The sequence below is a fragment of the Amblyomma maculatum genome, chromosome 7 (assembly GCF_055883805.1).
Source record: "Amblyomma maculatum isolate TAMU_Amacu chromosome 7, ASM5588380v1, whole genome shotgun sequence".
Taxonomy (NCBI): Eukaryota; Metazoa; Arthropoda; class Arachnida; order Ixodida; family Ixodidae; genus Amblyomma; species Amblyomma maculatum.
The window spans coordinates 3147546-3219634 of NC_139350.1; the positions used below are offsets into that span (position 1 = coordinate 3147546).

At 46.9% G+C, this 72089-nt stretch overlaps 1 protein-coding gene across 1 annotated transcript; it reads left to right on the top strand.

Annotated features, from left to right (window-relative positions):
* The first annotated feature begins 36435 nt into the window (after positions 1–36435).
* On the top strand, positions 36436–37480 carry LOC146182607 (uncharacterized). The gene has a single exon (XM_084609535.1). The coding sequence runs from the start codon at positions 36436–36438 to the stop codon at positions 37420–37422; it is 987 nt and encodes a 328-aa protein (XP_084465661.1). The 3' UTR covers positions 37423–37480.
* Positions 37481–72089: the final 34609 nt, after the last annotated feature.

A 72089-nucleotide genomic window follows, 5' to 3' on the forward strand; every position in this document is an offset into this window, starting at 1 on the left:
ACCACTGCCTTTAAAGGGCCCAGGAAGTGGATTCAAAGGTTGCTGGCGAATGTGTTCAGTGCGTAGGACGACTGCTTTTGAGCACTCAACCAAAATGTAACTCCTTGTAATGGATCAGAGATTTATTATCCCTTTTTAGAAACTTTTGAAAATCGCGGTCGACTCTTGAGCACATGGTGGTGATTTCTAGAACTATTCTTCATCAAGGTACACGTCACGGGCATAGTGATGTCATCGTGAGTGACACGCCAGCGGAAGTTGCTAATCGCCGCAGGCACGACGGCCACACGTTCGCCAGCAGCAAAAGTCGTCTGCTCGTCCCTGAGGCCTTCGGGAGTGCGTGAGCGAGGCCAGCGCCTTCGGACACATAATTTCGATTTACTGCAGCCGCATCTTTTCCTACATGTCAGTCTCGCTAAAAGCTCTGTGCCTGTTACCGTTGGCCACCCAAGGAAGAGGAAGCCGACGAACGCGCGTGAGGGAGAAAATCCGCGCTCAGTGAAAACACGACAACAGGAATTCCGCAAACGAGGCGTCAGCTGATTAAGTGTTCATGGGAGCGGGCACAGCACACAAGCTCTTTGCTTAATTTTTTATTCTGTCTTTCCCGGTATGAGTCGATGCACTGGACTGACATTCAGGCGCTGTATACAGTGTCAAGAAAAGAAGCGTAGCCAGGAAAGACGTTCAAGAAGGTTGTGCGCCTAACCGCGCTGTATGTCTTTCCTGGCTTTTTTCTGTAAAACTATAGAGCGCCTGAATGATATCCCAGTGCTAACTAACCAATTAGCCCGAACGCAAACTATACTTAATGAGCCGAAGGCAGAGAGGAGAAGCGCCCTATTTAATCACCGATGCGCCCGGCGCTAACAATTCTTGCGGTTGAGGGTGGGCGAATGATGGAAAACCTATCGCTCGTCTCCTTTAGAAACCTCGGCACAGAGAATTTCCTTTAAGCGATGACGCGACAGTGTTAACAGCTCCTGCCTGCGGCCTTTCGTTCCCGTACGTGAACTTTGCTGGTCGCCTAATCACTAATCCGTAATTTGGGCTTCTGTTATCCAACACTTACTCATTAGCAAATGATCGTAATCTACCACATTAGGCGAAATACTACTGACATAGATAAAGACCGCTTTAACCCCACCGTACGAGCGGCCTTGCGCGGCCTGGGAGTGGTGCATCCGACTCTGGATCCAAGGAAGCTATGTGGTTTCGTGACGTCACACTACTCGCCGACCAATCAGGGCGCGGGCTTGTCACCCTCCAAATACCCACTTGCCAGATCTTTCGATTCTAGTGCGAAAGCGCTACATATAACACGTCCTAAACCAACCACGAACCTTGTTTGGTGTCTGAGCCTATATTCCGTATTAAGAGAACAAAATCCATTGGAACGGATTATATAGCCTAGCAAGTGATTACGGCACCTTGAAGCTACCATCGCAACCAATCATTCAGTGCATTATACCGTCACTCTTTGTTGTTGTTGTTCTCCTCTAATGTGATGGCACATACCCACACAGGGGGATCGGCCAAGAATTGGGGTGCAGAGATATTAGATTTTGAGATGTATAACTACATCGAAAAAAAAAATGCTAGGGAATAGAAAAGGAAATGTAACTATGATAAACCAAAATATATAAGAGTGAATACTAACGCACGCAGTAAGAGAATAGTAAGATTTATATGTACAGATTAAAACTTCAAAGCATATTAGCCAGGTAGATGTTTTGTTTCTATTAAGAAGTTTTGAATGGCGTTGAAAACATACCTGTGGCTGTACCCAAGCATGGTGGCACCGAACGATAATAAAATTTGGCTGCTCAAATTAAGACCTAGCTCTTTCGCGCTTTGGATAGCCTGTCGTCGTCTTCATCAACCTCCATCCATGCGCAATGTATCCAAAATATCCCTATCGCATTGCCCTCTTAAGGTGCTTTTGAGGTAAGAGATATTCGACTAAGGCACTCAGTTCAGCGTTGGGATTTGGGTGGCCTAGGCCTCATAAGTTGACTCTGCGCAATCCGAAATTTGAGTTTTCTCAGATTCGAAACCGACCTCGCCTACTCCGAAAAAAATATTTTACCCGCCCCGCAGGGGTGGTGCAGTGGCTACGGCGCTCGACTACTGTTCCCAAGGATGCGGGATTGAATTCCGGCCTCGGCCGCCGCTTTTCGGTGGGGGCGAAAAGCAAGCCCCTTCATGGATCACTGTCTTGTCGTGGCGGAGGGGCTTGCGAAACTCGATGAAGTCGTGAGCTCTGCTGTGTAGGGCCACCCAAGATAGAGAGGTCACGGCAGAGAGTTCTGACAAAATGTGGTTCACTGGAGAAGGTAATGGCACGGCCGCTCGATGGAAGCGCACTGGGTGCGGCCTGCTACGTCGCGCCGCCGTCAATGGGCAAGCGCGTCCTTGGAGAGTTTACAGTTCCGCCCGCTATTTCTGCTGAGGGCGCCACTGTTCGGGGACACGTCGCCGCCGGGGTCGCCGGCTCTGAGCGCGCGGTTTGCTTCCTTTCTGGGCGCGTTCGCCTCGCGTTTTTTGTGTGCGCGTGTGCAAGCACGTTAATGTTGAGACTGGATGCGTTTGTTTTTTAAGGCGAAAGCCGATCTAGGCTCACGGAGCGAAAATCTATGCGCAGAAGCTGTGCCTTTTATCTGTGCGTCGCATCTGTGCACTGGTGTGCCAGTCGCAAAAGCAGAAGTGCAAGGAGGGAGATTAAGAATGAAAATGATTGATGGTGATAAGTAATCAATAAACGTTATAAATAGACATTGATAGAGGTAATGACTAATGCTAATGGCTAATAATGGTTAATAATGACTAAAATAATTTGTAATGACCAGTATATCAAACTACGACATGTAATGACCGCAATTGATTAGAAATGAGTAAAAGTGCTTGGCGATTTGTGGTAATGACTATAATTGCTAGGCACGACTCATCATTACTGTTAATGACTACGAAATGACCAATATGTAAAACCACGACATGTAATGATCACTGCTGATTCTAAACGAGTAACCTGCTTAGTTATGAGTGATAAGGGCTTCAACGACTACGCAGGCAGACTCATCATGACTGAGGAACGACCAATATATCAAACGACGACTTGAAATGACAAACTGTGGCAAATGATGAGAGGCAAATGATAGGAGAAGGGTAGGCTTTCGCCGTCCTCCGCTTAGACATCTAAGAGACCCTCTAATTTTATCTGCTGAGCTCGCTTCAGGCAATGACAGCAGCGAGGAGAGGAAATGCACTCGCTTCCTCTGAAGTGAAAGCGGCGCTGAGGTTAAAGAACCCAGATGCTGAAGCATAATGCCCTATCAGCTGCCATTGAAATTTCTACAAGGGACAGCAGATTGGACTTGTTGGTGATTATCTATCGGTTAATCGTGCAAACAACGTGACGGGAACTCAGGAGAAGATGGCACAACCACGCTAGTTGTGTCGTCCTCTTTTCCTGTGTTCCCGTCACGTTGTTTAACCTATTTAGTTACCAGGGAGCTGGCCAGTGGACTAGTATTTTTAACGATGTGTTGTGAAGCAGATGAACACGATGAGGTAGCACCAGAAGCTTTTCTCGCAGGTTATGTTGCGAGGACATATCAGAAAAAGCTACGAAGTTTTTTTTTTTTTTTATATAAGCATGCAATTTGTCCTAAATTTTTCCGCACTAGTCTGAGTGGCCTTGCAAGTAAAGGAGCCTGTGTATACAATGTTTGTGTATACGGTTGAGACTGTTTGAGCCGATGCGATAGACTGAAAAGCCACGTTCCACAGAAAATCCGGCGCCCACTCTGTCGGCGCAAAAGTCGGAAAAATACCTCTCTGGTAAGAGGCACTTTAGTTGGTGATACGGCCAGACACCTTTGGCGCAATGAGAACACATGACATGTTCAATGTGGCAGGAGCTGCCAAACCAGAGAGAGTCAATAAGATGTAAGGGTGAAATGGGAATTATTGAAAGCGGGACCCTTAGATCCCAAGACAGGCACACTACAGTCCTATAGGGCACGTTCGTACGGCTTCGGTAAAGAGGGGCTTTATATAGCTATGTGTAGGGGGCTATTTCATATAATGCTGTGGCTTAAGGATGCATTCTAATGATATGCGACAGAGGCAGCAATTACGGGATACGGTGAATAAGCAGGTAGCAAAGTGCGGGCACTCTAACGAGGCTCTTTAAGGATGGGGTTAGAGTTTCTTTCTTTTACAAGAAAGGGAAAGCCAAGGCAAAAGGCGACAAGCCTGACTGGGCCTTGGCTCCCAAAATTGACAACAGCAGACAACAGCACACACCTCTAGTGTATATAAAATATTTAGAAAAAAACATTATGCAACACTTACATACGATATATAAAAGGTATCAATACATGCAGTATTCATTGGATATTCAAATCAACAGACCACGCACTCAATAACATAAATTTCATAACAAAAAATATTTACGCTAAAAAGATTGCATATGAGAAAATTACAGTTACTACCACCATTGAAATTATAGGGGATATCCACTTAAATATTGTTTTAAGTTCTTTTTAAATACCCTAGGTGCCAATGAAAATTCCACATTTGGTGTGTTGTTGATAAGAGATGGCACCTGAAAAGTTAATTTCTGTTTTCCATAGTTGGTTTGAGTAATAGGTACAAGTTTTTTTCGTGTTCGCAGATCATACATTACTGTAGATCTATCAGGTAGAGTAGTATACAGCCTATTATGGTGAATGTACTGCAGAAGACGAAAGTAGTAAATATGATTAGCGGCTAATATGGTATATTTTTAAATAAGGGTTCTGTACGCAAGTCGCGCGGTATACCGAAATAACCTTCAATAGCTCGAAGGGCTTTTATTTTTTTGGAGAACAAGGAACTTAATAATATTTGTAGAAGTTGTGGTTCCAATACAGTATGTTAGTTTGGAATAAAAAAAGAGCATAATAAATTGAAATTTTTAACCAAACGGGTACCAAATTAGAAATTCTGTAAAGACATTCTACAATTCTGCTCAAGAACTTAAGACTTAAGAACCCCAAGTTTTGTTTATCACTACCAGGTTGTTGCTTAATTTATGCGATATTTGGTAATGGTTCTGAGGCGACATGTCAGTCGAGCAAGAGCCTGTTGCAGGAAATATAGTCAACTGGACCAGTTACAGGTTAATGGAAACCTAGGACAATGGAGGCTTGATGTACCCCGCAAAGGAAGTAATCAAACTTTGTCAGCTTACGAGCACCTTCATTAACAGGATGATGAAGTCTGAAGAGGTCCGGGGAAGTAGCAAGCTGTGTAAAATTTTGGTTTCATCATTGTTTTCTCATTGTACACAGTACCTGCAGCTAATTTATAAAAACAATGATCATGCCCATTCTAAGGCGCTATGCAAGATATCGTTAAGTTGCTGCCCCACTGATAACGAGCTGGGCTGGAAATGTCTACTCAACAGTGGAGCGATGTTTATGGGTATAGCATAAACCTCCCTCAAGAAAGGTTTTCCGTCTGCGAGTGGTAATGTTCTTCCTTTTTTTGTGTGGCCATTAAATAAGTGTACTCGGCTGATCGCTGAATCTCGGCTGCAGTTGCGCTCTGACGCGTGAACATTCTTGTGATCACAGCTAAGAGTTTCACAACATCAACACTCAATGCGCGTTCTTCCATTGAAAATTACAAACCAGCAAAATTGTATGGGTTTGCGAGCAGCCTATAAAAATAGTAATAAAATCTTTCGGCGCATATACGTAGCACCTTGAGGCAGACAGGCTCTATCATGCGCGCTTACTTTGTCCGGTCAGGCAAAATGCGGGAAGCCATGACGGATAGCGTTCTGGCGTTCAAAGTTTTAGGTCTCCAACTGAGTAGGAGAATACAGTATGTTAGTTTGGAATCATATCATCATACCTAGGTTATCATCTAGATTTAACCTAATAAACATCTTCATATTTCCACAGTACAATTTGTCACAATGAGATAGAAAGGTTGGTTACATGTCGCATTTTCACAGAGGTTGCTCATAGTAGGACATTTTTTTATTGGATAGCGCTGGCAGCTTAGAACAGGTTGGCATCAATTTGTGTATAAAAGATGTATGCAGGAATGAGTAAATGGTATGAAAATGACACACAGAATTCGCGACATCGTTAATTAAGTGGTTATGCATTACACTACCATGGCAGCTGAACAGCTTCGAATTGTTCACAGCCGGGTCACAATTTAATGTGACGAACAACTGGATCCGAATGCACCATCACGGTAATGCGAGCTCTCCAATCGAGTGGCCTTGAACCACCGTCACTATAAGTTTTTAGGGGTACACTCCAGTATACATCCTTGCCGAGCAAGCGCTAAGTGCTGACATGGTCACACTAGACATGACAGTATATACTAATTCTTGTTGCCAAATTGTGGGAAGCGGAGCTCTCATATCCTTAAAATAAAAGGCTTCTACCACGCCGACGCCTCTCTCAAAGCGCAGCCATGCTCAGCTCTCCGCGCGCGGCTGTCCCCGAATGGTGGCGCCGCGGCGGTGGCGACTGGAAGCAGGCGCCTCCCGCCGGTTTCGGGCTACGTAGCAGGCCGCACCTAGTGCGCTTCCATCGAGCGGCCGTGGTAATGGCAACCCACTCCAGTATTTCCTGCCAAGAATACCCTATGACCAGTCACAATACCATTAAAGATATGGCGCCGGAAGATGAGCCCCCCAGGCTGGAAGGCGTCCCACATATTACTGGGGATGAACAAAGGGCGATTCCTAGTAGCTCCAGGACGAATGAAGCGGCTGGGCTAAAGTCAAAAGGACGCTCAGTTGTGGATGTGTCGGAAAGCGACCGGAAAGTCCGATGTTGCAAGGAGATATATCACATAGCAACATGGAAAGTAAGATCTATGACGCAAGGTAAACTGGATGTCGTCAAGCGAGAAATGGACAGATTGAACATTGATATCTTGGGTATCAGCGAGCTCAAGTGGACCGGAATGGGAGAATTTAACTCCGGCGACCATTATGTCTTTTATTGTGGGCGCGAATCCAAGAGAAGGAATGGGGTCGCTCTCATAGTAAACAGAAGAATGGGCAAAGCAGTGCTAGGGTACAACCCCAAAAACGACCGAATGATTTCACTTCGGATCCAAGGTCACCCTTTCAAGTTAACAGTTATCCAAGTCTATGCACCGACCACTACTGCTGAAGAAGCTGACGTTGAGAGATTTTATGCGGATCTACAATGCCTTTTAGACCGCACTCCATCATCTGACGTCGTTTTTCTCATAGGAGGCTGGAATGCTAAGGTCGGGAGTGAAGATATATCCGGAATTATAGGCAAGTTCGGTCTTGACGAGCCAAATGAAGCTGGGAAGATGCTAGTAGAGTTTTGTCAAGAAAACAACCTGACCATAGCGAATACTCATTTTCAACAGCACAAGAGGCGCCTGTACACATGGACTTCACAGGACGGTCTGTACAGGAATCAGATCGATTATATTCTTTGCCGGCAGAGATGGAGAAGCGCTATACAAGCAGTAAAAACAAGGCCTGGGGCCAATTGTGGCACCGATCATCAGCTTCTTGTTGCCAAAATTAGGCTTCGATTGAGGAAAACGCAGAAAACTAGAAGGCCTTTCAGGTATGATCTGGATCAAATTCCATTAGAATATGCTGTGGAAGTGAGGAATCGATTTCAAGAATTAGATCTAGAAGACAGAGAGCCCGAAGAGATGTGGACTGATGTTCGTGATATAATACAAGAAGTTGCTACTAAGGTAGTTCCAAAGCAAAAGAAATCCAAGAAAGCAAACTGGTTATCTGAAGAGGCTTTGCAAATAGCTGAGGAAAGGAGGATGGCAAAAGTTATGGGGAAAGAGAAAGATACAAGGTTCTCAATGCGGATTTTCAGAAAATAGCAAGCAGAGATAAGAATGACTTCCTGAACATACAGTGCCAAGCAGTTGAGGACAACAGCCAATTAAGGAACAGAAGAGCTCTGTATAAGACAATCAAAGATATCAAAGGAAGCTTCTGTGCTAAGCTGGGCGTGATAAAGGACAAACGAGGCAAGGACCTCACTGAAGCCTCAGAGATAAAGAAGAGGTGGCACGAATACACAGAAGAGCTGTACAAGAAGGATCCGAATGTGCAAACCCAACATAAGACGGTTGTGATTGCTGATCTCGAGCCGGGCATCCTGAAGATTGAAGTTGAATGGGCCTTAGCCAGCCTTGCTAAGAACAAAGCTAGCGGAATTGATGGCATTCCAGCTGAGTTGCTTCAAAACCTCAACCATGACGCTGTTAACATTCTGCATACATTATGTCAGAAGATTTGGACAACCCTGCAGTGGCCACAGGATTGGAGGAGGTCAGTTTACATCCCCATTCCAAAGAAAGGCAGTGCCAAAGATTGTTCCAACTACCGCACGATCGCGCTTATTTCGCATGCTAGCAAGGTGATGTTGAAAATCCTCCAAGGAAGGCTGCAGCAGTATGTGGATCGGGAGCTTCCGAACGTGCAAGCTGGGTTTCGCAAGGGCAGAGGAACTAGACCAAATTGCCAACCTTCGCTGGATCATGGAAAAAGCAAGAGAGTTCCAGAAACCCATCTACTTCTGCTTTATTGATTATGCGAAAGCGTTTGACTGCGTAGATCACAGCATATTGTGGCAAGCTCTCCAAGAGATGGGAGTTCCAAATCAGCTCATCTGTCTCCTCAGGAACCTGTATGAAGGACAAGAGGCCACAGTCAGAACTGGGCATGGTCTTACTGATTGGTTTCCGATTGAGAAAGGAGTGAGGCAAGGCTGCATACTGTCGCCCTGCCTATTTAACCTATATGCAGAGTGCATCATGAGGAAGGCCGGTCTAGACGAGTTGTCAGCTGGAGTGAAGATTGCTGGAAAACGTATCAACAACCTTAGATGCGGATGATACCACTTTAATGGCAGAAAGTGAAGTGGAACTCAAGAGACTTCTGATGCGCGTACAAGAACAGAGTGAGAAGTTTGGGCTTAAACTGAACAAAAAGACAAAGATCATGGCGTCTTGCCCTATCAAGTCCAGGAGCATCAATGGACAAGAAGTGGAAGGTGTGACAGATGTTATCTTCTTGGGCTCCAAGATTACCTCGGAAGGAGACTGCAGTCATGAAATTAGGAGAAACCTGCTTCTGGGAAAGAGAGCAATGGTTAGCCTTGACCGCCTAGTAAAGAGCAGAGACATTAGTCTGCCAACCAAGATCCGTATAACTCGTGGTATGGTCTTTCCAGTTGTGATGTATGGATGCGAGAGTTGGACTGTGAAAAAGGGTGACCGCCGAAGAATTGACGCGTTTGAATTGTGGTGCTGGCGAAGACTCTTGAGAGTTCCTTGGACTGCCAGAAGATCAAATCAGTCAATATTGTCGAGGGAGGGTCAAATTCTAAAGTTAATGCTCAGCTACTTTGGTCATCTGATGAGAAGAGAGGAGTCGCTGGAGAAAGATTTGATGTTGGGAAAGGTTGAGGGTCGCCGGAGAAGGGGTAGGCAGCGAACGCGATGGTTAGATGGCATCCTCGAGGCACTGCAGATGAAGTTATGTGAAGTTAGGAAGATAGTGAGAGATCGGAAAGCGTGGCGTGACATGGTCCATAGGGTCACGAAGAGTCGGACACGGCTGAACGACTGAACTGGACGAAAAGCATTTCGCCCGTGTGCTGTGCGATGTCAGTGCACGTTAAGGAACCGCAGGTGGTCGAAATTCCCGGAGTCCTCCACTACCGTGTCTCTTATAGCCTGAGTCGCTTTGGGAAGTTAAGCCCCATAAACGAACCTATTTTACCCGCGCCCAAAATCGACTTGGCAGAAGAGAAATTCGGGTGAGCCATCACCAAAGTTTGATCGCCAAGTTCTTAAATATAGATAGAAGCTGGAGATTTGGACGCTTTCGCAATACGACGTTAGTTGGTGGAGTAAAATCGCCTGTCAATGTTTCGTACGTCGGCAAAAACAACGATGTCAACAACAGCAAAGTTTTTAGACAACGACGACTTTATTGCTATCGCATTAATGGAGAATTTTAGTTTAGCGTCAGCTTGATACCGGAAATAATTAAAATCGCGTTAGCACGCCGTAAGCAACTTGTTCGAGTAATTTTAGCATACGCCCCTTGCAAAGCGACGGCCACGCCACGTGGTGGTGAGTTTATAAGTGAATCCGGGAGAGGAACCGGCCGCATTGTCTGCTAGCCGCGTGTTTCTATGCAGTCGACGAGCCATGAATTCGTTTTCCCACGGCGTTTGGAGCGTTCCATTAATTCATCTGCTGCCAGTGCATAGTGACACAAACTACGGGGCATTCCCAGCAATAGTTTTTCGTATGGTAAATGTTCGAAAGCTGTAAAAAACGCACTGGACATTGTATTTACTCGTCCCTCGCAGGCAGTACGACTGAGAGCGTGCGTGCTCTTTCGGCTGAGTTCGCGTTAGCTTGTCATTCCTGGGTTATATTTCGATATGAAAGCACTTTAAACAATGTCGGCGCGTCATCGGTAATCGGGGAGTGGGAGGTACAGGAAACAAAATATGTTGATTGCAGCGTAAACAATAGTTCATTTATTTAGTGCAGTGCTGCATATATTTTGAGGTTTAGACGACACAAAATATTTCAGAGTGGGACTGCATTTGGTAGCAAGTTCCCTTCACATAGCTGGATTGAAGGAAAATGCTCAATACTGAAAAAGGTAATATATGCGTCTCATCACCACGTCATTGGGCTTTGATTTAATTTATGACAACGGAACACCCTCCCACGCAGACACATTGAAACATAAATTGCAAGCAGAAAAAGCCAACAAAGAAACAAAGCGCAGAAAAGTTGTCGGCGTGATTTTCCTGAGGGCAAATGTTTCCCTCAGTTCAGGTCAGTAACCTCAGGCAAACAGGGTCTCAGCAGGTACCTACCATTTATTGCTCCCCAATATCCGCCTTACCAAAGATCACATTATTGTTAGGTCAGACTTGAACATTTTTGTGCGGATTTACATACTTTCGACTTGCAATCCGTTTTCTTGGTCTCTGTTGTGTTATTACTGCACTGAGAGGAAACTGCGCAATACTTTCAGGTGTATTCTGCGTGTACTGCCACATTATTATTTTTTATCTTCCCCCAACATTCTAGTTCTGTTAAAGAAGCCACTGATAAACGCCGTAGACTGAAATGACCTTCAAAGGTGTCACAAGCCGCCTCCTAAATTGCGGATGATACGGGTGGGTGTCACGAAGGGTAGACGTGTTGCGACCACTGTCCTTAGACTACTCACCTAGATCCCGACGAAAGGTTTAAAAAAATTACACTCCTTCCTGTCGGGGTAGCCCCTTTTTGCCACCCTCATTTTTCTTAGTTAAATGACCTTTTTTCTTCATAATAAATCAGCACGCGTGGGGATGCCATCATCGTTCATCTGTGCTCGCTCATACACCATAGGACAATTACCTGCGCGTCCATTTTTATTTCAAAAATGTCCTTTTCTCTTAAACTGAGCGTTTTGGCTTGTTTTAAAGCTTCTCTTGTTAGTTCTTGTTTTGTTTGAAACCGGTTGACGTTTTTCAGGTACAGGGGTTGTCCGTCCCAACCTAATTTTTCACTCTTCTTCTTTTCTTTTTTTTGTAGCACACGGCATGGATTTCCGGCGGTGGCAGATTATGGAGCAGTGCGCTTTGGGGAAATCTACTCTGCCAGGTGCCTCCCGCGGACCCGAGTCAGCTGTCCTTCCCCAAGTAGCACACATTACGTGGCCCACCTGGGGCCCGTATGGGCAAGTTGGGCTTGGGTAACCACAATAACACCCATGAGGGCCCCCTTTAGGGATTAAGCGGGCATCCATCTCTTTCCATCTGGGCATCATACAGGCGCGGAAAGGGCTAACTGATTACAGGTTCCCACATCTGGCCGTCGAGGGTCCCGCTTGGGAAATTTTAGGGCCGATGAAAATAAAATTTGGGCTCTGTGTAGGAAACACCTGGGCTAATCTAATTGCGACTGCCCACTCAAAAGCAGGGGAATAGCAGGGGCGAGTTACTAGTTGAGTTTGCAGAGCGCAATAACTTAAGAATCATGAATACCTTCTTCAGCAAACGGAAGAACCGGAAATGGACATGGAAAAGTCCGAACGGGGAGACTAAAAATGAAATCGACTTCATAATGTGTTCAACCCCCGCCATTATGCAAGATGTAGAGGTAATCGGGAAAGTGCGATGCAGTGACCACAGGATGGGCAGGTCCCGAATTAGCCTAAGTCTGAAGAAGGAACGCAAAAGATTAGTAAGAAAGAAACCCATCAACGAATTAGCGGTGAGGGGGAGGGCAGAAGAGTTCAGGATCTCGCTACAGAATAGGTATTCAGCTCTAACCGAGGATGGCGACATTACCCTAGAAGCAAGGAACAATAACTTCAGAGATATCATTACTGAGTGCGCGGTAGAAGTAGGCGGTAGGATAGTTATAGAGGATACCGGTAAGCTGTTTAAGGAGACGAAAGATGTGATTAAGAAACGCCAGAGAATGAAAGCTTCCAATCCAACAGACCGGATCGAATTGGCCGAGATATCAAAGCTAATAAATAAGCGCAAGGTGGCCGATATAAGGAAGTATAACATGGAGAAAATTGAGCATGCTGTAAAGGACGGGGGAAGCCTTAAAGCGGTAAAGAAGAAATTGCGCATAGGCAAAAACCAGATGTATGCGATTAGGGACAAGGCGGGCAACGTCATCACGAATATGGATAAGATAGTCAAACTAGCCGAGGAGTTCTATACAAATCTCTACAGTAGCCAAAGTAGTCAGGGCCATAATGAGATTGGCGGTAGGGACAAACATTCAGACGTTACACCAGTGACGAAGGACGAGGTCAAGAAAGCATTAGAAACTATGAAAAGGGGGAAATCAGCTGGAGAGGATCAGATAACTACGGATTTGCTGAAGGACGGGTGGGGATATCGTGTTAGAAAAACTGGCCACCTTGTATACGCAGTGCCTGGTGTCATCGACGGTACCGGAACCATGGAAGAATGCAAACATTATCCTCATTCATAAGAAAGGGGACTCTAAGGACCTTAAAAATTACAGACCAATAAGCTTACTGTCTGTTACGTATAAGGTATTTACTAAGATAATCGCTAATAGAATCAGGACAACCTTAGACTTCAATCAAGCCAAGGATCAAGCAGGGTTTCGGAAACGGTACTCTACTATCGATCATATCCATACCATCGATCAGGTGATAGAAAAATGCTCGGAATATAACCAGCCCTTATACATAGCATTCATTGATTACGAAAAAGCATTTGACTCAGTTGAAACCTCGGCGGTGATGCAGGTATTGCGAAATCAGGGGGTAGACGAGCCGTACGTGAAAGTGCTGGAAGATATATACAGTGGCTGCACAGCAACCATAGTTCTGCATAAAGAAAGTAACAAAATTCCCATAAAGAAAGGTGTTAGGCAAGGAGACACAATCTCCCCAGTACTATTCACAGCTTGCTTAGAGGAAGTATTCAGAGACTTGGAATTGGAGCAGTTAGGGATAAGGGTAGATGGAGAATACCTCAGTAATCTGCGATTTGCTGATGACATTGCCTTGTTAAGGAACTCGGGAGATGAACTACAAATAATGATTGATGACCTAGATAGGAAAAGTAGAAAGGTAGGCTTGAAAATCAATACGCAGAAGACTAAGGTAATGTTCAACAGCCTCGGGAAGGAACAGCAGTTTACATTAGGTAGCGAAGTACTGGAAGTAGTAGGCGAATATGTATACTTAGGACAGGTAGTAACTGCAGATCCGGACCATGAAAAGGAAATAACAAGAAGAATAAGATTGGGATGGAGCGCATTTGGCAAGCACTCGCAGATTATGTCTAGCAGCTTACCGGTATCGCTAAAGAGGAAAGTATATAACAGTTGCATTTTTCCTGTACTCACCTATGGCGCTGAAACGTGGAGGCTAACCAAGAGAGTTCTACTTAAGTTGAGGACAACCCAGAGGGCTATGGAACGAAAAATGGTAGGGGTAACATTAAGAGATAGGAAGCGTGCAGAGTGGGTCAGAGAAATAACTCAAGTTACCGACATTCTAGTGGAAATTAAGAAGAAGAAATGGACATGGGCAGGACATGTAGTGCGAAGAGAGGATAACCGATGGTCGCTTAGGGTAACAAACTGGATTCCAAGGGAAGGAAAGCGTAGCAGGGGCGGCAGAAAGTTAGGTGGGCGGATGAGATTAAGAAGTTCGCAGGGGTCAAGTGGATGCATCTAGCACGGAACCGGGTTAAGTGGAGAAATATGGGAGAGGCCTTCGCCCTGCAGTGGGTATAGTCAGGCTGCTAATGATGATGACGATGGCTCAAAAGCGGAATTGGTCCCGCATGGGCCGCGGCGGGGCTAAATACGGGTATTCCCGCACATTGCCTACATGGGACCCTTGAGGGGTACTTGAGGGTCAGACGAAAATGTGGAATTCATGAAGAAAATTCCTGGGCTGCCCCAAATAGAGCTGCCCACCAAAAACTTAGATAATTTCCATATGGCCGTTAGCTGGGCAGGCAAGTACTCCTTCCCGCTTCTGCCCGCATCGGTCTCTTGCGGGGCAATTTAGGGCAGATGCGATGCAAATGTGGGCCTAAAGCAAATAGATGACAGGCTAGTCCGATTGGGGCTGCCCACGCAAAACCCGAATAGGTCCCACATGGTTTGCGGCCGGGCTGAAAAGCGAGCACACCATCACGCTGCCCACACGGGTATTCCTTGGGGTACTTGCGGGAAAATGCAACATATATTCGTAGTCCATGCGGTAAAAATAAGGTCAGCCCAATTGGGGCGGCCCATGAAAGGCCGCAGTGGGCCCCAAATTGGCCGTAGGCGGGCATACCGCTCCGAAACGTCTCCGCCCTATCTTTAAGGCACCATTTTATTTATGTAAATCATGTTATACCGGCCACTAATTGCCTCTTTTGGAGGTTTCACATAACTGTCCTAAGCATATCTATGCAATGAATAAAGACTATCTATGTTTACTCTACAAACTACGTTAATTATGCTGTATCGACAGAAAATATGCAACAGTAACTGTTCCGCTTTACGAGTATGTACTGAACGACCTCCAAATGTTTCCTACGGCATTACTATTCTGCACGCAACACCGAAATAAATATTCAGACCAACATGTTGGGGTGATGTGGGCCAGCCCACATTATTGTAGTGTTGGGAATAAATTTCTCTCATGTTACTGAGTGTAGCATACAAGCAAAAAAAAAATAGTGCTTAATGTTTTACACTTGATTATTGGAACTTGGGCAGCCCTGAAAATGCCCGATTCAACCCATGAGGGCAGCACGTGGGTCAGCCCGAAATGGACTGGCTTTCGCAAATCCTGCGCCTGTACAATTCAGGTATTGGAGGGATTAATCAACTTTAAAATTAAAACCTTGATCAATAGGATGTCACTGCCTGCACAAACGTGGGACCCATTAATGGTTCTGGTGTGCTGCCCTCATTCGTCTACCTGGGCTGAATGCGGGCAGCCCTATTTGGGCTGAATGCGGGCAGCCCCATTTGGACTACCCACACGGATACAGTTTGGGACCGATCGCGGCGAAATTGGGCAGCCCACGCTGGGCCCCTCTGGGTACGTGTTGCAAATCCCGCATGGGGCCCGTGTGGGCTGCCCTCACGGGTCCAACGCTGGCCCCACGTCATATCCCACTTTGTGCTACTTGGGTCGTAGGCTGCTTTGTCTCCACCTTGCCTAGTTAGTAAGCAAGTCCGACTGCTTTTGAGACGGCAAGACGCGAGAGAATATTTTTTTTGCCTTGCATATATCCCGGAACAATCGGTTCGCACTCCCTCGTCCCAGGGCTTAAAGTCAGAAAGCTCTCGGGGGGTCCAAGACACCTCCATTAAAGCTTAAGAGGGCCTGAGACCCCTTGCGCTCGAATGTACAAGGGCTGCATGAATACGAAGCAGACTGCCATTTTTTTTTTTTCAATTTTGTCAGTAATTTTAATCAATTTTTTTAACGTTTTCGAAATTCTACAGTGAGCTTTAAAAGAACGATTAAGATATTTTCTAAACCTCAAGACAGAGAGCAATAACTTCCGCTCTTTGTACAAAATGATGTGCAAAGCAGGCCACCAGCAACTTTATCTCTCTTTCTATTTCCCTTTCCACCTATGCCGCATCACTAGAGAAACTCCCCTCCGATGGAGCCAGACTTAAAGCACTGTATATATCGATGTATAATCCATTCCTAATTGCGCCCTCTTCCAGCCTTGCCTTAAGTTATTATTCGTGAAATTATTTTGTGTGCTTCATGGTGGTTGCGCCGCGTTCTCCTATAACTGTTGCATTTATTGACTTTTTGTATATAGAACTGTTGTAGCCATCCGCAGTGTTCCCTATTTTGTGCAGATTCGTCCTGTTATCAATATTTTGTTTTTATGCGTGTGCGAATCGCAGTTCAATGAAGTCCTTCTTTTGGTTTGCACAACTCACACCGGCCTAGTTGTTCTCGAGGCTCCGTAGATGGAAGGCGGGTAACCAAGGTGAAAGTTCATGTAAACAAAGAATGCCTATCTAAATGTTATCTCTGATGAGAACAAACGATGCATGTTCTTCGTGTGCCTTTTTTGAGAGCGGAACTCTTGCCTGATTAATTTAATACATAGCGCATTTTAGCCAGCCTTTCATATAACATAAATGACAACCATATTACTATCTTTAAAACTTAAATTTAATATGGAGGTGTCTTCAGATCTAAAGGAGCTAAATAAATCCTTTATTTTTACAACGACGACGATGCTCAAGGTGTAAGTTGTCGGAGAAGCACTAGCCGCGTGCAGTCCTCGCGAGGTATTCATTGCCGTGGTTATCATTTTTTCACGCAATCTAGCATCTCCCGCAGTCTGAAGAAAACGTTGAAGACCTCTACTTCTACTCAGTTGAGACACTGACACATTTAGGCAAGACCTACAGAAGGCGCCATCTTCACACAGCGCGTTGGCTTAGCGAAGGCGCCGACCCTGCGCTCATGCCCTGTACAGGCCAAAGCGAATATAGGAGGACGCGGAAATGGCGAATATGCGGCGTGAAAAAGGCACAATCCTTACCTTTCATGAACGTGGCCGAGAAGCCGGCCTTGTTGACCGACCCATCGTGGACGAATTTGCAAACATGCGGTTTGTGGTGGAGCGCAGGTCTTCAGGCGTCCGGTAGCCGCAGAACTTCCCAAGCAGAGGGCTGCTCGCATCACGGCCATCCCGAACCTCCAGGTAGTCGTACACGCAGCTGTCGTGGTTTTCCACCTGTGTGGGTGCACGATTATATCTCCCAGAGTAGCGACACATTGTAACTCACGTGGTCTGCGTGGTTGTCTGGGCGGAAATGTGAACAGGGTTCTAGGTAATTAACGTTTGCTTTAACGTTAACATTTAATTTATGTTATAAGAGATAAGCAAACGTTAATTTAACGTTTTCTTATCTCTTGTAACCGGCACATAGTTGCTATACATTACGGCATTCGAGTGATGCAATTATTTATCCTGGCTAGAACATCTTGTGGCTTGACCAGTGTTCTAGTTGAGGAGGTGTAGTGGCTATTGTTGTTTTAGACCAAATGCCTTACATGGTAGTTTATTTTGCGAAGTATGGCTTGGGGCACCGCCTTCTCCCATTGTTCTGTTTATCCCCCGCTCGCATATTTTGAATCCTACCTTCAATCAATGTTTGATCATGTCTTGGTTGAGAGCGAAAGCAATATCATTTCAGCCAGGTTTTGATTAGAGGTGTTTTGCATATGGACATTTAGAACATAACAATGCCACTTTCGATGCGCGTCTTTGTCACTTCTCTGCCGTTTGTGTGCTAGGACACGTGAATAAAATATTTTGTTTTGACGTTTATGATTTTAGATATTATGGTAGCTTGAATTTGAGTCAGGCAGCTGCACAATGCACCTCACAAAGTGGTCACCTAGGTTTGTTGTTTGTAAGTGAAATTTCCTACAAAAGCTTTCCGAGTGTTGAGCGTGGTATTTGCCTACACAAGCTTGTCAGAACGTTCCACACGTCAGCGTGAGATAATTAAATCCGTACTGTTGTTAAGTCATAGAATCTATTCATTAGTGAGGATGTTCACGTTATGTGGGGTAGATTAAAAGAAAAAAAAATTATTTGATACTGCAAATATGTAGATTTTACTCCAGTTCTGCTGCATGCAAAGGACCCTTGCGTCAGTCGAGAAATTATTACCTTCTTCCTACCACGCCCACTGACCAACGTTCGCCCGCTAAGGGTGGTGGACATGCCAGTTGTAAAAGTTTCCCAGCCATTTCTCATCATGCGGCACGATGAGACCTGAAGTTAAAGAAGTTGACTTAGCATTTAACCACACTAAATAATAAAAGCTGAAATGATCTACTTCCTTTCTTTTTTTATTGCCAGTTCTGTCGAATTTTAGCTCCACTGTCGCAGAAAGGAAGCAATTCATGATTAGTCATCTTAAGAATGTATTCAGAAGGTATAGGTTCCGTCCGAAGCGTTGAATGAACAAACGTTTTTTCCAGAAGTGCTACTCAACTTTTTCTACTTCGGGCACGCGCGTGCGCGCGCATGCACCCACGCACACATACGTATTTTTCGACGCAGGTAGTTATGTTAGTTGCTTTTCTATGTTTTAAAGAAGGTATTTCAAAATAGGGTCGTAGAGAACGGACTATATGAGCGCCTGTGTTGTCCGCGCTACGTCCGTATTTTTTTTTTTTTTTTCTGCGCTAACTTCGACGTCCCTCACTTTGATAGCGTTCTGACGCGGTGGATAAGCGGCTTCAGGCTTACCTCGAACGCTTGAAACTTGAGCGCCACCTGATAGTCATCGGGAACAGTGATCTTCCAAACGCACTCCTTGTTTGGCCGGTAGTAGTCCGGGTAGTTGGGGCTCTGCAGCACACCTTCCTCCATCAGAACGTTGCCACCGCACACGGCTGCAGAGTAGATTGGTTGGTCAGGTGTTGACATGTGGCATTTGCAAAGCGGTACAGGTATATCGCAAATGCGTGATCTTCCGCAATACTTCATGCAGAGTGTAATAATTTTATGACCATCGACTGTATCGATTTGATAGCATTTTTATTCTAATCTCCAGTTTATTCAATGTTTGATTGTATCAAATTCTCTTTAAACTCTTTTGGACGCATAAATCTATATCAATTTGTTGTGTTCCGATTATCATCTTTTTCTAATTCCATTCGTTATATCTGTTTTATTAATTTCTACTGACCAGTTTTCATCTAGCACTTCCTCTACGAGAGGGCTTTCCCTCTCCATCTTCCCCCTCGTCATGGTCCAGCTTGAACAGTGAGACGTAATGAGATGAACACGAAACATCGCTGCCTTTCGACTGTAATGTAAAGGCAATACCAAGACTAATATACAGAGTGTCAAAGTATAGGTGACTAATATCTAAAATAAAGGCCGATGTGTTTTCTCTCACTTAACTGAAAATAATGTTTTAAATTTTATCTAAAGATCCCTCTTGAATTTGTTGTTCAGCTTGAATGAATAATTGGCCAAAACGAACTATTTAGCTTTCTATTTACTGCTCTAAAAGCATTGGAAAGTTTTCAAGCACCATGAAAATGGTACGTCCCAAGTGCTTCCGACGAGGCAGCCTTAAAGTAGCCCTTTTTATAAGGAATTGGCGAAAGTCCCTGGACTTAAAGGTAAGGAAGTTCGGTAGAGAAGATTCAGACTGCTCACATATGGGAAAGCGAATGCATTTTTTTTTTTTTCAATAAAGTTATTTCGGCGATGTGAATCTTCTGAGTGGCTTGCTGTGAATGAAGACCGGTACACGTTGGGAATTTTGATCTGCACTAGGATGTGGAAACGCAGAATTTCTTGGGGCCATCAAGGGCAGCTCTCTTCGCACGCCGAGCGTCATCATTCCGTTTGCGCATTTCGCTCGCGCTTTCGTGCACACTCAATCCGCGGCCTTTCATCTATACGGCACCCAAGCTCCAGTTTAGCCACGCAGCCGCAGAGCAATTACATTTCTTGCTTAGTGACAAACGTGAAACGTCGGGGTGCCGAACACGGCCGCCTGAATCAGCACGCGCAGCGGGCCTCCAACAGCGTCGTTCAGCGATCGTTTTCGGGGCCTCTAACCTCGAGCATGAGAATCAAAAATAAGGTTACTGTGCATAGATATCAAAACGTCGTAGACATAATCGTTATCATCAGCCGTTCTATATCCACTGCAGGGCGAAGGACTCTCCCACACTCCTCAAATAACCCGGTCCTGTGCTGGCTGCATTCATTTTACCCCTGGAAATTGTCTAATATCAGTCAATTTAACTTCCTGCCGCTCCCTGCTACGCTTGCCTTCTTATGGAATCCTATTGGTTACCTACCCTTAGCGACGATCAGCAATCCGGCCTTCGAATTAAGTGTCCAGCCCTTGCCCATTGTTCTTGACTTCGCTTAATGATCTTGACTCTCTTTTGCTCCCTGATTCACTCTACACGTTGCCCATCTCTAAAGTTACACCTATCATTTTGAAGCGAAAGCTGCACTACGGCAGCTCTTTGAGCCGTCAGCGTCACGGAGGCTTTCAACTTCAAGTGACCTTGACAGATACTGCGCCTTTCATTTCTTGTAAATCAATTTACAATAGAAGCGAAAGCTTCAATACGCTAGCTATAGCTGGTCTTCGTGTGACACTAAATTGGCCCTTCAAGTGACCTTGACCTAACCAAGTGTGGTTGTCCAAGATTTCGTAGTGTTCACCCAAATGTATACTGCGCCTTCCTTTCCCCAGAAACTAGCTTAAACGAAGAGGCAGCCCTAGGTTGTGCGATGACCACGCACGTTAAAGGCCCAGAGGATAGCCACACTACTCCGTAGCCTTCCACTAAGAGAACCCTCTCTGCTTCCACTCCCATCTCTTTTCTCTCAAGAGCGGCAGATTTTGCGCCTTTCCTTTCTTATAAAGCAATGTACAGTATACAAGAAAAGATATCAAAACATGATCTTTGCCTGGCTAGATGCAGGTGTCCACAATTCTGTGGCATTCACTGAAAAGTATAAGGTTCCTTCCTGTCTACAAAACCTAATTTAAATGAAAATTACGAAAAAATCGGGGATTGAAAATCGGGTGTAAAGAGGCTATTGCTGCAGCACTGGGCTCAATCATCCGTTTCTGTGCCTTAGTTATGATGTTTATGTGAAGCAACTATACTGACGGAAAGTTGTTCGTCCATAAGCTAAGCCACATTTCAAAGCTTAATTCCAAACGTCAACGTTTGCGCACCCTTTACAAGATGGTCTAAGTCTTGGCAGTTATTTCGTTTTCGCAACTGCAAAGTAGCATTTGTATTCGCAACTTTCACGTACAGTGCCGCCGCCGAAAACGGAAACTCGGAAAGCGTCTCGTGCTCCTCCAGCTTGCTGCTGCGTCTCCCGCGAAAATTATTTACGCGGAGATCGGTACTGCAGCTCCTGTAGTGTGTAACTGCTTTCCGAGTTGACTTTGACCCGCAGCCATGACAACAGATTAGTAATATAACTTCTATTTTGGTGTATGGGGCACATAGTACGAGGGGAAAACATAAAAGCAGTCGAATCTTCCATACACCGATGTGTTCTGACTGCACGGTCAAAGGTGGGATAAACTTGCACATGTTACCTCCAGATTATATGCCCCGGAAGGAGAGAGGATAATTAAGTTAATTAAGATCTCGGTACGATCAAGTCGGTTACTTTATCGTGAAAAGCATCATGATAAATCCTGGTCGACGAAGAAACACCCCCTTAGTGACAGTATGAGCGGCGTAGCTATCTCATTTCTGGGGTTATGCATGGGTCTCGTTTTTCCATGCCACTCTAAACTCTGAGCAGAACCAAGTTTCGCAAAAAAAAAAAAAATGACTGCGACTAAAGCTATGACGGTTTTCGGTGCGCATATCTGATGTGAGAAGTTAGACTGGCGCAAGTTGCGCGCCATACGTGATAACATTTTTGACTGCCGACCAATTCATATGGCCCACACATGTTTAAGAAATTAAGAATGTTTGGAGTTTGGAGTTAAAGTTTATTTCTTTTTTTTACAAGAAAGAGGAAGCCAAGGCAAAAGGCGACAAGCCTGACTGGGCCTTGGCTCCCAAAACAGATAACAACAGACAACAGCACACACCTCTAGTGTATATAAAATAAAATAAAAAAAAAACATTATGCACCACTTACATACGATATGTAAAAGATATGAATACATGCACTATTCATTGGATATACAAATCAACAGATCATGCTGTCAATAACATAAGTATTTACAATAAAAGCAAAAAATATTTACACAAAAAAGATTACATATGAGAAAAATACAGCTATTACCACCATTGAAATTATAGGGGATATTCATTTAAATATTGTTTTACGTTCTTTTGAAATACCCTAGGTGCCAATGAAAATTCCACATTTGGTGTGTTGTTGATTAGGGATGGCACCTGAAAAGTTAATTTCTGTTTTCCATAGTTGGTTTGAGTAATAGGTACAAGTTTTTTTCGTGTTCGCAGGTCATACGTTACTGTAGATCTATCAGGTTGAGTAGTATACAGCCTATTATGGTGAATGTACTGCAGAAGACGAAAGTAGTAAATCTGATTAGCGGCTAATATGGCATATTTTTTAAATAAGGGTTCTGTACGCAAGTCGCGCGCTATACCGTAATAACCTTCAATAGCTCGAAGAGCTTTTTTTTGGAGAACAAGCAACTTATTAATATTTGCAGAAGTTGTGGTTCCCCATATGAGAATACAGTATGTTAGTTTGGAATAAAAAAGAGCATAATGAATTGAAATTTTTAACCAAACGGGTACCAAATTAGAAATTCTGTAAAGACATCCTACAATTCTACTCAAGTATTTTGCTAAATTTAAAATGTGCGTATTCCATGAAATGTTTTCATTGAACCAAACGCCTAGAAACTTGTGATTCGTCAGTTCAGTTCAGTCGTTCAGTCGTGTCCGACTCTTCGGGACCCTATGGACCATTTCACGCCACGCTTTCCGGTCTCTCACTATCTTCCTAACATCACATAACTTCATCTGCAGTGCCTCGAAGATGCCATCTAACCATCGCGTTCGCTGCCTACCCCTTCTCCGGTGACCGTCAAGCTTTCCCAACATCAAATCTTTCTGCAGCGACTCCTCTCTTCTCATCAGATGACCAAAGTAGCTGAGTTTTAACTTTAGAATTTGACCCTCCAATGAGCAGTCAGGGTTTATGGTAGACAATATCGACTGATTTGATCTTCCGGCAGTCCAAGGAACTCTCAAGAGTCTTCGCCAGCACCACAATTCAAACGCGTCAATTCTTCGGCGGTCAGCCTTTTTCACAGTCCAACTCTCGCATCCATACATCCCAACTGGAAAGACCATAGCACGAGTTATACGGATCTTGGTTGGCAGACTAATGTCTCTGCTCTTTACTAGGCGGTCAAGGCTAACCATTGCTCTTTTTCCCAGAAGCAGGCGTCTCCTGATTTCATGGCTGCAGTCTCCTTTCGAGGTAATCTTGGAGCCCAAGAAGAGAAAATCTGTCACAGCTTCCACTTATTGTTCATTGATGCGCCAGGACTTGATAGGGCAAGATGCCATGATCTTTGTCTTTTTAATGTTCAGTTTAAGCCCAAACTTCTCACTTTCTTCTTGTACGCGCATCAGAAGTCTCTTGAGTTCCACTTCACTTTCTGCCATTACAGTGGTATCATCCACATATCTAAGGTTGTTGATAAGTTTTCCAGCAGTCTTCACTCCAGCTGAAGACTCGTCCAGACCGGCCTTCCTCATGATGCACTCTGCATATAGGTTAAATAGGCAGGGCGACAGTATGCAGCCTTGCCTCACCCCTTTCTCAATCGGAAACCAATCAGTAAGGCCATGCCCAGTTCTGACTGTGGCCTCTTGCCCTTCATACAGGTTCCTGAGGAGACAGATGAGGTGAATTGGAACTCCCATCTCTTGGAGAGCTTGCCACAATTTGGTGTGATCTACGCAGTCAAACGCTTTCGCATAATCAATAAAGCAGAAGTAGATGGGTTTCTGGAACTCTCTTGCATTTTCCATGATCCAGCGAAAGTTGACAATTTGGTCTCTAATTCCTCTGCCCTTGCGAAACCCAGCGTGCACGTCCGGAAGCTTCCTATCCACATACTGCTGCAGCCTTCCTTGGAGGATTTTCAACATCACCTTGCTAGCATGCGAAATAAGTGCGATCGTGCGGTAGTTGGAACAATCTTTGGCACTGCCTTTCTTTGGAATGGGGATATAAACTGACCTCCTCCAATCCTGTGGCCACTGCAGAGTTGTCCAAATCTTCTGACATAATGTATGCAGAATGCTAACAGCGTCATGGTTGAGGTTTTGAAGCAACTCAGTTGAAATGCCATCACTTCCGCTGGCTTTCTTCTTAGCAAGACTGGCTAAGGCCCATTCAACTTCACTCTTCAGGATGCCCGGCTCGAGATCAGTAATCACAACCGTCTTATGTTGGGTTTGCACATTCGGGTCCTTTTTGTACACTTCTTCTGTGTATTCCTGCCACCTCTTCTTTATCTTTGAGGCTTCAGTGAGGTCCTTGCCTCGTTTGTCCTTTATCACGCCCAGCTTAGCACAGAAGCTTCCTTTGATATCTTTGATTGTCTTTTACAGAGCTCTTGTGTTCCTTAATTGGCTGTTGTCCTCAACTGCTTGGCACTGTATGTTCAGGAAGGCATTCTTATCTCTCCTTGCTATTTTCTGAAAATCCGCATTGAGAACCTTGTATCTTTCTCTTTCCCCCATAACTTTTGCCATCCTCCTTTCCTCAGCTATTTGCAAAGCCTCTTCAGATAACCAGTTTGCTTTCTTGCATTTCTTTGGCTTTGGAACTACCTAAGTAGCAACTTCTTGTATTATATCACGAACATCAGTCCACATCTCTTCGGGCTCTCTGTCTTCTAGATCTAATTCTTGAAATCGATTGCTCACTTCCACAGCATATTCTAATGGAATTTGATCCAGATCATACCTGAAAGGCCTTCTAGTTTTCTGAGTTTTCCTCAATCGAAGCTTAATTTTGGCAACAAGAAGCTGATGATCGGTGCCATAATCGGCCCCAGGCCTTGTTTTTACTGCTTGTATAGCGCTTCTTCATCTCTGCCGGCGAAGAATATAATCGATCTGATTCCTGTACAGACCGTCCGGTGAAGTCCATGTGTAGAGGCGCCTCTTGTGCTGTTGAAAACGAGTATTCGCTATGGTCAGGTTGTTTTCTTGACAAAACTCTACTAGCCTCTGTCCAGCTTCGCGCCGCTGCCCGCGATTGGCCAGGAAGTCGCGTGACGACATTTTGAGGACCGGAGAAGCCGCCGATGCGGCTCCGTCATTGCGCTGCTTGTCGATCGCAGCCCTATGCGGCTTTGTGAAAGTCATTATGGCACGCAATTTCCACCCCAATGACCATCGGGTTTTTCACCAGATGCGCCTACAATCGATGCAACACTTCCATTGTGATGAGCACAGCTTTTGCATGAAATATTGCTGTGGGATTGAGTAAGAAATTTTGAAAAGTAGCATGTGTCATTATTATCTGAATCTACATGGCCCTCAGTGAAACCACGGCGCGCATATTCCTGAGAAGGAAGGGCAGCGAACAATGCACTAGCCGACAACTTCCGTCTCAGGCCTCCCGCCCCGCCAGAAAAGTAATTGTTGTGAAGAAAGGGCCCAAAGGCGTGGTGTACCAAATCCTGCTTTGAGTGCCATGCTTCGTAGTTTGGGGAAACGAAAAACTTTATGGAAAGAGTGAAACAGTACACAGTTGCCACCAGATAAATTAACTATAACCGGAGCGCTGTTGCCGTGCTTTGCGGTGCACGCGAGGCACTGACGGAGCTTTTGTGCTGGAGACCATGTTCTGAAATATTTTCTTACAACAGCCTCGTCGGTTTTATTTGCAATTTCGTTTGCGGCCCCAAAAAGACAGAACTACTTAAAAAGAGGAGGAAGAAGTGGGCGCAAACGTATCATCGCTAATGAAGCAAGGATATGGGCAAGCGGTTTGTTGATTGTGTCAAGGAACGGTGCTTAGTTGCAAAAAAGCAATACACAAATTTCACTCGCCTTGTTTCTATTGTTTCGTTGTAGCGACAATGCTGTTGGCAAATAACAAAGAGACTGGCGCTGTACTAGAAAAGGAAGATTTATTGGAACTGACTTACGCCCTGAAATCACTAAGCAACTCGACGGCAGCGATAGCAGCCAAAATATACTCGCTGGTCGTGGAACTATATACGAATACCCTCTGCATACGTTTGCGCTTGAAGTCGTTGAAGAGACATCTAGATAAAGCCGCTAAGGGTGACTAGAAGAACGTGGGATAATGTCGAAGCAGACGTGAGTGGCTGCAACCATTCGAGATTCATCTGGGGCATATTGTGCGGCAACAAAAATGATAAAGACGCATCTCGGCGACACTTGGTACGTTAGAGTTTCAGTCCCTGGCAGTCCTGAACTACTTTGTGACAGGTGCCCGGCGTTCAATGTTTCTCGGGAAGCCCAGAGGCTCCGCCCACCAGCACAGCTCCCAGCCCAGCGGCCATATTGATTTGTACTCCAAGCGCATTCTGAGCACTTTTCATGTTCCTGCAGATTATATCGCACGCTAAACAATGACATAAGATCCGTAGCTAGCCTCTAAACAGCTGCAAGTCGTTTGAATCACGCATCTTCGCTTCCTTCTCTTGAATTTCACTACATGCGGAAGCGCCCAGAGTCCCTAGCACGGATTGCTTGTTCGTGCTGTCCAGAAGTTCTTCCCATGTTTAGGGACCTGAAAGCATCGGAAGCGAGCCCTTGTGTGCTGAAGCAGCCCCCGTTTGCGGTAACTGCTTTGCAAACATTTTATTCTGCCTTAGTGAGCTGGGGCCTTGGAACTACGCGAGCAGCAACGGCAAGCAAACTCTGTTCTGTAAAGAGTTCTGTAAAGCGCTTTGCATTCAGGATGGCACGCTCCGTTTGCGAAAAGCACCGGGCGATTCGCGCCAAAGATAAACGTGCGCGAGGCGTCACTACGAAAGAACCGCGTCATGGTGACGTTTGGTTGGCATCATTGCTGAAGCCAAACGATGGGGGGAGCTTGCAAGGTCATGTGACCATAACGCTACTTCTTGTGAGAGTGGAAGCCAGGGACCTGTCAGCAAGTAGTCTGGCACTGGAAAACAGAATGTACCAACTAGGCGTAAACAAAGAAAAAGACACGATAATAGACCTGTCCTCGCCTACGTGACGAATGACGTTTCGGAGGAGGGGCGAAGGGTGCGGCCACCCCGTGGCTTGCCCTGGTGGACAAAACATTCCGCTGCTCGTGGCGTGCTGTGGAGAATTTGGTCCCGTCTGGGGACAACACGCTGTGTTTTTCTCAATACCGTCAGGCTCTTGCGTGGTGTGATGCGATCTTCGATCGAATATGACCAACGGAATGTGTGTCCTTCATTCTACTAGTGGCCCAAATGTGTTTTTCAGCTGTGCAAATAGCGATGCGAGAAACGTACTTCATGCACTGGCAGGCTACGATATTTTTCTTGATAGTAAGCACCTTTTTGTGGTATACTCGTGCGTTCTCGTAAGTCTAGAAGAACGAACAAGAAGTACAACCGCATCCCTAGACGGAATCGTAATATAGTGCGTTCAATGGTTGCCGTGCCCCAAGGAAAAAGTTTTTTCATTGGAATCCTTTAAGTGCACTTATGAATATTTGTGGAGGGGCTATTTCCAGCTTTCGATATGCTCAGTATATACACCCCACCAACATACAATACCGCTGCCTGATTTAGGGAAAGCATCAAATAATTAGTAATAGTTGTTTATTAAAAATTAAAGAGCACTGCAGAATCTGCATTGGAGTAATGCGAAAGCACGGATGCTGCTGTTGGTTGCTTCTGGTTGCTTCTGGTTGCCTAATTCACTTCTTGTCTACGCATTTTAGTATTTGGTACTTTCAAATTGCGCACCAATCCCTTCATATGCCCTTTTTCGGCTCTACTTTCGGTCGCGTGACGTCACATCTTCTACGTCACATTATTTCACTTCTTGTTTACCCATTTTAGTATTTGGTACTTCCAAATTGCGTGCCAATCCCTTCCTATGTCTTTTTTCGGTTCTACTTCCGGTTGTGTGACGTCACATCCTTGTTCAGTTCAGTTCAGTCGTTCAGTCGTGTCCGACTCTTCGTGACCCTATGGACCATGTCACGCCACGCTTTCCGGTCTCTCACTATCTTCCTAATATTACATAACTTCATCTGCAGCGCCTCGAGGATGCCATCTAACCATCGCGTTCGCTGCCTACCCCTTCTCCGGCGACCCTCAACCTTTCCCAACATCGAATCTTTCTCCAGCGACTCCTCTCCTCTCATCAGATGACCAAAGTAGCTGAGCTTTAACTTTAGAATTTGACCCTCCAATGAGCAGTCAGGGTTTATGGTCGACAATATCGACTGGTTTGATCTTCTGGCAGTCCAAGGAACTCTCAAGAGTCTCTGCCAGCACCACAATTCAAACGCGTCAATTCTTCAGCGGTCTGCCTTCTGCACAGTCCAACTCCCGCATCCATACATCCCAACTGGAAAGACCATAGCACGAGTTATACGGATCTTGGTTGGCAGACTAATGTCTCTGCTCTTTACTAGGCGGTCAAGGCTAACCATTGCTCTCTTTCCCAGAAGCAGACGTCTCCTAATTTCATGGCTGCAGTCTCCTTCTGAGTTAATCTTGGAGCCCAAGAAGAGAAAATCTGTCACAGCTTCTACTTCTTGTTCCTTGATGCTCCAGGACTTGATAGGGCAAGATGTCACGATCTTTGTCTTTTTAATGTTCAGTTTAAGCCCAAATGTCTCACTATCTTCTTGTACGCCCATCAGAAGTCTCTTGAGTTCCACTTCACTTTCTGCCATTAAAGTGGTATCATCCACATATCTAAGGTTGTTGATACGTTTTCCAGCAGTCTTCACTCCAGCTGAAGACTCGTCCAGACCGGCCTTCCTCATGATGCACTCTGCATATAGGTTAAATAGGCAGGGCGACAGTATCATGCCTTGCCTCATTTCTTTCTCAATCGGAAACCAGTCAGTAAGACCATGCCCAGTTCTGACTGTGGCCTCTTGCCCTTCATACAGGTTCCTGAGGAGACAGATGAGGTGAATTGGAACTCCCATCTCTTGGAGAGCTTGCCACAATTTGGTGTGATCTACGCAGTCAAACGCTTTCGCATAATCAATAAAGCAGAAGTAGATGGGTTTCTGGAACTCTCTTGCATTTTCCATGATCCAGCGAAAGTTGGCAATTTGGTCTCTAATTCCTCTGCCCTTGCGAAACCCAGCGTGCACGTCCGGAAGCTTCCTATCCACATACTGCTGCAGCCTGCCTTGGAGGAGTTTCAACATCACCTTGCTAGCATGCGAAATAAGCGCGATCGTGCGGTAGTTGGAACAATCTTTGGCACTGCCTTTCTTTGGAATGGGGATGTAAACTGACCTCCTCCAATCCTGTGGCCACTGCAGGGTTGTCCAAATCTTCTGACATAATGTATGCAGAATGTTAACAGCGTTATGGTGGAGGTTTTGAAGCATCTCAGCTGGAATACCATCAATTCCGCTAGATTTGTTCTTAGCAAGGCTGGCTAAGGCCCATTCAACTTCACTCTTCAGGATGCCCGGCTCGAGATCAGTAATCACAACCGTCATTTCATTTCATTTTATTACCTTAAAGGCCCCTAAAAAGGGGTGTTACATAAGGGGTGGCAAGAGCAAAAATACATAATCACAATAAACAAAAATCATAATCACAGTCTTATGTTAGGTTTGCACATCCGGGTCCTTTTTGTACAGTTCTTCTGTGTACTCCTGCCACCTCTTCTTTATCTCTGAGGCTTCAGTGAGGTCCTTGCCTCGTTTGTCCTTTATCACGCCCAGCTTAGCACAGAAGCTTCCTTTGATATCTTTGATTGTCTTATACAGAGCTCTTGTGTTCCTTAATTGGCTGTTGTCCTCAACTGCTTGGCACTGTATGTTCAGGAAGGCATTCTTATCTCTCCTTGCTATTTTCTGAAAATCCGCATTGAGAACCTTGTATCTTTCTCTTTCCCCCATAACTTTTGCCATCCTCCTTTCCTCAGCTATTTGCAAAGCCTCTTCAGATAACCAGTTTGCTTTCTTGCATTCCTTTGATTTGGAACTACCTTAGTTGCAACTTCTTGTATTTTATCACGAACATCACTCCACATCTCTTCGGGCTCTCTGTCTTCCAGATATAATTCTTGAAATCGATTCCTCACTTCCACAGCATATTCTGATAGAATTTGATCCAGATTATACCTGAAAGGCCTTCTAGTTTCCTGGGTTTTCCTCAATCGAAGCTTAATTTTGGCAACAAGAAGCTGATGATCAGTGCTACAATCGGCCCCAAGCCTTATTTTTACTGCTTCTATAGCGCTTCTTCATCTCTGCCGGCAAATAATATAATCGATCTGATTCCTGTACAGACTGTCCGGTGAAGTCCATGTGTACAGGCGCCTCTTGTGCTGTTGAAAATGAGTATTCGCTATGGTGAGGTTGTTTTCTTGACAAAACTCTACTAGCCTCTGCCCAGCTTCATTTATTTCAAATACACACTACAGTGTGCGATTCTGCTAGACCATCCACAACCACTTCATGCCATTTTTTGGCACTTTAGAGCCTCGGGTTCCCTCGAGCACAGGAGCACACCATCTCGCACTGCCAGAGTCAAATGCAACCAAACAAAACCGCAGGGTCTCGTATTTTTAAAATAGATAGAATAATTTTCGACTAACCGCTCACAGTACGTCACCGTTACCAGCCACAATTCCAATCCTATTTCAGCAGCGTTAGGCGTCGCGCAAGGGTCTGCCCTAGATCCGCTTTTGTTTTTAATTTAAATTAACGGCTTACCAACGATTGTATGTAGTAATATTCGCATGTTCGCCGATGATTGTGTAATTTATCGCTAAGTTTCTAACTCTTCTGACAAACATCTCTTCAAGACTACCTTAACAGCATTCAGGAATGGTATGCCAATTGCTTAATGGAACTTCACCCTCATAAATGTAAAATCTTGTCCTTCAACCGTCGCTGTAACCCGCTTCATTTCCCATACGTAATAGCTAATGACCCTGTATAGCCGGTTCTATCATACAAGTATTTAGGCATTACTTTGTGTAGCGACTTATCCTGGAGCACCCAGGCTACGATTTTATCTGCTAATAAAACATTTGGATTTTTAAGATGTCATCTCCCTAAACGTGTAAAATTATTAGCATACAAATCACTTGTCAGACCAAAATTGGAATATGGCCCACATTAGCTTACCGTATACGCAATGCGCAAAACGCCGACAACGCCGCCTGTCGCCAAAGCCGTAAAGCGTGGGCGGGCTCGATCGGGCGCTGTTCATGTCAGCGTCTATGCGCACGCGTCGTGTTTTCGTCTTTGGTAGCGATTTAACGGATATAAAGCCGCTGTCAACATTTAGCAATGTTCGGGAAGACTTGCTGCGCAGTTGGTTTTTCGAACACACATAAAACCTTGCCAGGAACACGTTTGTATAAGTATCCAGTTATATGCTTCACGAGAACGACGGCGGCCGTGAATCGCGGCATTCGACGCTGAAAGCAAGCAGACTCCGGGTGACATTTGTTCAGGAAGGTAGTGTGGCAGACTGCTGAGGGTGGTTTGGAAGAAATAAGGGTATTTAACAATGAATGTAATTTTCACCCGTTAACTTATATGTGAGCTATCACAGTGTTGCGACTAGTGTTTGAAGGACACTTAGGGTGTACCTTGGGTCAGATGACGCTTAGATGAGCACCAACTGGAAACGTTAACGCACATCGTTAAAAGACGCCAAAGCGCAGGCGTCGCGTTGATATTGGTATCTGCCGATACCTGTCGTGTTGCCAAGCGCCGTAAATGTTTTGTTCGGCATTAGCTGGTCAATGTGCAGTACTGTGTGTGCATTGGCTTTGATTGAATGGGATCAATATGCTTCAGACAAATCAACGCCATTAACACTTCGCAACGCACTCATCGAAATAGTGCCAAGTGGCATCGCATGCCTTTTCATAGGTATCTAGGCGTCGACTGTCTCGGAATGCGCTTTGTGGCAGTGAGCGAGTTAAAATAAAATGTATACAAAGGCGCCGAAAAGATATGAAGCGCTTGATTTTCTTTGATACATCATGAGACAAACGTGTCTATATCGAGTCACCTTCGGATTAAATTAGCTTTTTATAAACGATACGCAGTACGTTTTGATACGACGTTATGCGGATAAGCCATGCAGCCTAGACTAAAATTAAAAAAAAATGAACGCACGACGAATACCTTGAAATACGCGTCGGACAACCGCTTAATACGCCTTTCCAATGTCCTCTGCGGGCCTACGAAAACGCCTGCATCTTTTCCCAGTAAACGAGCCCTGCCTTACTGGGAACATAACAGCAGCTCATAATGGCCAGGTTACGAAGAGGCAAACAGAGATTAATGCTGACTGTCCAGACGGCTCTTGGGCGTTGTTTTTATGGAAAAAGAAATTCGGTGGTGCGTTATTCGCACTGCTCCTGCGAGGTTCGAAGAAGCTTTCGCGAGGCAGTCGCTATGTGAAACCTTGTCGACCTATAGTATCAAGACAAGACTACAGTGTGACGCGCCAAACATCCTCCCTCTCTAAATGACTGACGTTAGGAAAGGGTGTGTCTCTTCCACGAGGAAGAGACGCCGTAGCGCTATGAACGTCGCTGCGGTTTTGTTATTTTTTCGTTAACTATACAACCGTTGCTGCGCAGGATGTGACGAAGGCCCCGTTTTACTCTTCACAGCCCTCTGGTAGCATAAGCACTGAACTCGCCACAAGATATCGCAATACCTAACAACCAGGCCCCGAAAATGCTCGGCTATAATGAGTAAATGCTGCCAAAAAATGTGTGGTCTGTAGCCTGCAACGATTTACACAGGGTTAACGACCTTTTGGTGCCTTGTTTGTACCACTTGCCTCTATACAAACGAGAATTGTCCTTTTTCTTTTCGCTGCCTCCACAAGGCCAGAGTTTATTTCCGCCAGCCTGCATAATGCGTCCCATGGGAAGCATAAAGGATTGTGCGCACGCAATGTTTCCTCAAGGAATGCGCAATGGCCGCAGCTCGATGTTTTCCGTGTTTTGTACCATGAGCGTTCCCTCATAGGAGCAGCCTACATGAATAGATGCGCCCAATCACGGACGCCACTAATATTTACGATAGAGATATTTTAACGACACTCAGGCTCTTTAATCGTGCTTACGCCCCATTGCGTTTACTCCTGCAACAATTTTTTTCCAGTTAGGACGAACAAAGTCCTGTCCTCTGACAGTAAATATCATGCGCGATGTTTTGTTCAGTTTTTTTTTAATTATAAAAAACAACAGCGCACTGGAGCCAGCTCGAGCGACAGCTGCTTTCGTTGTGCGCACTCCAACTGACACTGTTCATGCTACACATTGACTAGTGGGACCGCGTATTCACGTCTGTACAAATGGCTCGGTAACCCCTACTAGTTCTGCACGCACCGTCGTCGTTCCTGCGAGACAAGCAAACATTTACGACCTAATTTCACATAAGACTACCTCTACTTGAACACAGCTAACCGCATTTCGTGCTGCTGTAATGTATATCTCGGAATAAACTCCTCAAAAATGGGCTGTGTTACGCTATTCCAAATTAGCACTTAAATGTCTGCAATCGGTCTTGAGTCATGGCGACCATGAGCAACTTGTAGCGGAGGTTCGACATCTGCACCGCCAGGAATTACAAGAGGGTCACGAAATCATGTACCAGTAGATACCAGGCTATAGTGGAATTGTTGGCAACAACTTAGCTGAAGATGCTGCTCGATCGACTCATGATACAACCAACACTGTCGAGATACCACTAACAAGAGCCGACGCAGCAAGACACCTTCGATTGATCACCCGAAACGCGACTAGAAAATCATAGTCTACGCCTGGATGCTGGGCATCTCGCTCGCACCACTTTGACCAGTCAGTTCAACAGCAGATACCATTCGGCCTCCCCCGCTGTGATTCTACAATGCTGTGTCGCCTGTGGCTAGGAGTGGCGTTTACAAACGCCTATTCTCCTCTCATCGGAATGGCAGACTCCCCAACGTGTGGGCAGTGCGGAATTGCGGATGTGTTGAACCGATTGCGCACATACTTTGTGACTGCTCTCAATTTAAGCGTGAGCGTGCCTTCCTGGCTGCTACACTCCGCCACTTGGACTCTCGTCCTCTTACACAAACTAAGGTTCTGGGAATTTGGACGACACCTTCATCAGAAAGGACAGAAGTGAAGGCGATTCTTCAGTTATTAATTGACTCGGGGTTGAGTTTAAGACTTTAAGTGTACGCTCTCTACCTCCTTTTACTATAGAACTCTGGATATGTGCCAGACTCCTTTCTTTGTCGCTCTTTCTTTCCTTTTTCACCCTTTGTTCCCCTTCCCACATGTAGTGTAGCCTATTGGGCATTGTCTAGTTAACCTCCGTTCTATTCTCGCTCTCTGCACTTAATTGCTGATGTCGGAAGATGTTCAAATGTTTTTGGTCCGGAATAGTGGCAGGTTCCAACATAATATTGAGAATGAAGCTGGATTCGTTCCTTAGACTGATGTCCCGTAAAGTGACATTGTTACAATAAGTGCCAAGACAAAAGAGTTACAAGGCCTTCCTGCTACATTTGGTGCGATGATAGTACGTTAAAAAAATTTGCGTAACTGAAGACAGCAAATCTTGATGATTACTTCAGTACAAGCGGATGTAATGATTTGTTTGGGGACAGTAAGAGTGATGCCGAAACAGGGTCAAAATGGAGGAATCTTAGTTGCTCTGAAGGACATACTTAAAATGTCTTCAATGTGCGGATTGAAGCAACTGAGCGAATTCAACGCTTTGGTAAAGACCAGTCAGAGAAATTAAGACCAATAAATCTGAAATTTTACGATTCTAGGTAAAATAAAGCATTCTGAAAGAAAAGCATGAATATGAAAGGGTTTCGGCGTGCTATTCATGGCAGACACCGAATTTTAGGCATATACCTTAACTTTTGTGCAGTCCCCCCCATACATACATACATACATACATACATACATACATACATACATACATACATACATACATACATACATACATACATACATACATACATACATACATACATACATACATACATACATACATACATACATACATACATACATACATACATACATACATACATACATACATACATACATACATACATACATACATACATACATACATACATACATACATACATACATACATACATACATACATACATACATACATACATACATACATACATACATACATACATACATACATACATACATACATACATACATACATACATACATACATACATACATACATACATACATACATACTGTGGGCCACGTAACCTCGAGCGAGCGCTTGGTGGGACAGAACCGGCGGCGACCTTCTGCGCATGTCACGCCAGCCGGTCATGTGCACAGGTGTGTGTGCACATGACCCTTAATCGGGACTAGATAAGCGGGGAGCGATCGGCGCCGAGCCCTTTTTTGGACTGGGTCGCGAGCGTCGCGGCAGTGTCTGTCGGTCGGCGTCAAGGGTGCGGCCACTCCCCGCCGGAGGAACAACCTGCGTGAGTGAACTCGCCTGGGGGGCGTTTATTTTCGCTCGCGCGTGCTGTAACGTGCCGCATGTGTATCCGCCAGCGGTGTTTGTTTTTATTTTAGAGAACACTGATATTTGGTCGACTCGCCAGTGCAACGTTCGCCGTACCCGTAGGCTCGTCTTCTGCAGCTGTACCTTGATACACACTAACCCAGTTTTCTTCTGTTTATTCTTTTCTAACGTAATTAAAATGTTTTTGTTCCTGGAGCAGCCTTCATTTGTGGTCATTCGTCGCTCGGTGTGCGGCTCCCGAGCCCCCTGAGATAAGGCGGAGGCCTTCATTTGGCGCCCAACGGGTTTTGTTTTCCTTGTTCAAAACTTTCAGGAACTTGTCACCGGTATTTCGGAGTGCGCATCCGTGCCGCGAAGACCACTTGGTGCCGTCCGGTTGTTGGATGGTGAACAGGGTGCCCTGTTGACGGCGAGCGAAGATCCGCCCCTTCAGAGCCTGCTAGGACTACGCCCACCTACGCTGCAACGTAAGTTTCCAATCCTCGTGCTCAATATTTCCACATGAATCACTCACTTTTCAATGCGGTTACGTTCTGGTAAGACAACTTCGCCTAACGTGTCAGAGGACCACACAGCTAACACAATGTCTAATCATGAAGAGAAGGGGGCGGCAGCAGCAGAAACTTCTGACAAGGGGAAGGCTTTACCAGATTTGGCTGCGGTTTTCAGTCATTTAACCGTGATGCTGGAGCGTCAGGCACAAACAACACCTACCTTCCGCCCACAGCTCGCAGTGCCTAAATACGAGGGGCATACCGATAAGAGGTCAGTAGCAGACTTCTTACAAGAAATGGCGGACTACCGCAAAGCAGAAGCACTGCCCGATGATATTATGCTACAACGCGTCTTGCCAGTAGCTCTGACCGCTTCCGCCGCGCGCTGGCGCCGTCGACAAACCTTTCAAAGCTGGACGCACTTTGAGGAGCTCTTAAGGGCGGAATTCTTACCCCCCGACTATGACATTCGTATAAAGGACGAACTGCACACCCGCACACAGGCCGAGGAGGAAAGCCTCTTAGAATACATCCGCTCCTTTCAGGAACTATATGAGCGTGCCGACCCTGCCGCGCCGGAAACCGAAAAAGTTAGGCGCGCGATACGTCAAGCACACCCACGCTTTCAGGCATACTTGCGGGGACGTACCTTCGCGACACTGGATCACCTTGCCAAAGCTGCTTCTGATATTCAGGCCGCAATGCTAGCTGAGCTTACCTATCGGCCACCACCTCCGCCTGAAACCTCCCTGGAACCGTCTTGTGCGTGGTCCGGCCCATCCGCGGTAACCAGGAACTCTGAACTGCCACCCCAGCTGCCTCGCTCGGTAGATCCGTTCAGTCACCACCCTGCTGAAATACTGAGCCATTCCCAAACCCGCAATCGGAGCATGCGGTCTCCATCACGGCTTACCGAGGGCCGTACTAGACGTTCCGGTGCAACGGCACATCAGGATAGGGACAACACAAACAGCCCAGTGTGTTTCAAGTGCGGCGGTCAGGGCCATTACAGGAGCCAGTGCCCTAGCCCCCGAGGCTGTCGGCAGCAGGGAAACGAAGACGGCCGGCGGTGGTAAGCAGAAAAAACCATTCGCCGGCCCACGGTTTTTCGGGGTCGCATGCCTTTTTGCAAAACGCAGGTCCTGAGCCTCCTTGTGTGGCAGCAGTGGGGACACCCCGCGTCGGACTGCGCGATTCCCGGACATCACCTACAGCGGCTGCCGGCTACCATTCACCTACGGGTGCAGCGTGGGTGTCACCATCGGGTGCAACGTGGGTGTCACCTACGGGTGCAACGTGGGTGTCACCATCGGGTGCAACGTGGACGTCACCTACGGGTGCAACGTGGACGTCACCTACGGGTGCAGCGTGGGTGTCACCACCGGGTGCAGCGTGGGTGTCACCACCGGGTGCAACGTGGGTGTCACCACCGGGTGCAACGTGGACGTCACCACCGGGTGCAGCGTGGACGTCACCACCGGGTGCAGCGTGGACGTCACCTACGGGTGCAGCGTGGGTGTCACCACCGGGTGCAACGTGGGTGTCACCACCGGGTGCAACGTGGACGTCACCACCGGGTGCAACGTGGGTGTCACCACCGGGTGCAACGATGTCGCCATCAAGTGAGAAGTGGGCGTCGCCCCCGGGCACAACTTGTGCTCCTATTCGCAGATCCAGGGCAACACAGGGGAGGGTGGTTTGGTCATCGCACCATCCAGCGGCCAGGCCGCACAGACGTGGCCAACCACCGGGAGAGCTGATCCAGTCGCTACCTTTCCTGCCTGAATCGAACCAGGTGCCACCAACCCAGGTGCCTTCAACCCAGGTGCCTTCAACCCAGGTGCCATCGACACAGGTACCATTGTCACCACCTGCTATGCATGAGGCAGGCCCCGAGAAACCCTACAAACACTCGGTGAGTGCAGTTCCGTCAACTTCTTGTGAGGAAGGCCAACCAGACAAGACCCCGCTAGTCTTGATAAAAATCGCAGGACTGGAACTTCCAGCCCTTTTTGACACAGGGTCTACGGTGTCAGTCTTCGGTGATCAGGTAAAGAATTCCTGTGAGAAAAAACATGTCCGGTTGCGGAGGGTGAACACTAAACTTCGTATGGCATCGACTCACATAGTACCCACAACCTCAGCAGCCCGCCTAACAGTTAATATAAATGGTCATAAGATTAGACAGCGTTTCTTACACCTCCCCGGACTATCCTGGCCAGTTATACTAGGTCGAAACTTCATAGTGAAGGCAGGGATCGTGATCGATCTCAGTAAGGGCACCTACCAGTACGGCACCGGTACAGAAGCATTTCAGTTCAAGACCAAGGCCGCTGAGCCACAGTCACAGTTGCTTGCTACGGACGGCCATTCGGTCAGTATCACAGGAAGTGGTATTCTAACTGTTTTGAATTCCTTCACTGAGCCACCAGCGGTAAAATGCAGAATCGAGACAGTGCTCAGGCCCTATGCAGCAATGTTCACGGAGGCTCCGGGGAAGGCCAGCGTACTAACCCACAGGATCGACACCGGCGATGCTCGTCCTATCAGATTCAATCCAAGGCCCTTAAGTGTCCACAAGCGAGCGCTGCTGGATGGGGCCCTCGACGAAATGGTGGCTACCGGTGCGGTGAGACCATCAAAAAGTCCCTGGGCGTTCCCTGTTGTTCTTGCGCCTAAGAAAGATGGCACAGCACGGTTGTGTGTCGATTATCGACGTCTGAACGCTGTGACAGTACGAGATTCTTACCCTTTCCCGTCAGTTGACTCTGTCATGTACTCACTGGGGTCAGCTAGGGTTTTTACAACTCTTGACTGTAGCAGGGGTTTTCTGCAGATCCCGATTGCCCACTGTGACATCGAGAAAACTGCTTTCACGTGCCATCGGGGACTGTTTGAATTTGTGCGATTGCCTTTCGGTTTGTGCAATTCACCTGCTACTTTTCAGCGTGTAATGGACATTGTGCTCGGAGACGCTAAATTTAACTATGCCATGGCCTACATGGATGATGTGGTAGTGTTCTCAGAAAGCCTGAAAGAGCATCTCCTTCATCTAACCAGTGTCCTTAAACGAATGCAAAATGCGGGCATCACCATTAACCCCAGCAAAGTTCAGTTAGTCACAAGCACAATCAACCTTCTGGGTTTCATTGTGGAACAGGGCACAGTCCGCCCAGATGAAGAGAAACTCCAGGCCATTCTACAGCTCCCACCACCAACAAACATAAGGAGTCTCCAGCGGTTCTTGGGCATGGTGGGATTCTACCGCCACTTCATCCCGAACTGCGCCGACCTAGCGCGACCCCTCCATCAACTCCTCCGGAAAGGTGCCCGCTGGTCATGGACAGAAGCAGAACAGGGATCGTTCCGTTCACTGTCGGCAGCCATCGCGGATACTGCACGCCTGCGGCTTCCAGATCTTAACCGGCCATTCACAGTACAAACGGATGCGAGTGAGTATGGAATTGGTGCGGTATTGCTTCAAGAACATCAAGGAAAGCTTTGCCCATTGGCGTTTGCCAGTCATACACTGACGGGACCGGAAAGGAACTGTAGTGTGACAGAGAAAGAGTGTCTCGCGATTGTGTTTGCACTAAAGAAATTCGACATGTATCTAGATGGCGCCGAATTCACTATTCAGACCGACCACCAGGCCCTATCGTGGCTTTCAAGGCTGCAAAATCCAGCTGGCCGTCTTGCCCGGTGGTCACTCGCTCTCCAAAGATATAATTACAGGGTAGAATACAGAAGAGGCACATTCAACAAAGTGGCCGATGCCCTGTCTCGAGCTCCAATTCCGGGTGAGGGCGAGCGAGCACCCGCAGTCCACGCTGTGACAGTGCCTGCAGACTCCTGGGGCACACTGGTGTCCCGTCAAGAGCTCCTTGACGCTCAACTCTCGGACGACCAGTGCAGCCAGATACGCCAGAGTCTGACCAGCGCCGACCCGGCAGGGAGCCAGGCGCCTAACCGAAACTATGACTGCTACGTTGAAGCAGAAGATGGCTTGATCCTAAGGTATATTCCTGCTGCCGACACAGACAGTGGTGAGTCAGCATTTCGTGTGCTCGTTCCCAAAAGCCTTCGCAAGCACTTTCTAGAGTACTTTCATGACACACACCTGGCGGGCCATAGCGATGGGAAGAAGACGTACGAAAAGTTGTGCCGCATTGTGACATGGCCGCGGATGAGAAGGGATGTTTTGAAGTATGTTCAAACTTGTACTACATGCCAGACTGCCAAACCGAGGGGAGGTAAACCACCGGGCCTTATGCAACCGGTAGAGAGCAGCTACCCATGGGAAATTGTGGCCTGTGACGTGATGGGCCCTTACCCCAGATCGACTAAGGGGAACCGCTACTTGCTTGTTATCACAGACCACTTTTCGAAATGGGTAGACTTGTACCCATTGCGCAAGCTAGACGCGAAAGGGATCTGGGATAAGCTCTTAGAAACGTTCACTCGCTTCGGTTTCCCAGCGCAACTTATCACAGATAATGCCACATACTTCACTGGCAAGATATTTGGTGACACTTGCAAAGCTCTTGGCGTGCAGCAAAAGAAGACTACACCCTACCACCCTCAAGCTAACATCACAGAGCGTGTGAACAGAAATCTAAAGACTATGCTGGTGGCATTCACAGAGTGCCATAAGGATTGGGACGCACGGCTACAGGAAATGGCCTTCGCTACGAGAACCACGGTAAACCGGTCCACTGGGTTTACGCCGGCATCAATCCTCCTCGGTCGTGAACTTCACTTTCCCATTGAGAATCATTTCGCGTACAGTTCTGATTTACCAGATCACAATTATTCTAGGTACACTCAAGATCTGGCTAAACGCCTGACCGGAACCCTGAAAGAAGCAAGAGAGAGCCTGGATCTCGCCCGCCTAGAACACTGTAACCAATACAACAAAGGCAGGCGACAACTGGAGTTTGCGGTAGGTGACAAAGTGCTGCGGCGCGCACATTTCCTTAGCGACGCGTCAAAGGCCTTTGCGGCTTCTCTCGCTCCGCGATGGATTGGTCCTTACGTGGTAACAAAGCAGGTGTCTAGGCTTTCCTACCTCCTTCGTGAAACGCACAGTGGCCGAAATACTGGTCCAGTCAATGTCGCTGACCTCAGGACATACCACGAGCGTCAAAACGAATTGTAACCACAGAAGTGTTTCACATTTTGTCATGCCGACTATCGTACACTGCTATACGCGGCTATGCATGCGAATCCTTGTCGCCTTTGCGGCTTTACGCAGGATGCCACGCCACTCCAGTTCGTATCGGCAACCCTATTACCGAGATCTCCCTCGGCACAAAGGTGGGGCGCCCCCGGGCCAAAGAGGACAGCGACACGTCGCAACCTGGTGCCACATAGGGGGTGGTACGGAGGCCTCTTTCTCCTCTGCCGCCGCCTGGGAGACCCAGCTCCGCCCGGAGAGGGGCTCCCTGCCGGTGCCAGCGCCCTTTTCCGGCCGTACTTTGGATGACTTGCGCAGTTCGGACCCCATCCCGCCCCTCCCCGAAGAAGCAAACGTGGGGTGGTGTGCACTGTGCGACTCGTGTGTGATATCGGAGGACGCACACAACCGTAGCACACAACACCGGGAGCAGCGGCGGCTGCACAACACCCTTCGAGAAGCGTTGGAACCGGGAGCTCCGAACAGCGCCAGGCAACGTATGCTGATACAGTTTGCCACGGCTCTCCACCAGGGCCAGCAGGCGCCACATGGCCCTCCAGCCCGGGACACCTCGGCCGACGGCAACCTCATTGACATTGATGATGTGTAAAACTTTTGTCGGTGGTGTTTTTTTTTTCTCGTTGTTGTTTCCTTTTTTTTCGTTCTTCCATGGTGTGTTATTGGACCCTGCCGATTCTCCGTGCCATTTTTTTTTCTTTTGTTGTTTTTCTCCTTTTTTTTCCAACCCCTGGGAGGGGTTTGGTCTTGTGAGGGGGGGAATGTGGGCCACGTAACCTCGAGCGAGCGCTTGGTGGGACAGAACCGGCGGCGACCTTCTGCGCATGTCACGCCAGCCGGTCATGTGCACAGGTGTGTGTGCACATGACCCTTAATCGGGACTAGATAAGCGGGGAGCGATCGGCGCCGAGCCCTTTTTTGGACTGGGTCGCGAGCGTCGCGGCAGTGTCTGTCGGTCGGCGTCAAGGGTGCGGCCACTCCCCGCCGGAGGAACAACCTGCGTGAGTGAACTCGCCTGGGGGGCGTTTATTTTCGCTCGCGCGTGCTGTAACGTGCCGCATGTGTATCCGCCAGCGGTGTTTGTTTTTATTTTAGAGAACACTGATATTTGGTCGACTCGCCAGTGCAACGTTCGCCGTACCCGTAGGCTCGTCTTCTGCAGCTGTACCTTGATACACACTAACCCAGTTTTCTTCTGTTTATTCTTTTCTAACGTAATTAAAATGTTTTTGTTCCTGGAGCAGCCTTCATTTGTGGTAATTCGTCACTCGGTGTGCGGCTCCCGAGCCCCCTGAGATAAGGCGGAGGCCTTCAATACATACATACATACATACATACATACACACACACACACACACACACACACACACACACACACACACACACACACACACACACACACACACACACACACACATATATATATATATATATATATATAAGCATAAAATAGGGGTTGCCCATACGTCTAACCGTTTCAAATAGTGCCTATAAATGTGTAGCTTTAGCGTTATTGCCTATATAGTGGCTGTTTTGGACATTCCTCTTTTGCCTAAAAGGGCTGTTGCGAGGTGCAGGCAGCTGACTCAGGGAAGGTTAGTTAAAATGGGTCCTTATTTTAACTATGCGACCCAAAAGGAATAAAATGCCTAATGCCCCTGGAAGGTAGTCTGGCTTCTAGAATAACCGCTCCTTTCGGCTGCCGCAGGAATACTCCCATTTGGCGGTTGTGTTTCGAACGTCGTGGTCATGTTAAATAAAAGTTAAATTGGTTCACAGGAAGGGAAAGGCGCAGTAACTGTCACACTTGCTATGTGGACACCCGAACCGCGCCGTAAGGGAAGGGAGGAAGGTGGGAATGAAAGTGGAAAGAGAGGAAGAGGAGCCGTAGTGGAGGGCTACGGAATAATTTCGACCACCTGGGGATCTTTAACGTGTGCTGACATCGCACAGCACACGGACGCCACTTCGTTTCGCCTCCATCGAAACGCAGGGTCATGTTACCCAGACGAGGTTTCGAGGAAGAAACCGTTTCTGATGTCCGAACCGATACCATCTCGTTTCCGGATGCGGGCAGATGGGAAGACTCATTAAGCATGTCAAGTGTCCGAGCAAGACGTGTTTTCTGCTAAAGGGAGCACCGCGTCTCTGACGGGGCCGGCTCTCCTTGGCGTGGAGGCAAGACCAAGGGCGCTCGCCCTCTGCCGAGCGCGCTTCACCCGCAGATCCGCAATCGATTAGTACGTGGGCCTCCCCTTATTTATGAACTCAGCAAATATTTCAAGGATGTTATTGCATTATTGCTTAAGCCTAGGTTGCGCTTTTGAAAAGCGCCTTCTTATGTAGTCTTGTTTAAAGGTCAGTTGCCGGAAGTGCCTCCTACACTGGTCCACTACCATCCCAGTTTAGGGAATGTAGCTGAAAGCTACTGCACACTGCAACTGGCACTTTTCTAGGAGGGATAATGCTGTCCGTTCTGAAGACAACCTCCAAAGAGATCGCATATTCGTGCGCCGACTGCTTACTTCTTCCCAGCGCTACAAAGATACTGGAATGGGCAGGTGAAAGTGTAAATACAGAAATCAGACTAATTCAGAATCCAAAATTAATCAATCACCCCCGTTCCTCACGGAAAAATTTCAGGAAAGGTGCGGGTCAATTTGCAACGCGCCGTCGAAAAAAAATGGATTTTCAGCCTTCAGGGAAGTTTAGAGTGTACTTGCCGGCGAACACTCCAGGACGCTAAAGAGTGCTTCGACTTACAAGCACGCTCGTGCAGCTTCCGTTGAATGTCGAGCGTTCCTTCTCGGTAAACAAGCCTTTTCGGAGCGAGAAGACGCCTAATGTAGAGCCCCCCTTGCCTGGGGATGGTGCTTCGGTGCTACTGCTTTCGATCTTTTCAAAGACGAATGGTAAATATCACGGACCCTGCGTAGATCTACGCAGAATCGTGTTGATCTACTTAAGTTTTAGTCGCATATACAACGTTAAGATGCACGATGTAGCTACATTCGCCTACATCTGGTATTTCTCGAGACCTGACCCTTATAAACTGCAAGCATAGTTTCAAAGCAGCAGGTCTTGCTTCAGACACCGTGCCCGAAGTGGCAGTGTATGTGACGGGGTATTAAGCTTTGCTGAAGCATCTTTATGTCAAAAAACTGCTCAATTTCTTTAGCCCTGCGTTAATGAAGTTTTAAATATCATTTGCCTGGTAATTTTAAAATACCGGTAATTGCAGAGACATTCCACGCCAAGTGATCCAGGCTTCGCGCTCGACTATCTTCGATTTTTTTTTTAAATCTTGGTGTATTGTGCTGCTATAAGGCATAATTTCCCAGCTTGTTTCTTGTGAAAACAAATTTTTCGAGCCGCGGCCGCCATTTTAAGATTGCAAACGATAACGAAACCGTAGTCACACACACACACACAAAAAAAAGCTTTCTGACTTATAACAGTCTATAAGAAAGCTTTTCGCACAAATAAAACATATTGCACTTTTATATGCAGCAAATTTACCTGAATTTGTTTCATTTTTGTTTAAATACAAACAACTGAAGCAGGTACAAAAAGACTGAAATTTTTAGTATTTTATGAAATTTTATGTTCTCCCAGCAGACATTTAAGCAATTTTTCTAAAGTTTTCCAGAAGGCAAACAAGCCGATAAAAATATGTTACAGAAAAAAAGAACGTAAGATATGTCAGAAAAAAAAAACAAAAAAATCATCTGTGGTTTAGCTTGTGGTTAAATCTGGGGTTACGCGAAAGCAACTTGCGTGGTTACTCTCAGGTTTGGCTTCAAAGTGAAGACATGGCTTTTGCGCATAGTAGTTTACTCTTTGGTTTCAGCTTAATTTATGCCGTAGGGGAATCACTTCACGCAGGAGCACCCCTTGTCTCTCGTCGTTGACCATTCTTATTCAGGTCTAGAATACTTCCAGTGGTATGACATCGTCTCTACGTCGAACTGTGAGGCACACAGCCGTCACAACGTTCGAACGAACCTTCCTAGCAACTCACTGTTCTCGTTCGCCTCTAACAACTACAATATTATGTCTTCTTCTTCTTCATTTTTTCTTCTTTTTTTTTGTTTTCCTCTTCTTCTTCTCCTTCACGGTGCCACGCCGACGGCTTGAAAACCTACCGCAGTGTAGCTTTACCTACAAAAATTCTAAATTTAGAAACTTTGCTTTTTGACGCTGGAACCCTTTCTGTTCAATATGTACTGGTGCGGACAAAAGTAAACGAAGCGCGCTAATTGCTTCTAAAAATTTCATGCGTTGTATAATTGAAACTGGCAGTCGTGGTATAGGCGAACCGGTAGTAGACGCCGGTGCCCTTTCACTTGGACTGATATTGTTTTCTTATCTCCAGTGCAGGAGGAGGGATTTTAACTGAAACGGGAAAGAGTTCTTCGTTTACTTAGGTCCGCACCTGTACATCAATGAGATCACTAACATTGCTCCCACTGCGAAATCCATTATTCATGCTTACGATACAAGTATTTTATTTTTAAAGCAAGTAATTCTGAAGACCTATTTGACACCGCGGATTTATAATGGCTGCGCTCGAAGAACGGTCTCAACTTGCTAAGAATCAACGTATACCTAAGACTAAGTGTATCCTGTTCCTAGAGAAAGAATCAAGAAAACACATAGAAATATATAGTTGCTTTCTACCACAGTCGAAATAGTGCTTTTATTGAACACATTTGGCGTCATTTTCCAGCAGAATCATTCATGGGACGCACATAAAAATTACTCGGCAACACAACGGTCGTGTATATTAAGTTTAATATACCGGCATCGCAATCAGCTACGTTGTGAAGTCATGGTGCGAATTTACCGTAAGGTTTATGGAGATCTACTAAAGAAGAAAATTTACAAAAGCTGCATGTATTACAGAAATGACTTTCCGAGTTGTGGAAAATGTGTACAGTCGTTAAAACGCTCACGAGCTGTGTAATAGATGCAAAGTTATGCCAGTACCAAGGATTTATGAGTACATGTTGTGTAGAACCTATTAACAAGAATTAAAAATGAAGCTTCTTTTGTACGATCTCAATAAAAACAGAAAAAAATAACGCATATAACACAGGCTGTAATAAAAAATAAATACATATAGATTAATACATGGAATGCAGACAGCACATAACCAACTAACTAGGATGTATACTGAACGAATCACGATCAAATCTCTGTTCAAAAATTTATTTCAAAGACTAAAAAGCACATTTTATGCAGTCGAAAGTTGAGCTAGCTTGGTCACGCAACATGATGAACCACGCAGCAGAATAGGTGACAACACAACCGGGACTAACCTTGCGTTGCCCTGCAATTACTGCACTTTATGTAAGAACGAAAAGTCCCCAACAGACCTTAATAACGTAGAGTTTTGAGGAGGAATAAGGAGAAATTGACGAGAGAGATTTTGGAAGCCTGGGCGATATCTTTGGCTGGTGATGATTGTGTCAGCACACCTTCTGTTCCCTTATCGAAGAAAGAGAAAGACTTTTAAGATCACTGGGAGGGCAGTGAAAGATGAAGTGGTGTGTACTTAGAAGTTGAGATGTAAGAAAGTGTTAATGTACAATAATTAGTTGTCAGTGCAGCATCGTCCCTTGTTTGTTTGTTTCTGTGTGTATGTACGTGCGTGCGTGTGTGTGTGTGCGCGTGCGTGCGTGCGTGGTTCATCACATTTTGACCCGACGCTTTATTTCTTAATGTTGTATGTTTGTTTTCTTCTCTTGCGATCAAGTGACGGCAGTGCCTAACGTTTTCCTTTTCCCTTGCTCATTTTATTTTTGTATCAGTGTTTGTGTGCTTTTGATCCCTATACAGGATTTTGTCTTTCAGTTGTTGTGTGGCTTGATCTTAACTATTCTGTGCAGTTTACCACTTTTTTGATGGGTTTCTTTCCATGCTGTCGCTGTTTATTATTATGCAATTAGATTTTTTTGTGACCTTCCGTTTTAGCCGTAAATTGAGTAGTGAGGATGCGCAGTACTTCAATGACATTTATATGAGAAAATGTGATCAGAATTATCTTTGTAGTAAACAAGAAAATAGATTATCAATTTGAGTCTATGCGTTCAACGTCGGCATTGCTGAGAGCATACTTTTCAAAGAATGACACTTAGTGCCGGCAGGAAATATACATACAACCAGCTCTCCTCTGCTCGGCGTTGCCAGCTTCGGCAACAGAAAACTCTGATAAAGGGCACAGATATAAAAATTAAAAACAAAGCGGCAACATGGCAGGAGGATCGGGATACCCTGCACGATAACTGGAGATGCGGATCAAGACTGCTGAGGCGACTGCCCTCATCCTGTTGCCTAGAGGTCGGATATCAAACGCATTGGAAGCTTTGAGGTGGAGCTCGAGCAAGGTATCGAGTGTCGTTAGGTCGGAGCCCCATTTGCTAGGCCAGAACGCGCACGCCGCAAAACGCGTTTTTGAACTAGTTAAAAACACATGTGGCTGTTACTAAAGGCCAAAGTTTTTCAAAAGCTGACGAGCTAAAATCAGGCATAATCTGTGCCTGCTTCCTTTGAAAAGCCTGCTATAGTAAGACACTTGCTGCGTGGTCACTTTGCTAAGCTTCGTCATTGGAGTCATAACTAATCACTACGAGGATAAACCAGGATTTACACTGCAAGTCCACTTGAGTTAGTTTAATTATAGATTACACTGTGTGCGCACTGTCTGTTTTTTTGTTGACGCAGTCGTCTGATTAGCTTTTACTGTTATAAATCTAACCGCACTTGCATTTGGACGAGCTCTCAAAGAACGGGCCTTTGAAACGCGTAGAAGAGGCGAGGACCAGTCGGTCCTTGCCTCCAGACCAGACTAGGCGGTTGCAAGTGGATGATGTGAGCATCTTGACTTGATTGGAAAGTGAAAAAATGGCACAGCAAGTACGGCAGAAAGACGCAATATTAGAGCGAAAAAACAGCATGGCAACAAAACAATCAAGGAGAAAAATAGCACACCGAAAAATCAGCACAGCAGCAACACACCTAAAGGAAAACGAAGCACGGCGAAGGCAGGTCACAGGGAAACAGCACGGCGAGAGTGCAGCACAGTATGGTGCAGCGCTATGGGAAGGTTATGTTAGGCTGTACGGTGCTAAAGTAATCAGGAAAACATCTTTTCTGCCCCCATGCACACAAGCTGTCGTTCTTCCAAACAAACTCAAATAGTACGATTAACGCATAAGCATAAGACTTCACGAGTTCCGGATACTGGACAATTATTAAAGGAGCAGCTGCGCGACGAACAGAGGAAAAGTTCGGAGGCGGCGATAACAAACGCGGCCTACGGTCGTCGAACAGAATTCCTGCCGCTCTCGGCACTCTCAATTTACTGCTCGCAAGGAAACAGAGATAAGGCGCCATAAGCAACTGGATCATTCTGCAACACTGCAGAAACACTTGCGTGGGGCCGACACCATTAGAGATAAATCTGGTCTCGTCTTGCGTCCAGTGGTAAAGTCGCCTGAGTGCCAATAGCTTCGAGCGCCTAAAAGCACAACCTAAAGCTTCGCGGTACTCCCGTCTGTAAGAAACATCGACCCGATGCTTCAAAACAAGAGATGCACAAAAGATAAACAAGGGTGGTATACAAAGTAAGCACTGCGATTGGACATAAAAAGCGTTCTTTAGCCCACATAATACAGATTTAGACGGACAACACGGAGAACACAGGGTCGAGCGCGGCGTCGATGGGAGGCTGTAATTCCACGAGAGACGACTTCATAGTAGAATTCACAGTCGACGAAAGGCTTAGTACGAGCCGAAATAGCGGCGGAAAAGAATTTTTCACTGGGCCGGCGGCGGCGAATTCGCGTCTAAACCTAGACTCCACCTCCTGGCTTGAGTTCTCTGTCGCGTCGTTGGAAGCTTCCACTGCTGGTAGCCAGGCGTATCGTTGGGTTTCCTCTGCGCACTGAGAACAGGGGGTGACGTATACACGTTATTATTGGTCACGTTCGGCAGCATGGGATTGAGAGTAGTCGTTGCATTGTTGCCCTGAACAAGCTAAACGGCGTTATGTTTGGGGTCTCCAGCACTTCGGGATTGTAGGCAAGGGTGTTGTGGATGAGGATGACATCCCAGGTCCTGTGTTCGACGTCTGCACACATGGCGAGTATGCAGGAAATCGTTTCGTTCCAATATTCCGTCAGGAGTTTTTTCTCAGGATGTCATGCTCTTGTCGTTTGATGGCTTGTCTGACTGTTGTTTGAGGGGGCTTATACCAGCTCCGCTGTAAACACTGTTCCTCTATCCTTGATAACTATTGCGGGGGCGCCCTGACGAAAGAGGACACGTTCGACGAAAAATTTCGCGATTTGCGCCTGCTCCCTCATTAAGCAGCCGTTTCTATTCTGCGTAGCGGGTGAGGTAGTCGGTTGCCATTATTATCAACGTGAAGAATGGGCAAAGTAAGTTCATTATGATCTGGTGAAACGTTCTCGTAGTTGTGGCTATAGAAATCCTGCAGGTCTAGCTGTAAACATTTCTAGGCACAGGCTGCCACAAGAAGTTTTCAAGAGCGGATACGACGTGCCTTCTTACGAGTTTTATGAATAATGCTACAGCAGCTTACTGGGCTCAGCCAGACGCCCGACACATTCGTCTAAGAAGGCTCGATCGAACAGTGAAATTTTATGTTCCGCGTTATATTGCGCGTCATCAGGCATGCTTACTACATAGACTTCGTTTAAACGTGGCTTTCACGCGCAAGTACTTACATTTAACTGGACAGATGGACTCGCCGGAATGTTCAACTTGTGGCATTCCAGAGACTGTGGACCATGTATTATTGGTGTGCCCAGCGTATGCGTGCGAAAGAAGTGTGCTAGCCGCTTCCTTGAAGCGTTTGGACAAGAGGCCTCTGTCGGAGGAACTGCTGCTGGGCGCTTGCCAGGACAAGGGGAAGGGTGTCCAGGAAGTGCGTGCTCTTTACCGTTTTTTGTGCGTCAGAGGTCTTAATTCGCACTTGTAAATCAAGTTACTGTGTCTGTATATGTATTTCATATGCCTTCTCTCACATCGTCACCCATCATGACCTTCTTTCTTCTCTCCTTTCTCTTCCCCAGTGCAGAGTAGCAGGCCAGATTTGAATTATTCCAGCCAACCTCTCTGCATTTTCCTTTCAATAAATCTATCTATCTATCTTGATGTAGTGTGCGAAGTCAGCAGAGAGGAGGGGTCAGAAATATTTGCCCTTTTTAACGCAGAGAGTACGAGTAAACCCGAGGTGACACGCTGTTACTCCACCGTGCAAAGCATGTAAAATTCTCCTCAAGAACGTCCACAGGGACGCCTAATGTGGGCAGCCTTGTTAAGTGCGAAGTTTTATTGACGAGGGCGCCGTTAAGAAGACAAAAAGAGGCTTACCCACGCTTAAACGCGATGAGGGGTGAGCGGGAGTTTCCATCCTGGCAATTGATGGGTTGCCATAACTCAGGGACTGAGCGCTGACGTTGTGCGAAGTCGCTGGTGCTTATGGGCACTAAAAAAATGCCCTCACCGTCTTCCGGTGGTTTATCGACAGGGGTTCGGATAGGCAGTCCGCACACGTGTGCTTGCGGACAGATCCGTGCATCGAAGTGATGCTGAATACCAAGAGGTGCAGACTCCTCCCCTGATCGAGGTGGCCGAAGGGGTTGTAAAAGCTAGCCAGACATCACCGGGCTTTGCTGATCACTGACGACCTTGAATATTACAGCGCAGGTAACAGAGAAACGTCGGTATGGCCCAGATGATGGCGAGGCATTGGTTCTCAGTCGTCAAACAGTTAAGCTACGCCGTTCGTCACTGAAAAGGCAACAATTACGCGATAGCTTTCTTCACTCCTGTGAACAAGGAGGGCACCTAGGGTCACGTTGATTCAAAATTCTAAAAAATTCAAAAAAATAATATATATTTGCTAATTAGTATCAGTTGTGTAGCAGAATGCGGCACTCAGGGTTTCGGCTTTCACTGCTTTAGTCAGTACCTCGCAATTTTTTTAGAGCCCGGCTCTTTGGCGCCCGTTCCTAGGGTTTCGCGGCGTCAGCGTTGTCCCTCGTAACCAGTTCAAGTTCCGCTCCCACCTTCCTTGCTTCCTTCCCTTACTGCATAATTCAGGTGTCCACCGGAGCAAGTGTGACAGATACTGCGGCTTTCTATTCCTGTGAACCAATTATGAAAGGCACGCTTCAGAGCTCAAGTGGAAGACGTTACAACACATGGTACACACTGCTAAGATAATAATTCATGAATAATGCGAGCGCCCACACCGAACTGCAGGGTAACATGTGCAGTAACCAAGAATTCAAACGCTCACAGAGAAAAGCATCATATTATGATGTAGTTTGCGTATATACAGCTAGTTTGATAGTACGGATCTCTAGCCGATCGTCCCTTGGCTTTCGAGGAAGCCCTAGCCCTGTTCTAAGCAGCCCTCATTTTCCTTTAAAACATTTTGCTAAAAACTCGATGAGACACTTGCCAACTTTGGCTACAGTGTTTTCAAGTCAGTTTAAGATATTTGCGAATGTTCTTTCTTCTCGGCTGCAGCTTGTGGCAGTAGTTTCTTCGCCGCGCAACGTTTCTATGGGGCCACGCGCTGCCTCCCGCAACCTCCCGACAACTTAATTGCTTTCTTTATTTCTCCGACCACAAAGCTTCCTTCATGACAGTCGAGAACTGTTAGTGGAGTGTTTCTTGAAGGAATATGTGTGAAAAATAAAATAGTTGCATGTAATAGTACCGTCTTTGCCAAAAGTAACCAGGCTGCATGTTTTGCTTCTCGCTTGTATTCTAAAGCCAACATGGCTTCCCAGAGGATCACAACTTGTTAATAAGTGAGGGCAGGAGCTCTCCTTTACTTTGCTCAGATTTACAGCTTCAGAAGTGGTACGAAGTCTCCACTACCTTATCTGGAAGCGAAACCCGCAGCCTGGTCACTTTTGGCAAAAACGGTACATACATGTCTTGCTCGAAATCTTTGCTCAATCTATCGAAAGAGGCGAAACAGCTGACGAACTGCGCTGACATTTCGCGTTAGGAAGTAACGTAATTGTCAGCAAATTTTTTATTAAATTACTCATTTTCTGGCGTTCCTACTCAGGCTATACATATGGGTAACATCGAGAGTTCACAACGCCAAATACAACGTCAGACGGATTTTCACGTCATGCGGCTAGAAATCTTGCGCGTGTATTTAGCCGATTGGTGATGTCCTGGCATTCTTGTGGAGATATACAGCACGGGCTTTGAGTGTAAGGTTGCGTATGCTCGTCAATTACAAAGCATGCTTTAGAATAATTACTGTTCTTACTTTCGACGATGACGAAAGGCAGCACACTGTAACTTTTGAAAAGAAAGGTAATCTGCTATCATCTCTTCTTTTGTAGTGCTTGGTTAATATCGAAAGTGTGCTGATTGTCTTTTGCGTTTTAGTCGGGCAGGTCTCGAACGCCTACTATCCCGTACAGTGAGACTCATAAGACTTTTTTTCAGCGACTGATCCTGTCCATTCCACAAATGGCAATATATATCTAGTGATGCGGAGTCATTGGTCGAAGAGAAACTGGGTGTTCCCGTCGACGAAAATTTCGATGGTCTCGATATGTTCAGTACGCACTGGGATGATAATTCTTCATCGGGGTGGGACGCTCGCATCATAAAGGACAATTGAAGAGTAACATGGTGCCTCGGATGTGTCATAAAAGCCATGTCCTCGAGCGCCAAAATTGTCTTAGCTTTGACAGAAGATTGCTGATCCCTGACTGTTCACGTACTAAGTCCACACCTCAAAAACTGGGGACACTTAGCTCCACTTCTATGGAGATGACGTGATAGCGTTATGGTTCCCGTTAACCAAATTTCCTTTTTGATCTTGTTCGTGTTCATGGACTCTTCTATTAGCCTAATTATTGATTCCTTATTTCTTCCTTTAATATCTGCCACATACTCTTCAGCCTAAAGTCGTATGTGGACGACTATTTGACACATATATTAAAGCCCCGCTTAACTAAGCCGTACGAACGGCCTGTGTGGGATTCAATGGCCCTGGAATCCTGATTCTGATATCTCCCTCTGACCTCTCCCCCTTTCTTCTCATTAAAGTATTCTCTCTCTCTCCCTCTGATATGAAAGGAGAGGCACGACTTGGCAGCTCCTGCTAAATCATCTGTGTCCCGTTGACAAGTGACCTCAGGCAACCCTATACGACCAATTAATGCGGGGCCATGCTAGCCACCAATTGCCACGTACCACAGCACGACGCCGGATTTTCTTGAGAACGGCGCCTTTAACGCTATACCCTTAACATCAGGTCGCGAGGACTCTGCTCGTATATTTCTAAGATGAGTATTTTCGTTTACTTTTACTCTTCCGGCTAATTGCTCGACGGCGAAATACGGTAACCAGCCACTGGGCGGATTTGCCGGCACTGCTAAATATTCGTTCCTTTCTTGAGCTGAGCTTCGAAGAGTCCACTGATGACAGAGTAATCAGCACTCGTGCCCATCAAACCACTAAGAGTACTACCATTGGTAGCCACTTCAAGGTCGGATGTTCGTGTGCTCGCGTTGAACGTTAGCCTCAGCGTTTGACTGTGACCTCGTCTTGTGCTGTGATAGCGGCTACGGAAATATGTCATTTGGCTTGGCGGTGGTCTCAGTTTGAATTGTGATCGCCTCATCGACGAGGTTGCATTCTTCGCAGCATTGGTGCAATTGTTGCGGTGTCTCCATGAGGCGTGATCAGTGGAGAATCTTTGTGGTTTCGTTGGCCAGCGATCTCACCTCCAAACGCTTTTGTCTTTAGTTCCCCCTCACAGAGGCTAAGCAATCTTTCCGGCAAAAGCCGCTGCATAGCGTCGACCTGATGACGCGATGCGTGCGATAGGTGGCGATAGGGAGTGGGACATATGGCTTGCAGACACGTACGTTCTCTCGCGCTGACGTTTATCGATTTCCTGTGGTCACTGTCTGCACCGTGGTCTTGGGGCATCGACAGCAAAATCGCCAAGGCCGGGGCGTCTTTACGGGCCATGACGAAGAATGTGGCCGGTATAAACGCATTGAAAGCCCAATGGGCGGTCGTCGAGAGTCCTTCACTGGTCGCATTTCCTAGGATCGGCACGTCGGTGCTAGGTTCGTTGGACAGGAGCTATAGAGAGTCTTCATGGACCTTTGGTTCTCGCCGAAGAGGGCTTTAGGATGTAAGATCGATGCGCAAGACCGCATAGTACGTTGGCGCAAAGCATAATTTGAGGCTCTTCTGCTGTAGCCGTTGCCTGAGGAACGCTCAATGTATGGTGGAATTCATCGACGACGTCTGTGAGCGACGCCACCTAAGTATTGTTCGCAATGTCAGAAGTTGGCGCAGTTATTCGCGGACAACTTAATGAATAGACTACAAAAACTGTTAATTTTATGGTAGGTAGTACTGTCCGGATGGTTCATAAAGAAGACACAGCTGCCGGTCGTACTAGCGATCGAGTGTCGAGGGTCCTCCCGATGATTACTGCTTCAGTTGTGAATTCAGCCAGCGATTTCGGTGGGTTGCATACGGGACCGGTGAAAGGCTGCTTTTCAACGCCTCACATCAAGAACTGCACTTTATTCTTTTCTGAATTTATAGTATCAGCATGGCAGAAAAGGCGTGTAATTTCTTGAACGAATGCAGGGTCAGTCTCGTTCGGGAGATGCATGGATCCAGGACGCAAGGACTGGCAAGACTTAGTCCTTTCGGAAGACGCTTGAGAAGCCTTGAATAATTTGTTCTTGAAGCTTTCCTAAGTCATGACAATAACGTCATGGTTCTGAAACTATGCTCTCGCTGGGCTTACAACGCAAAGAAATATTATGGGGGATACTTAACGTCTGCCATTTAAGGGTATTACGCAATAGCCTTAAGGACCCGGTCTGCAGCTCCGCTTTCAGTTCCTCGTTCACGTACGTGTAGTCTCCGCTCGATTAATTGCCATCCTTTGATTTGTGTCTCTAATACCTCACACATTCTTATTAGCATATACAGTACTGAGCCACAACATAATTCCGCTACCGGTCGTAGGCTACCACCAATTTATACAACTCGTTTTAGCCAAACCGTACGAACGTGTCTGCGTGTCTAATTTAAGAGTAGCGTTCAAAACTGGAAAGAAAACTTGGAGACACGACACTAAACGAAACAAAAGGAATATGAAACAATGTGGAAGCACATGCGCGTGGTTCAGACCATTCGAAACAAATCTTGTTGTGTCTCGCGCGGAAGGGATAAAACTGCTTAGTAGCTGCTTTGATTGTGAAAAAAAAAGCAACGAAGCGCCACTACAATATTAAAGCAATAAGAGTGCATTTTCTAAACCAAATTGAATGGTGTAGCTAAAGCCAAAATCGAATATATGTACTAATATACACTACTTGTGCGAATATTCGAACGAAACAACCAGTCATGCGAAACACTGAAGTGCTAGCAACGGCGCTGTATTAAGCTGCCATAAATTACGGAGGTAAATCTATATTTGTTAAAAGACGACAAGAAAATCTCCACAAAGGTGCCGCAACAACAAGTCAGTGTATTAACTCGATGACTGCCACGGTATACGTATAGGACAAATACCTGTCGCTGTTCGTGATGAAAGAAAAATAAACTAGATACAAAGCTTGAAACATGAAACGGTTGACAGTTACGTATAAATGGCTGAGGGTTCAGTCTAGTGAGTTATTCGCATCAGGTTCCGGGGCGCAAAACGACCAACGGACATGACACAGGAACTTCGGTCTTCTTCTTGTGACGCTTCGGGCTATGGAAGCTCCAGCTACTTATTAGTCGCAAGGGCTCCGAATTGTTCAGCGAGGCAGAGTTTGTTCAACTTGCCTTATCTCTGCTTTGGAGGCCTATCAGCATTGGAAGCGTTCACACGAGCAGGCCGCGTTGTTATGAACCCTTCGTCCCAAGAATAATGACCACAGCAAGGCGGAACGCGGCGTCGGTGCTGGCCCTCTTTTTCAAACAGTCATGCAAAAAATACAAGACGGTCTTTATTCGAATTGTTGCGAACTGGCTGGTTGAATGATTGATTGATTTAAAGTTCCTTCACAAAGACACTCCGAGGCCAAAGGTAAAAGGCAAATGTCGTGAGACATGTTTTGCACCTCACCTGTTCTATAAAGCTAGAAGGAAACATATAGCCATCGCTTCACGTCAAGCGGCCTCACCTCCCCACTTAAAGTTTGTGGGAACAGTGGCCTACGTTCATCTCGGTGGCAGAAGTTGACTTGGCCGCATTTAGAACCTGCAGTAGAGACCGACAAAGATTCAAATACGCGAGCGGAGAGAAAGTGATCGCTGAATCGCGTTTTGATTCAGCCCGAGGCTACAAAAGCAAGCAGGCACAGCTAGCTGGCAGCTTGACGTCAGCCGAGCAGATGGCACGATTTGGACGGAGAGAAATGTTAGGGGTCTTCTATTTTTTCTATTGCTCCGAAAAATCTCCGCTTTTCAGCTTCAGTCGTAGGAAAAATAGTAATATAAGTAGGAAAAACCAACTTCGCATCACAGCTGCCGCTTTGAAACTTGCTCTCTCAATCGTAAAAAAAGAACAGGAAAAAAGGACGGGAAGAGGGAAAGCACCATCGCCGATCCCATCGCATGTAAAACGGTCCTCGCGACGAACGCACGACATCGTGCTCCATCGACATCCATCGGGCGGAAATAATGTCTCCCCTTTCTTGGTCCTCTGTTTCCACTGCCCTCTCGATCGCGCTCCTCGTTTGCTTTCTCCCTGTTCTTGTTCCCTCGGGAGCTTTCGCAGGCGCATTATTCAAATCAAGTCGGATGTTATCTGGATGTTTGCAGCACATGCGTACCTGCGGTGAGCGAGTGTAGCACTGCAAGCGTATACTCAGTGGATGAGGGAAAGAAACACATTATGCATACGTCTCGCCTCAGTTTTCTAGATCAGCCATTGATCCCTGCTTGCCTGAGCGTCGTCTACGTGGTCCTTGTCCGCTTCTGCTGCAGCGGCGGCAGCGGGCCCGTCTGTCCTTACACGGGGATCAGCGAGATGTATTCAGTGCGCGTTCCGCCAGCATGAACAACTGGCTCGGCTGCCCCGTTCGCGCAGCGCCGACAGCGGGGAGGGAAGAAGGCGGCCCAGAGGGAAGGAGACGGCATGTGCTCGCTCTTTGTCCAGTGCGCGGAAGAGTACTGGAACTTACGCACTCTTCTTGCCCTCCGTGGGGGAGGAGCGACTCGAGAACAAACGACCGAGACACGTTTTTTTCAGAGATAAAAAGGGTGTCAGAGCAGAAAAGCCCCCTATTTAAGGCCGATTTTGACACTGCTCCAATCTTGGGGTGTCTCGTTTTCGGGAGATATGCCTGCAGTTTCGAGGTACGCTTTCGATCTGAGCGAACAAACCGGACGTGCAAAAATAGGCAAAGGAAGACAGCAGGATTCGGAGGGGATTCGCACCGTGACTGTTCCAAGACAGCATTGCTGCTGTGTGTGTCATTCTCGCGTGCGTCTTCACACCGGGCAATCGAGCCGATCTCATCCCTCATTAAGACCTCGTCGGGAAAGCAGAAAATACGGCCGGTGTTAAAACTTCAAATGTCTGCGCAATATCTGTGAATGAGTTTAGGTAACCGCGAGCGGAGATGTTTGGAGCACTGCTGAGATTCATGCTCGGAAATCACAAAATTGTCAGTAATCCTTTCGTACAGACGACGTTTTGGGAAACTGGCCTCTAGCGGCCCTTGCAGAAAAAAAAAACAACTAAGGACGGTCTGGGCATGTTAGGGATGAAATTAGCTTCCTACAAACACAAGCGAACGATCTGCGTGACGTTTTTTGCTCTTTTTCAGTAAGAGTTTAATTACCGCGGACAATATGCGAGAGGAGATCGACAACTACGCCTCGTTCCAGGGGGCGAAAAATGATTTGTGACACAAATACAGGCACGAAATTGACGCGACATGAGGAGGTCAGTTATCAGCAGGACAAGAAGACAAGTTAAAAATTACAGAACGGTTTGTAACGCGAATGGCTTGGCGCTAGCTGGTTTGCGGTGACGGTGAAATGAATACATTTAGCGTACATTTATTAAAGTGGATCCTGTAATGCACCATCGCTTCGTTGGCCAAGCGGTTAGCATATTACATCGAATTCTAGTGGGAAGTCGGAGCAGCTTTTTCAATCTGTACCTGTGGGTGCCCAAAGGTGCAGCATGCTGGGCTGGGTTAGCATAGGCGTGTTAGACAAAATCTGGAAAATAATAATTTTCAGATAAAATTAGGTAATTTTAAAGTAAAAAAAACGTAATTTTTTCGCATATTGTAAAACTTCCCCAAAACAGCCGCAGGACCCCTCTTGGCAGACATATACTTGTTGCTATTTATTAAGGGAAAAAAAACCCCACACACTGCCAGTATTTTATGGATGTCATAGGACCCTTGTTGCGAGCGCAGCACACACTTCAGACGCAAACGTTTGCTGCCCATGAAAGGTTAAGTCATTTATATTGAAATAGGACAGACCGCGGCCAATTCACGCGGTGCAGCGAAGGGGAAGACGAAATGCAGCTGGGGACCTGTCTGAGTCCTGAGAGCGTGTCCGTCGTAAGGGTCTTTTATCAACGCCTATCGACCTGTACTTAGAATAAACCCCTTCATTACTATCAATTATCTTGAAAAAAGTATCACAAAATATTCCGCAGTTGTCTTGAAAATAATTAAAAAACTGCAGCCCATTGGTTTTCTATGGCAGTTTTAGCTATTCGGCGCGAGCGTAGGAAAAACTGGCAAAGCAAATTTTTGTACTTATCGAAAAGTTATGAGATTGTAATAATATTCTCCAAATATAACCTTATAATATTTCAGAGGTGCCTAAAAACAAAAATTGATGTCCAAGAAAGCTGGCATAGTTTTGGTTCCGGCGGGACCAGCACTGAAATCATCTATATAACGCAGCGGTTATTGATCGGGAGTAACCATAGCATTTAGCTCGCCGTAATTACCTCAACGCCGAAAGGTTTCTGCGTATTGATTAGGCATCATTCCTAGCTAGTGCAGATGACCGGTTTTTGAAAGAGGGCCGAAGAATGCCAACATACACCATACTTTCAAACTTCCGTCCAGAAATCTCAGGCCTTTGTCAGCATGCCGTCGGGGTCTGGCTGCGACAGGTGGCGCTGTGGTAAATATATGATGCGTCATCTTGTGCTTCACAGGAAGCTCTGTGTTATGAAGAGGAGAACCACTCAAAAAGGGCAAGGACGAGAGGAAAGACCAGTCGCCGTGGTGTATGTCCCTCCTCTTATCCTTGTCCTTTTGACTGGTTCTCCTCTTCATAATATACAGCCCGCCAATTCTTTAACAGTACCGCGCGACCATCGACTTCACGGTGTAGTGACGCTGAGCTGAAACAAGAGGAAATCGGGAGAGTGAGCGAGCGTGGGGGGGGGGGGGGGGGGCATGATGCTGCTCGATCTATTTGTCGTCTGCGTGGCTGTTTTGCTCCGTCGGAAACAACCCCTCGAATCAAGTTTCATGGCCTAGTTGTGAGCGCTTGTTCTATTCGCGCGGACTTGTAACGTTGCTAATGATACACTTGTCCCCAGTTCAATTTCGGATACTGTCTCGAGGAGGTTTCCTTCGAAATTAATTACTTTGCCGATATTAAGATCTCCGACAATTATTTGTCTCGAAAGTAAAAAGTGCAAATAGTCATTGTGCATGCTATGCTGTCTACTGAAAACGTATGTTCTTGCTTACAGATGCTACCCAAACTATATGCAGAGGATAAGAAATGGTGGCAGCTTCTCGGGTGCCCGATGCATACCAGCTAATGTGGAAGGCTGCCTCACACTAATCAGATCGGCATAGAAGACGAGGCTCATTGTAGGACCAGGAATTGTGAGCATGCCGTTGCCTTCGCTTGCCTTGTCATCTCCTACGTCTTCCGGCGCAGTAGCGCCGGGCAATCGACAGTCGCAAGGTGCTGTTGAAGAATTGGCAGGGTGCACCAACTGACCCAGATTTCCACTCTTCCGCAAGCTTTGCGTTGAACGACTGCGTGAGTGCGGGGAATTCGGTAAGGATCTTGGTTGAGGTGGGACGGAATGACAGATATTACTTCAGTGATAGCAGTGTTAGTGACGTGATCTTGTCTTCCAGCCGACGATCACCAATTGTTACATCCTGGTTGAAGTAGCACAGAGAGACTGCCGGCAGAATAGGAAAGCTATCCTCGCCTACCAACAGCACTCACCCGAACATGCGCCCGACTCCGATACCCATCGTCATCGACCGAAGTCCGTGTGAGGCGATCACTGTGTTTTTGTGGGCGTTGTCATGCGGCCGGGCCGCATTGCCGATGTCTGGCCGCTGCAGGGGCGATAGACAGATCGGATCCGGTGGCGACTGGCAGACGGGTGGCGGTAATGCGATCGACCACGAAGAATAGGTTGCTGGAATGTTGATCGCTGCCACATGCCGCTGTTATTGTTTGGCGGGAGCTTTTCCTGCCCACGTAAACGTTGAGCGGGTACGTGGCTAGTTTCTCGAAATGCAAGCAGAAGCGATGGGTAGCTTTGCGGGGCTAACTGCGGCGCTCCGCGTGATGACTAGATGTCTCGTCTGGAGAAGCGTTGTGCACTAGCGGAGGTTGCAAGCTTGTTAACTAAGGGCGACAATTGGTCTGCCTTCTTGTAAACCCGTGTAAAGTGATAGTCGCCGGTACTTCATCGAGACGGTCAAAGGTTATATCATTCGAGCCAGCGTGTACCATCTGCATGGTACCAGAGTGTACCATCGGCAGCGTGTACCATCTGCCACATGTGGTGCTGCAGCCGTAAGGGATGTTCGTGGCCATGTTCCTCGTTGGAAAGAAGTTTGCTTTGTTCAGAAATTCGAGGCAGACCTCTTGAGCTTGTCGTAGGGGTTTTCTACTATATATATATATATATATATAGTGCAGAGGAAAGCATGTCGTCTACAATTTCGGCGGTGGCAGGGGGCACCTGCGATATTTTGTTAAGAGCGACGTGATGCGCTATAGAGCTGAAAGCGACCCTCGACTTGTCTACAACGCGCTCGCTTGTTCTTGGAACGAAAATTACAAAGTTCTGTGTCCACGAAATAAGTCAAGCTGAGTGTTGTTGTGGTCTGCTCTTCGTTATCAGACGTGGCTGCTCGAAGATATCCGGTAACCAGTTATGTACCATGTGTAAAGTCCGGCTGAAAGACAAAACAGCCAGCGCATGACAGCCCGACGCTTCAGTGCAAACTGTTTTTCTCGCATAGGAAAGGAATCAGATAGGGGGGCGCGGAAGCAGGCAGAGAGAGCATGCCGATGTTGCGTTTGATAATTGCCGGCTTCGGAGTAACCCGCGCTCTTACCGAAGTGCAAGGAGTCTCGAGTGACCATTATACTGTGGTGCCGCGGCGCGTCACCTTCAAACCGCGTCCTCTACACATGTAAGCGGCTCTCTAAACCGACTTTTCAGGTGCAAGCAACGTGCAAATTCACATTTCTGAACTCTTGCTAATCGTTTAATAGAAGCACGAAAGCAGGTTGCATTACTGACTCTGCGTTTATTTGTGCATTTCCGCTGGGCTCGTTCTCTGTTCACGCTTGCAGCTCATTTTCGGTAAAGACGGCGAAGAGGCACTTGTCACAATCTCTAGCATTTCTGCATTTAAACGTCATGCATATCTCCAAAGCTGGAGCATAATCTCGGCTGGAGCGCAGGGGCCATGTTTCAGGCTGTACGCTTCGAATTAACGCGAGCCTATTTTCCGGAAAAATATATTTCTCGGTGGTGAAATCTTAAAGACTCAGACTGGCAGCAAAGCTGGGCCAAATAAACATATATGCATACCGGATTCAAGAACCACCGGCTCACTAGCCATCTGTATGGCCTATATCTTCCATTGCCTTCCGAACTGTTTCTCCTTTAGTCATTGTGGCTGTAGCCGAGAAGATCCCCTTAGCAATGCTCCTGATCGGGTAAGAGAGACGCCTCTTCCACCATCGCCACATCGGTCTGAATTCGAGTCACCCTTTTATATGTTCTCACCATTTGCAGCGAAGGTGAGGGCCCCTTTTCCCGAAAAATAAACGCAATCAAAAAACAAGTGGCGCTCCTCCAGTGCACGAAAATTTCTATTTGGATATCATGCAGGCACGATTGCACGGCTATATATACTGCGACGACACGAGACGACCAGATTGGCGCATTTTCTCGCGGGGCCCCGAGATTTTCCCTCGAAAGCGTACTCCCCCGCGTGCGCCAAGTGACATTCGTACGCGGAGAGACCCTTTTATTTTCGATCGTTCCCTTTGCTCGGCCTTTGTTTTGACTTGCTTTGCCCGCTTCCTCCGCCTTCGCCTTGGTCCGGCCCTAACAAGAGCGCCCAAAGACTCCCTTTGCCGCGAAATCCTTCTGAAGCGAATTCCGCCCAGGGAGGGGATTTCACGTGAGTGGCACAACCCCTTTGTCGGTGGGGATCCCAAGGACGAGTCAGTAGTATATGTACCGGACCTGTCGTATAGGCCCGGATGCGAGTCAAGTCGCACAATTCGAAGCCATGCGAAGCGCAAGCAGCGAGCGGCTATATCCGGCTCGTACGAAAGAAAGCACAACAAAATGGAGCGAAAAAAAAAGTGAGTGCGCCGGCTAAGTGGCAGCGGCGCTCCCCAGAGGACATTTCGGCCACGAGGGCTCCTCGAAGACGGCTTTTATCGCACCCACGCACGCCGATCCAGCTCCGCGGCGGCGGCGGAATACCTCTCATACACAAAGGGGCCTGGGACGCGAGCGCTGGGGCGACGAGTTTGCATTTGCGTTTTTCTCAGGCACTCTGGCAGTCATCCCTCCTTTCCCTCCTCCAGCAGCAGGCAAGCGGAAGATGTTAAACAGGAAAACACTGCCACTATATCGTGTTGGATGGAAGGAATCACAGGCGTTGCTTATTGGAAGTGAGTCCGCCTATGAACGACATCCCGTTGGTTGGTCGTTTTGTTTCTGTCGTCTTCAAGATCGATATCAATGGTCGCAATCGCTACCGCTCAGCTGGGCTCGATTGCTGCCTCCATTCGGAGGCATGCCAACAACTCAATCTGCCGACAGAACAGCAGTCCGAAGTGGCGCTTTCTAACTTTTTTTTTTCTAACCTCGTCGCTGAATTTATTCGCTGCTTTTGATGGGAAGCAATGGCGCGCCGAGTGAGCCGGCTTTTCAGTGTCGGCTTCCTCAACATGTTTAAAGACGACTGCAGGCTGCGCAGCAGTGGCGCCGAAGAAATAAAAGCCTGGTTCATGAAAAGTAATCTTAGGACCAGTTTAGGTAATTCACTTATTATATCGCGTGGTGTTAAAGCAAGTGGAACCAATGGCGTAGAGGCACAGCCTTGCGTGGAAGTGGACCGTGGCTAAAATCGCGGTGCCACACACCCGGATATAGAAAGAAAAATACCAACGTGCTCTTGGATGTGCTTAACCAGGCCTGAGGTGCAGCCTGATGCCGGAGCCGCAGCCGACAAAGCACTTCCTCAGAAGAAGAGGATTTTGCCATTGAGGCTTAGTAATAGAACGCTTTCACGAGTCCCGCAGCGCATGCGCGCTTGCCATATACAACTGAGCTGCCAGCTTGGCTTTCTTTACTCTTTAACAGCGCCGCCTGTGCTAAAGCCCGCTTTCTTTTGTTTCGAGGGGTACTCGATCCGCTGGCGGCATCTTCACTTGGAGGCATCTATAGGATTCGGCGAAACAAACGAGTCAAGTGGTTCTTGGGTGAGGTAGAGGACTGGGGCCACGCCTTCTAAAGCCCCAGGACTAAAATAAATTTAAAGCCAATACCCCCCCGCCCCCTCCCAACTTTTTTTTTTTAATTTTGCACCCTCTAAAAAAAAAGACATTCTGCATATCTACAGGTCGAGTCAGGATTAGTAACGTGGCTTCTGGGCTCGACCCGCTACAGCCCTTATTCTTAATTTTAGGTAACCGCCTCTACCTCTGTGCTTGCCTGGCCGTTCTGGGCACTGCTGCGTCAAGGGGCTTTCAAGTCCGCTTCATTTTAGATTATGGGAAACGTGTGAGATATTTCGGCTTATATCTGCAAGAAGTGTAGTATATTTACGTATGGTCAAAGGTGGATGTTCGAAAATTGCCCATCTGCTGCCGTCATTCCATAAAACAAATTTCGCGAAATGGAAGAATTAGCAATGATCGAACAGTTAATCTGCGCAGGAAGCGCTCACTTCTCGTGAAAACCAGAATATGGCTTTTGAGCCTCCATAACATCTTCGCTCAAAGCTTCACAGCAGGAAGAAAAGTTTATTGATTGCTAACAAGAAGAAACAAAATAAGACGAAGGCAGCGAAAGAGACTACAACACAAGCGCTCATTTGCAAATGAACGTCTATTCGGATAAAGCAGCGGTATATATAGGCACGAAGAGGTTCAATGACAGCGAAAACTTGCGTCGTACGTCGTCTTTTCACGCTCGTTAACAACTAAAACGTACGGGCTAGGCAAATTTCCGACGGCGCAAATGCTGTAAGAGCCGTGATGATAGCGCCCGTAGCTTTTGCAATAATTTAAGCACCTTCAGAATAACTTGACAGCAAGTAGAAGGCTTTTGCATATGGTGTGCAAGGGTATGACTTCGGAAGTTTACGCTACTTACACTGATCAACAGGCACACGAAGAGCCTCACCGGCTGGCTCTCTGAGCAGACTCTACGCGCCCCTTCTATAGCCACTATTATTTTCCGGGCTACGCGAAATCCCGTGCCTTCTACTCGGCGCAGTTGTCGCAGCATACGCTGCCGATCAGATGAATGCACATAGTGCGCGAAGCGTACTGCTTTGGTTGCGCTGAAAAGCCCCCGGTGGGAGAGGGGGCTGTCACGGACAAGCGAGAACCGTGCCAGGGTTAAACACTTCGGGAGCTAGCGGAGACTTGATACATCTCTGCCAACAAGCCATCGCATATAGTGTAAACCGAGCATGAATTTCAAAGAGGAGTACAAAAAATCACTAGAAAAATGATGGAAGCCTTGTATAACGCATCGAGTGTATTTGAGATACTTATGGTTGGTGGGTTGATTGGGGGTGGTCGCAAGTGTGATTTATTGATTATTGAGTAGTGATTGGTGATTAGTGAATGAAACCAGCGCGATGTATACTAATGATTTCATGTATGCGTTGCTAAGTTTGAACACGTGTGATGTTACATATGGCTGGCCTACTGCGGCAACGTCGTCTGACATTCTAGCTGATGTGTGTTATAGTGTAGGAACTTCATTTTAGGATGAATCTTCTTGTGATGGTGCTTCTTGACGGCGACAGGGACCTCGTAAGACGGACGCTGAGAAGGCGCAGATGAACGCTCGGTATAAAACAGCTAGACGGTTCAAGCGGAGGAGAGATGCCGAGATACGAGCATGAGAACTGAGCAGACATAGCATTAATTTAATTACAGTAATGAAGTTACTGCAACTTAGTTAAAGAAACAAGCAAAAAAAGCAAACAAAAACACTAAAAGTCGCAGTGCTTAAATAATAACGCACCGCCAACAAACCTGACCTGTTTGCCTTGGCCTGGGTTCTAAACCCACTAGTTTTATTTCTTTTTTTTCGTGCAGTTTCCCGAGAGAGGCTTCATAATAACCTCGGCGAAATCCAGGAATGCTGGTAGGACTGTTGATGAAGAAGCTATCCGATACGGCGAACGTAATTTACTCCACAAACTCCTGTCATTTCTTAGGTGATTAACTAAATGTAATATAATAACTTTTATTTAAGACATTCAGGTAGACATCGCCAATGAGGAGATACAGGCCATTGACTGGGCGATGCGATATCACTTTAAAGAACAAAGAGAAACTCATTTTCTGAAGCCTAGGAAAGGAAGAAAATAGTTGATTATGGACTGGATAGAAAGGGAGGGGAAACCTAGCTAGGGCAGCAAAAGTAAACTTAGGCGCGATGAGGAGATTAGAAAGTTTGCGGGGATTAGGTTGGCGCAGTTGGCACAGTATCAGGTCAATTGGAGATTTATGGAAGAGGCCTTTGTCCCGGAGGGGTTGCGTCAGGCTGATGAAAAACAATGGCATTTTTGTAAGACATGCTATTTTAGATTTTGGCCGATTGAGCAGTCAGCCTCAAAAACATGCTCACAAAATAAAGTCAGCCGCAGTGTGTCTCAACTCGTTTCGCCTATCATTCCGGGAATGACTGGAGAGCTTAATATAGAGGAGACTCAGAATGGCGGCGAGTTCAGATCCAATTATGAGCACTTTGTTCTTGCATTCGTGAAACGAATATGAAAAAGGGTCTCTCCGAACCATTCTCGGTGAGTAGCAGCAGCTAACATGCAGACATGCAGAGTCGCCTATTTCGCTATTTCACCAGCGCTGTCAAGGGTTGAGGAAAGAGTGCCGTCAAGAGCGACAGAACGATACATCGCTGCCCTGTCAAGGCGCGCTGGCATGCGGAAAACCTCCACTCGGGGTAAATACAGAAAACTGTTGCAAGAGCGTTGCGAAATTACAGTGACTAAAAATACACCGCCTAATTCGGTTCCGCCAAAGCCAAACAAAACTAGCAGCGCCGCAGTGGAGCAGGAGGGAGGAGCAGGAGGGAGGAGGAGGAAGATGAGGAAAGGCAGGGAGGTTAACCCGTAAAAGAAACCGGTTTACTACCCTGCACTGGGGGAGAGGGGTGAGTGGATATAAAAGTTGTGAGAGAGGGATGGGTGAAGTTAGTACAGTCACATCACAGACATGTCACATCACATTCGTCACAGTCATATCACGGAACATATAACAGCAAACTCAGTCTTTCGATTCGGCCTGTGCTTTTCACAAATTAGGGTGCTCGACTGCTGTACCCAAGGATGTGTGATCGAATCTCGGCCACGGAGGCTGCTTTTCGATGCAGGCGAAAAGCAAGGCGCCTGTGTGCTGTGCGCTGTTAATGCACGTTAAAGAACTACAGGTGGTTGAAATTTCTGCAGCCCACCAGTACGGCGTCTCTCGTAGCCTGTGTTACTTTGGGACATTGAACCCCATATACCAGAACAAACCAGTCACGAAAAACTGCGTTGTCGCACCATTTCCGCGGAGTCTGTTATCGAGGCAGAGGATGGTAGACCTGTTTTAGTGCATCACTATTTAACACAATCAAACCCAGCGATGAATTTTTTTGTGAAGCGTCTGTCCAGCTAAGGGAAAGAAAAGAAAAAATACGTCGCAGCTGTGAGGTTCTTTTTTTTAAATCTTCTGGCCACCTTATTCTGTGGCTTATTCAGAAACAGCAATCTAAATAGACGACCAGACTGACCAAGCTAACAACGAATACTTTTATGTACAGACATGGACGGGACGAGAGTAGAACGAGCAAGTGGGACGATGGCAAAACACAAATTGTCAAAAAGTCACCAAGTTGTTGGATGGAGAAGCCGGTGCAGACGCTCCGGGTAGTCAGAGTTTTGAAGGGTCGGTGCAGTAGGGCCTCAGTAAGCCCAGCGGAAGGCTAGGCCACCGGACGGGGCCCAGTAGAGGCAAGAGGCCTCGAGTTGCCTTTCCACGGCCGATGCGTCAGGCCTCCCCGACGTGCCTGGGCTCAGCACGGCGCCGAACGCTCGTGCCAGTGAAGAGCTGGCGCTGTGGCACTCCCGGGCCCGACCACCGTTCCGAGTTTCGTGGACGACAGGAGAACAGGACAGGATACGGCCGGCAGGCCCCAGGTCTGGATCCCCGGGTCAGGCCTGGCAGAAGACGCACCGCTCCGAGCTCCTTGGACAGCCGATCGGCTCCGCTGCTCGCCTGTTCTCTCCTCCTCGTGCCTCGCGTTCTCGAGCCAACCTTCACGTTTTTCTTCTTCTTTCTCCAAACGTCGTTTTCTTTCTTCGGCTTGTATCAAATTATCATACGTTCTTCACAAATATGCCCCCCCCCCCTTTGAGAAGTTTTTATTTCGGGAAAAAAAAACTTGGGGCCATGACACTGATGCACTCTTTCGGAGGACGACCGCACACCACAACACTGCTGCACCCATCACTGCGCACCCCACAGAGTGGCCACACCATTGCTATTGTCTGCTGAGAGTCTGAGTCACTGGCGCACACAAAATAAAAAAAAAACATACGTACTAATACAAGTAACATTAACACTCATTCAACACTTGTCAGAAGAAATAAACTCTTAGAAACATACTATGAACAGCACGACAACACCTCCAGAAGCTTTGTACGAAATGTGCTCTAAGACGATATATCTCCAAAGGCGTTGGAAGACAGCACAGAGATTAACATTGTCTCCCGTATCATTCTCGATTCAACAGTTGACTATTCTGTATCGAGTCTTGGTTCCCCAGTCCACTCTGGGACCAAGGTTCTTCACTGCACGTTGACAACGGAGTTTTCGACTCGACGTTATCAAGAACTACGAAGGATGAAGTTTGTAGGGCATTCACTGGCTGGCGCTCTTCGTAGCTTTTTGTGTTAATGGACATGCGTCCTAATGGAGCGTTCCTCAGGTTTCTTTTCGGGACAGTCCTCTGACATGCATCGCACGACGTCACAAACCGCTTAATGTCAGCTTGCACCCCTGGCCAGCAAAAGTCATCAAGCACTCTGGCGGTAGTTTTTCTGACACCCTGGGGGCCGACAAGTGCACTCCCATGTGCCTGCACGAGGACCTGACGGCGCAAAGCCTTCGGAACGACCGTTTGTTTAATTGTTTTTCCTGGACAAAGTTGATAGGTCCGGTACAAAATGCCGTCGCTTAGATGGAAGGTGTAGGCCGTCTGCCCTTTTCCGTGATAGGTTTTCTTAAGCTTGCGACGACACACGTCTAAGCTGGCGTCCTCTTCTTGTTTCTTGCGAAAAACAGACCGAGATAAGTGGAGTACGGTTTGAGTGGCATCCAAAGCAGTCCCTGAAACTTTCGCCGCCAGAACCGGGAAAGAAGCACTGGACCCATCATCACTGGCAGGTATGCTTCTCTGGCCCGTCAAGACTGTTGGACCGTCGGCGAATGGGACGCTTGCACCCGGAACGTTGCCGATAATTACGTCATATAATGGCGTCGGCAGGCACCTAGCAATAGCTTTGCTTGTGAAATATGGCGACTTGATAATAACCTCCGCCTCAGGCGCTTCGATGACAGAACCATCCACTAAACGTAAAGATGCTCGCTCACCGGTATATGCAGCCTCGGGCACCAAAGCCTGACGCACCACGATGCTATTAGAACCAGTGTCGCGCAGCACCGACACTGCTTGTCCGAACACTTCTCCATGCTTCACTGGCATGTTGTTAATATTCTGAGATGGACTAAGAGCCGAATCGTCCCTTCGAACATCTAGGCATGTTCTTCCCAGCTGACGACCAGGGCGGGAATCTCGAGGGGACGTGCAGCCAGCAGACGTCTCCCGGTCATTTGAATTTCCGTATCTACACAACTGGGTTTCATGCCGAGATTTGCGACATAATGTGCAATATGGGGCTTCGGTTTTGTACGGCAATCCGCCGACCTATGTCCGGTCTCTTCACAGATGAAGCATCGAATTCTAGTCTTTGGGTTTGGGGCTGCGTCCTGCGGTTTCGCAGAATTCTGTTCAGCTCTATCTTTAAAAACCGCGAGGTTATTCTGTCGCTGAGCCTCAAGAAAGTGATCGGCGGCGTCAGCAATCTCGTCCACCGTTTTACAATCACGTTCTCGCAAGAAGAGAACTAAACGATTGTGACAGCTGTTTAAAAACTGCTCAGCCACTATCATGTCCCGAGCCACTTCAAACGTGCGACCCTGTCCTCGCATCTCAACCCAGCGGTCAAAGAAACTTAACAGCCTTGTGGTGTACTAGGAAGCTGTCTCACCATCTTGCGGCTTGCTTCCACGAAACTTCTCTCTGTAGCCCTCAGCCGTGAAGCGAAACCTCCGAAGTAAGGCAAGTTTCGCTACATCGTAATTGACTGAGTCCTCAGGAGAGAGTCGTCCAAAGACTCTGAGAGCTTCTCCGCCGAGGCACAGACTCAAAGCCGTGGCCCACTTCTCTTTCGGCCAGCCTTGGCCAATGGCGACATGTTCAAAACGCTTCAAATACGCGTCCAAATCGTCCCTTTCCTCATTAAACAGTGGAATCAATCCATGAGGACTAATGGGGAAAGACGGAGCTGGTACGGTACCGTGCTCAGCGCTTCCAGCACTAGGGGCGTTTTCTCCCAATTCCGCAAGTCGTATTCGTAGCTGCAAATTCTGGTTTTCTTGCTCCAAGCGCTGCTTCGCTCTTTCATGTTCTGCAGCTTTCGCTTCGCGTTCTGCAGCTTTGTCTCCCCTTGCCTTTTGCAATTCTTTCTCCACCCACTCGCGCAACTCGACTCCCTGCAAACCTATACGTTCTCCTACCGCGAGCAACTCTGGTGCACTCATTTTTCTCCAATCTCTAGCCGCGGGAAAATGTTGCTTGGCCGGTCTGGCCCTGCCGTGGACGCCAAAATTGTGAGGTTCTTTTTTTTAAATCTTCTGGCCACCTTATTCTGTGGCTTATTCAGAAACAGCAATCTAAATAGACGACCAGACTGACCAAGCTAACAACGAATACTTTTATGTACAGACATAGACGGGACGAGAGTAGAACGAGCAAGTGGGACGATGGCAAAACACAAATTGTCAAAAAGTCACCAAGTTGTTGGATGGAGAAGCCGGTGCAGACGCTCCGGGTAGTCAGAGTTTTGAAGGGTCGGTGCAGTAGGGCCTCAGTAAGCCCAGCGGAAGGCTAGGCCACCGGACGGGGCCCAGTAGAGGCAAGAGGCCTCGAGTTGCCTTTCCACGGCCGATGCGTCAGGCCTCCCCGACGTGCCTGGGCTCAGCACGGCGCCGAACGCTCGTGCCAGTGAAGAGCTGGCGCTGTGGCACTCCCGGGCCCGACCACCGTTCCGAGTTTCGTGGACGACAGGAGAACAGGGCAGGATACGGCCGGCAGGCCCCAGGTCTGGATCCCCGGGTCAGGCCTGGCAGAAGACGCACCGCTCCGAGCTCCTTGGACAGCCGATCGGCTCCGCTGCTCGCCTGTTCTCTCCTCCTCGTGCCTCGCGTTCCTCGAGCCAACCTTCACGTTTTTTTCTTCTTCTTTCTCCAAACGTCGTTTTCTTTCTTCGTCTTGTATCAAATTATCATACGCTCTTCACAGCAGCATAGCGGATTTAAATCCAGCAATTTATAATGGCAAGCGAGCACGTATCGTCGTAGCTATCGCCGCTTCTCTTTATTACCGTAGCGGCCGCCGCACCCGATCACACCGCGTGTTAAACAGCAACGAACTTTTAATTGTGCTGTTTGTCGTCGCCTTCATGAAAGTCCATCTGAGCGCAAAAGCTTTCGAATGTCCAGCTCGGTTTAACTACGTTTAAATCCTGCCATTTTTATCAGCAGAGTTGTCACTTGCCATGTTTTTATGAGCCGCGTCCCTTTTCGACCAAATGCCGAAATGCGCCGAAATGTCAGCGCTTTAATTTTATTTCCTTTGCTTGCATT

Coding starts and splice junctions, on each gene's coding strand:
- LOC146182607 (XM_084609535.1), top strand. CDS start 36,436: ATGTCTAATCATGAAGAGAAGGGGGCGGCAGCAGCAGAAACTTCTGAC.